The sequence below is a fragment of the Eublepharis macularius genome, chromosome 3 (genome assembly GCF_028583425.1).
Source record: "Eublepharis macularius isolate TG4126 chromosome 3, MPM_Emac_v1.0, whole genome shotgun sequence".
Classification (NCBI taxonomy): Eukaryota; Metazoa; Chordata; class Lepidosauria; order Squamata; family Eublepharidae; genus Eublepharis; species Eublepharis macularius.
Window position 1 is genome coordinate 188,314,594 of NC_072792.1, and position 70,333 is coordinate 188,384,926.

The window sequence follows — 70,333 nt, forward strand, 5'->3', positions numbered from 1 at the left end:
GGTTCCCAGGTGCCTGCCAGAGGTGGGCAAACTCCCAGGGACTTGTCCCCTTGCCTGCCGATCTGCCAGCAGTCGCCGCGAGACCGAAAGCCCCCCCAGAGGCCGCCTGCCACCGGCAGGCACCTTCAGCACACATGAGTGGCTCGTGTTCCTGGAGGGCCCAGCGACGTCGCTTCCGGAAGGGACATTGTCACAGTAGCCACAGGGTTTTCCTGCACTTCCTTTGGGGCTGGCTTGGGCCCCCAAAAGGCTGAGTCTGCCCCATGCAGCGCTCAGGACTGTGCTCCTGTGGCTGGCGTGATGATGACATCACTTCTGGAAGTGATGTCATTGTGCAAGCACTGGGGGGGGGGGGTGCGTGCGCAAAGACTGACCGCGCAAGAAACACGAGGTAAGGGCCAGTCCCCCCACCACCACCACCAGGAGGAGGGTAGAGGGACCTGGCAACCCGACACTGAATCCGCCCACACCTGGGAACTCCCAGAGCACATCTGGTTAATAGGACTGAGGGTATAGATCCAGAGGAGTCAGCCGTGTTAGCCTGCAGTCGCAAAAGAGTAAAGAGTCCAGTAGCACCTTTAAGACTAACCCACTTTATTGTAGCCTAAGCTTTCGAGAGCCACAGCTCTCTTCGTCAGATGCAACTTTAGTGTAGCCTAATCTTTCGAGAACAGAGATCTCTGAGCCTTTGTAGCTCCTTTGGCTCTCCTTCCGCATCCCCTGAGGGGCAGCGAGGCCAAAGCAGATGAGCCTCTTCCTTGACTAACTCGTTTGCTCACGGTAAGGGCTTCTGTGATGTCTGGGTCTACTGCAGACCAACATGGCCACCCACCTAAACCTGCCTGCTCCTGGGCTCAGCTAGGGACCAACTCCAACATGCCTGTCCCGAAAGAATGGCTGCCCCTCCTGCCACTTCTCCTCCCCCCTCCGTGGGACCTCTCCGTGGCCATGCTAAGTCTTTGGCATGAGACCCACCCAGAGACGGGTGGGGAGGCCCTGAAGGGCTGTTATCATGCTGGTGCAGACGAAGTGGAAAGTTAACCCCTCCCTCTGGCACAGCTTCTTCTCGGCACATCAGAGCCTCTGCTTGGCCCTCATTTGCTGCTTCTGCATGGGAGACTGAACAGACCTGGTGGGAAAGAGAAGCTGGCTGGTGGGGGGTGGGGGTGGGAAAGACGGCGCATGGTGTCACTTGCGTTCTGAAAGGCTGTGGAAAGGAGTCCGGTCAGAAGCAGCCTGGAGCACTCCCCGCATCTCAGCTGCTGCACCCACCAGGGCGGGCACACGAGAGTGGCGTGGGTGCTGCACAGACCCTGGTGGTCTTGCTGCCTCCAGCACCCCACCCTCTCAGCCAACCACATCAGTTCTTAGTGTGGTGCCCGGGCACTCATTGTGCGCACACATGGGGCAGCCAACGGCACCTTCTCTTCCAAACGCTCCAGGAAGGGAGGGCAAAACAGGGACGTTTTCAGGATCGGGGCCTCAGCGCTGGCCCTGTCCTGGTATTTCTGCTTCACACCAGAGTGTGCTTCGGAGGGGAGAGTTGTGAGAGCAAAGACACTTCCCGGGTGAGGAAAAGCCACCTGCAAAGGAGAGCTTGTGATTGTGCCTCGCTGGGGCCAGGAAGGGGTTGGCCCCTGCAGGCGTCCTACGGTCCCCCCTTGACCCGGCACGCTTTCTCTGGGTATCTGATACTGCCGGATGTCCCTCCCAATAAATAAAAAATAAAGAATGAGGGTATAATTGACAGGGCAGGTGGAGGGCGGAGTTTTGTCCAGGTTACCTACCCTGAATTGTGGGGGATCAGGGTAGGCGGGGAAGGCTCATTCTGTGGGCACTGGCTGCGTAGCTCACTTGGGAGCATGGATTTATGGGAGAGGCATAGCTTCCAAGGAGAGGGCAAAAAGGCCTTTGGGTCCTCTATGAGCCACCCAGCAGCAGCTCCACATCGGGCGAAAGGTTGGCATTGCCCCCAAAGCTCTTGGTGGAGACAGTCCCAGTTGTCCGAGGAATGGGGATCGGGCGGCCGGGGCTGGAGGTGGAGGCCTTGCTGTGATTCCAGGTGCACGGAAGGCCCTGCTTTGCCCCCAGAAGGTCGCCAGTTCAACCTCTGGCGTAGTTCAGAAGCTTTGGGCAGCAGGAGTGGGGCGGAAGAGCTGAGAGTCGTGGCCAGAGGCAACACTGAGCCAGAAGGGCCAGCAGGCTCACTCATGTGATCCTCCAAGAGGTCCGGACAGGGGAGCCCAAGCACCCCTCCCTCCTGACCTCTAGGGCTCGCTTGAGAGCCCTTCACTCCTGCTTTCTCAGGCACACGACTGATCTCTGTCAATTCTGCCTGTGGTGTTTGGCTGGACTTACCTGTCAGCCATATCCCTCCATGTGCCATGCTGCCTCTGATGTTCCTCCGGTGCCTTTGCCTTGGTGATGCCAACTGAACTCAGCGACTGGTGACGATCATGGCTATAAATGCCCTTGTGCCCGCCTCCAGGTTGGTATGTCCGGGACAGCCCTTCCCTGGAGCACTGGAGCAGCCTCGGACAGCTGCTGTTGGCTGGAACAGCTCAAAATAGATTTGTCTTGAGGGGGGGGGGCTAGTTTCTCCTGCTCTCTTCAGACAACAAAGAGACCCAACCTTCACAAGGAGAAACCACGGTGGGATATGAAATTATGGACCTATGGGGTTTGCGATTTCAGTGGCTGCAGAGCTGAGAAAATGGATGTTGAGAGGGGGTGTGTTTCTATCATGCAGCAGGGGGTAAAACTGGCTGTTCACTTTAGCTTCCTGTTGAAGGAGATGAGCAGAAGATTCCACCATTAATATCGTGCAGCTATCAGCTTGAGGCGTATTTCTATGACTCGCCCCCCCATGCAATCTTGTCTAGCTGTGGACGAAAGTGAGTGAATGATAGTGAATGAATGAGAGCATGAGTGTGAGCTGAAGACCCAAGGCAGAAAAAGGCCGGGATGAAAGGAACAAAGGAGACCCCGGTTGGAAGGTCCCAGATGACCTCCACCCTAGGGACTGGGAAAGTGCCACCATGAAAGGGGGAAATGACTAAGACACGAGCAAAGATGGAGGTCTGCAAAGCCCCAGAAGGTCTGTGAGTCCAGATCACCCTGCCAGGTCACCAGGCCAGGAGGCCAGGCCACCCCTCTGGGCCACAGGGCCCGAACCGATGGGTGCCAAAATGACCATATATGGCACAACCTATCCCGAAGGGGGAAAGCCGGGGAAGAAGAAAGGACTTTAAAAAGGGACTGGTCCAGGGTGGGGAAGAGACCCTTTATCCCTGGCAGACCCTTTGATTTCAAGGAGAAGCAATCAGTACTTTCACCAGGTGAGGTAGGACTCTCAGCCTGGCCCAGAAGCAGCTGCAGAGGGCGTTGGGGGAGCAGCTTCCACTTCCTCTCAGCAGCTGCAGAGGAAGTAAGTCTCTCTTCCTGGACAGGATCAATTTGTGGGGGGACAGGGGTTCACATGAAGATGTCTCCCCATTTACCCGTGACCCACGTCCCCCTACCCCGGGTGGCCTCACCCTGTGGTCCTCGCAAAGTGGCCACTGCTGTGAGCGATTCAGCCCTCTCTTCCAGCAACAGCATCAGAGTCCAGGCAAGTCTTCCCGCCACAGAGCACTCAGCGCCTGCACAGCTCCTGAGCCACTGGAGCATCAGCCCTCGCCCCCGGCATCTCCTCCACAACCTGCACGTGAGAACATCAGTCACAGCAGCTCAATGGCGCCTGCTGCGATGCTGGCAACACGTTGTCAGGGTCGTGGCCCCTGACATGTTCTGGGGAGATTGGGGGCTGTAGACCTGATCTTCTCGGATTCCCTGTAACACACTTTGGGGGTGTTTGAGAGCACCTGGAGAATCAGTGAGACACTAAGAAAGAATGTATCTATCAACGTTGCCAAGGAGATTGGCCTGAGAACTGGAAGGGATTAGCCACAACAACTTTCTCTCTTTTTCTCTCTCTTCTGCATAGATGGGAACCTAGGAAACTAGTAGAAAGGAGGGGCTAGGAGTAGAATAGGTGGGGCTTGAAGGGTTTATTATGCCTGGTAGAAGGGGAAGGGGCTATTCCTGACAATGAAATGTCTACTGTATTGAACTCTTAGATTATCAATAAATCTTTAACCCATGCACCCTTGGGCTCATGCAGTGAAGTTACTTGGGAATTCTTCAGTGGGAGAGGGGGGAGCTCTCTCTCTCTCTCTCTCTGGCCCTGAGGCTGTAGCTCTGTGGCTTAGGGTGATGCATTCAGAATCTGGCCCTTGGAATTTAGATCCTGCTGCAGGTCAATGCGGATGATTCTTCCATTCAGTACTAAGAAGTCTACAATGTTGGGAATTCAGCTCCAGATTTCACAAGGGGCAGCTCTGTGATTACATTTTTAATAGCACATAGGGACGGAGAGCTGTGGAGGGGGGGTCACGGAAGGGAAAGAAGACATGATTCTATTGTATTAGAATCCTAGAATCATAGGGTTTGAAGGGTCCTCCAGGGTCATCTAGTCCAACCCCCCACACAGTGCAGGAAATTCACAACTACCTCCCCCCCACACATACCAAGTGACCCCTGCTCCATGCCCAGAAGATGGCAAAAAACCTCCAGGATCTCTGACCAAACTGTCCTGGGATAAATTCCTTCCTGACCCCAAGTTGATGATCGGCCTCACCCTGGGCATGCAAGAAGGGGCCACGAGAACTAAGCCCTGATGCAACCCTTCCTGCCCTCCCTCTCATGATCTGCCCAGGTTCACAGAATCGGCATTGCTGTCAGGTGGCCATCTAGCCTCTGCTTAAAGATCTCCAAAGAATCAAGAGTCTTTGACCTTTCCTCATAGGACTTGGTCTCCAGACCCCTCCCCATCTTTGTTGCCCTCCTCTGGACATGTTCCAGCTTGTCTATATCTTTCTGAAATTGTAGTGCCCAAAACTTTACTCTAGGTGAGGTCTAACCAGAGCAGAGTGGAGCGATACCATCACTTCACGAGATCTATGCTTCTGTTGATACAGCCCAAAACCTCATTTGCCTTTTAAGCTACCACATTGCACTGCTGACTTATATTCAGTGTATGAACATGAACGCCAGCTCTAACATTAGAAACAAATCTGTACCCACAGTGGCCTGATTTGGAAAAAGTGGAAGAAGTGTGTGCCTCATAACTGGAGAGCCAGTTTGGTGTAGTGGTTAAGAACGGCAGGACTCTAATCTGGAGAGCCGGGGTTGATTCCCCACTCTCCACTTGAAGCCAGCTGGGTGACCGTGAGTCAGTCACAGCTCTCTCAGAACTCTCTCAGCCCCACCCACCTCCCAGGGTGTTTTGTTGTGGGGATAATAACAACATACTTTGTAAATCGCTCTGAGTGGGCATTAAGTTGTCCTGAAGGGTGGTATATAAATCGAATGTTGTTGTTGTTATAAACTGCATTCTGCATAAACAGGGTAGCCTGTTTTTTCACTGTAGGTAGCTCAGAGCATGGTACAAAGTGCGCTTGTTTTTAGAACAAGTCCACCACCACCAGGATCACAGTTTTTCCCTTACTAGGGGGAAGGTCTGTAATAAAATCCATAGAAATCATAGACCAAGGTCTAGAAGGGGTTTCTGTCGGCTGCACTAGTCCCAGAGGCTCCCCCCACCCCGTTTTTTTCCCATTAAGTAGGCTGGGCAAGACATCATGTACTGGGACACATCCCTTCACATTACCAGCCACCAAAACTGTCTTTGGGCCAAATTTAAGGATTTAAATGAATTCAAAATGACCAGCCAATTTGTCATCATGACATTTTTTTAGAACTTCTTCACGCAAGGTTTCTGGTAGGTATAGTTTGCTATTTCTGTAACAACACCCCTCCTTCTTCTCCATCAGAGGATCTTGGGAGCCCAGCCCACCTTCCTTTCCTTGCTCATATATGACTTTTTCTAACTAGGAGTCCGGCAGGTTTACCAAAAGTTGGCACATCACTACAGCCCCTCCCAGCTGTGTTGGTGTGAACATAGGGTCCATTATCTCCCTCTTTTGACTTTCATGGTGTTGGGAGGCGTGATAAGGCATCTGCCAGGAAATTCGTAGTCCTGGGGAGGTGTTTGAGCATAAATTGAAACTTTGAGGAAAAACTCCGCCCATCTAAGCTGCTTTGCTCCCAGCTGTCAGGGCAAGCGGAGGGCACACCTCAAATGGTACCTTAGCCCCTTCAAGCGAATGGTGCCATGTTGACAGAGCTAATTTAATGGCAGCTGCTTCTTTGTCCCACACCAACCAATGTCTCTCAGAGTCAGAAAATTTTCAGGAGACATATGCACAGGGGTGTAACCGCCCATCCTCCCCCTTCTGCAATATCACTCACACCCACCTGTGAGATGAATTTCCGGTTCTCATCCAGATGGCGCAGGATGGGTTCGGAGGTAAAGAGTAATTTCAGCTTCTCAAACACCTGCTGACACTGGTTAGACCAGGTCAGATTAGCACTTGGCTTTACTCCATCCGGCCCCTTCCGTCTTTAGCAGATCAGTTAACGGTAAAGCATTCTGGGTGAAATTTTTTATGAATGGCTTGTAAACGTTCGTGAAGCCCAGAAACGATTGGAGCTGCTGTCTGGTTTTAGGGGCTTCCCACCCCGACACATCTTGCACCTTCGTTGGATCCATCCCCAAGCCCTGTGGGGAGACCCAATATTCTAGAAAGTCCAACGCCTCCTTATGGAACACACTTGGACAGCTTAGCATGCAGTTTATTTGCATAAAGAGCACTCAGCACTTCTCTGACCAACTTCACATGCTCTTCATAGGTATCCGTGTAGATCAAAACATCATCAAGATAAACTACCACCCCTTTGTACAAGAACTTAAGCAGAACCTCGTTGTTCAGGGTCATAAAGACTCCCGGCGCCCCCTGGAGCCCAAAAGGCATCACCAAATGCCCAAATTGCCCGAGGGGGGTATTGAAGGTGGTTTTCCATTCATCCCCCTCCTTGATGCGGACTCTAAAATAAGCATCCCCTAAGTCCAACTTAGTGAAGATTTCCCCCTTGGCAACGACCCCCAATAAATCCCTGATAAGGGGGAGCAGGTAAGCATTAGACATGGAAACAGCATTGATCCCTTGGTAATTTGTACCAAGTCTTAAGTCCCCATCCTTTTTTTTCAGAATAACAGTGGGGCTGCCTGAGAGGACCTTGGTCTGATGAAGCCCCTCACCAGATTTTTGTCAATGAATTTGTGGAGCTCCTCACGCTCTGCTGGGCTCATGGAATACAGCTTCCCCTTGGAAGGGTCTATCTGGGAATCAACTTAATGGCACAGCCCAATGGGGAGGGAGTTCATCAGCCTCCCCCTCCTCAAACATCCTGATACTCGGGGGATGTCTCCTTAATTTTCTCCCAGGTAAGGCACACAGTCTCAGGCATTGTTGGGGGGGTGCCCCCACTTCACATCCCACACATGCTGCTTACAGTCTCCCGCCAGGAAACACATTTGCCCCACTTTCCACATTTGCTCATGGTCCTGGAGCCAGTGTGCTCCTAGCACCACTGGGAACTTGGCAGTGGGACTCGCTATGAAAGTCCTTTCCAACCCCTAGTGGGGTTAACTCAGTCTCGTAAGTGGGAGGGGCTCCCTTCATGAGAGTCCCATCCATCAATTCAAACCGGAGCAGCTGTCAAGTCATATCCTGAAAGTACTTCATTTCAAACACTCCAGTGCAAGAGTTAAAGTTGCTTTATTAGAGAGCCATCAGTTCAGTGCACACTGACTACAGCATTGGCAGAAGTGACGTGGGTAGGGATGGCTAGCTTAGTTATAGGGAAATTTCCCACCTTTAGGATAAGAATGGTTAGGATTCTGGCACGAAGGAGCCAGGGGAGGAAGGGTGAAGAGACATGAGAAAAGGGGAGAAAAGGAGAGAAAGTCATTTTGGTTCTCAGACTTCGGCTGGCATTCAAGGCCACTCTAATCTCTTCCAGTGGACACCTGCAAGATAAGCAAAGCAGCCACACGCCTAGCTGCAAAGAGGCATTACACATACTCTTAGGGAAGCAGTACAGAACACAGAATACACTTAGCATATTCTCAGAGGATCAGCATCCTGCAGAACACCTTCATGGCAGATATGTTGGCATGCATAACTGACATACTGCCCTCCCCAAGGCCTCTTTCACTCATGAAGGACCCTGTTTTTCAGGGTAGGTTTTATAGTACAAGTTTAGGGGCATTCACATTGGAAGCTTTTACCCACTCCACCTGACTTTTATCAAAATGCACCCATTGAATCAAGTAAAACAGTTGGTCTCATTTTGCTTTAGAGTCCAGGATTTAATCAGATATTTCCCAGGAAGGATTTTGAAATTTATCAGAGTTGATTGATGGCCCTTGTATTCGGGTTGCATACCTGTCCAAGCAATTAGATTCAGCAGCTAGGGGATGGCCGGCTTGCATAAGAGCAATTGCAGCAATAGCAATGGCAGTAGAGGAGGCAAGGAAATTGACATTAGAGCGGGGAATGCATGTTTTTTGCCTGCGTTCCATCACAGCACTGCTACAGCAGCGAGGAGCAAAGTGGTTAAGTAATTCCTGCCTTGTTAGATATGAGGCACTGCTTTTAGGTCTGGATGACCTCACGTTTGAAGCTTGTACAAGACTGAATCCAGCTACCTTGTTACCTGTTCCAGAAGGAGACTTAGAGCATAGTTGTCTTGAAGTCACAGACATTGCAACTATAAGCAGAATTGATCTGCGCAATGAGCTGCTCCAAAATGCTGAATGTGAACTTTTTATTGATGGGAGCAGCTTTATTAGAGATGGCAAGCGCTATACAGGGTATGCTGTCACGACAGAACATGCAGTCATTGAGGCTGCACCCCTACCGACTCATATTCCGCCCAGTCAGCCAAATTGTTTGCGCTGGCAAGGGCACTGCAGCAGGCAGAAGGCAAAAGAGCAAATGTTTACACAGACTCTAGATATGCTTTTAGAGTTCTACATGCCTTTGGCCAGATGTGGAAAGAGAGAGGGTTCCTGACAACAACCGGGAAGCCCATAGCACATGAAAATCTTGTACTAACTGTCTTGGAGAATTTAATGTTGCCCACAGAGATTGCTGTTGTTCATATCTGAGGACACCAGAGGCTAGACTCAGCAGAAGCAAGAGGAAATAACAGAGTGGATCGAGTGGCTAAGGAAGGGGCAATTCAGCCCCCAACCCAGTTGCCATTCATCCCAACCCTCACATTGCCTAAGAAGCCAGTCTACACAGAGGAGGAGCAGTAGCAAGCAGAGAAAGAGGGAGCAGCCATGAACGACAAGGGATGGCTCATCAGACAGGATGGTAGGATCTGGATTCCACTCACCATCCTGAGGAAAATCGTGAGAGACTGCCACCAGTCAACTCATCTCGGCGGAACCTGCATGGGAAAACCCCTCAACCGACTGATTGTGGCAACAGGACTCTTCCAGGAAGCAGAACGGGAGGCCCGAGCGTGTTCCATTTGTCAGCAAGTCAATGCCAAAAGGGGGCAACCCGAGAGACCTGGGCCGATTCCAGACGACTAACTGAAGGCGCTGCATGCCGCCATGTTCCGGATCGCGACGGGGAAAACGCGAAATATCGCGTTTTCTTGCGCAAGTTTGGCGCGACGTCGCGCCAAACTCGCGCAAGAAAACGCGATATTTCGCGTTTTCCCCATCGCGATCCAGAACATGGCAGCATGCAGCGCCTTCAGGTTAGTCGTCTGGAATCGGCCCTGGTGCCAGGCCATGGGTCAAAAGACCTTTTGAAGCACTCCAAGTAGACTTTACTGAACTACCTAGGGCAGACCATTGCAAGTACTTGCTGGTATTTACAGATCAGCTGACGGATTGGCCAGAAGCCTTTCCATGCAGAGCCCCAACAGCAAGGAATGTAGCCAAAGCTCTCTTAAATGAGATTCTGCCTCGTTTTGGTTTACCTATGACTTTGGACTTGGACAGGGGAGGACACTTCATAGGAGAGGTGGTTCAACAGGCACTTGGCATAGAATGGCATCTCGATGTAGCATGGAGACCCCAAGCAGCAGGAAGGATCGAACATTTAAATAGAACCCTAAAGACTATGCTTACTAAGCTTTCAACGGAGACTTCCATGAAATGGACTGAGTTGCTGCACTAACCAGAATTAGGGCATCCACGAGGGGGAAACTAGGGCTGTCACCTTTTGAGTTGCTGTATGGCAGACCTTACCCCCTTACAAGGAACTTTAGCGAGAAGCTAGATAGTGAAGTGGGAGAAAAGATGCTTGCAGACTATGTTTGTGCCTTACAATCTTGTTTGTCTTCTCTCCATAGGACTGCAGCTGCTGTTCAATTCTTGCCGTATGACAGTCTGGTACACCTGTTCCAACCAGGGGATTGGGTGCTCATGGAAGAAGGAGCTGCTGATGCCCCAACAAAGCGATCAGGATGCAGAAGAATTCCAGCGGGCTGAGCCAACATGTGACGAGGCTTTGTAGTTGTTGCAATGCACAGTTGACACTGTACATTCCAACAAAACGAAAAGGGGGTCTGTGGAATATGGATTTAATGAAAGAGATTTGATATACCATTTCTGTGTCTTTCAGTATTATATGCACTTTTACTATGCCCAGGAGCTATTGTAGTATTTGTAACGCAATTTGCAAGAAAATGACACTTGAAACAAAGGGCCAAAGAAGAACGTATGTTAAACATGTTAATCACTGTGAGAACTGAGAATTAACAGTACAATGCTTGCTATATGATAGAGATGCGCCTGTCACACACCAGTTGTATGACACTGTATGATTCTAATACAAAAAGCTCTTTGTAAGAACTGCTAATGCAAAATGTTGCAAACGAGGTCAGCCAGAATTAGCAACGTCTCTCTCAAGTCTGGGAAAGAGAGAAACTGCAGAACTGGGGGCACATTCCTTTCCACCCACAGAACCCAGCTCCCTGGAAGCCCCAAGGTTGCAAAGAAGCGACTTCAGCGACTTTAGGGCGCCACTGTTAAAAGTAACATTGGCAAAAAGGAGGGGGCAGGAAGGAGATGGGCCCATAAAGGAGATGGGTGAGAGAGAAAGGAGGAACATGTTCTTCCTAGAGATAATTCCAAGGACAGATAGAAAATTGCAATTTCTCCAATTATGCGGCTGACCTAAGTTGCTTCTTCCAATCAAAGTAACCTTAGACATTTGTGTCAAGATAGGTCCCCTTTCTATGCCAGTGGGGGACCCCTGTATTCTGCGAGCCAATAAGATAACAAATATTATAATTAGCCAAAAAGTATTAATTGCTTTGCACTGCTATTGTAGTGATGATGAGCTTTGGACATGAGGAGACCTTCTACTCCTATGTAATTGCTCCTCCATTGTTTAATTAAACAATCAATATTGCTTCAATCAACAGGACTCCTGGCGTGTCTTTCTCATTGTGATTGGCTAGAGGGACACTCAAGGCACCAGGTTGTGCTTAACAATATCATAATGGAAAAGAGGGGAGATTGGAATGTTAGGGTGGTGACTCAGTGAGTACCTTTATTGTCACGATTGCACATTCCGCAGCGTGGATGGGCAGTAAGTCAATCACGCCCGATCACTTGCCATTTGCACATTCATGCACATTCTGGGCATGACTCACTCTCCCAGGTGGGATTTGGCAATGCTTTGCTCAGCCAGCTGGAATTCCCTTAACGCGAAACAAGCTGCATTAGATTAAAAGGGCTTGTGATTTTTATATCACAAACTCTGTTAAAGATGGTGGAGGCTGGGGTTGACTGCTCACACCACACGCACCTGGCCTTCTCTTCTCTCCTATGCAGAGCTAATTGCGGAAAGGACATATTCCTGGGAGTCCAGGGGAAACCCCAGACATGGGGGGCAGGATGGGGAAAGCTAAGTGGAGAGTGCATGATAGTGGCACCCCAAATGGGCAACCAGAGCTGTATTCTCTCTGGTGGGACTCATCTTCTGAAAGGGTGCCCCCGAGTGGTTCCAGCGTTGCTTCCCATCACCCCTTGCAAAGTCGAAAAGCGCTGAGGACTTTTTGGCGAATGGGCTTCGTCCTCCAGGCATAGACGATGGGGTTCAGTGCTGGGGGAACAAAGAGGTAGAGGTTGCCCAGGAGGATGTGAACACAAGGGGCCACAGCATGGCCAAAGCGGTGGGTGAAGAAGGAGAAAACAGCTGGAGTGTAGAAGAGCAGGATGATGCAGAGGTGGGAGCTGCAGGTGCTGAGCGTCTTTCGCTGGGCTTTCCTTGAGGGCAGCCGGAAGACTGTCCCCAGGATGAGGCAATAAGACCAGGCAATAAAGAAGACATCAAGCCCAAACACCATGGCGACCAACGCCAGCCCGTAGGCGCTGTTGAGCTTGGTGTTCCCACAGGCCAATTTGACCACGGCCATGTGCTCGCAGAAGGAGTGGGCAATGACCCTGCTCCTGCAGAAGGGGAGGCGCATTGCCAGCAGGACCAGTGGAATCAGGAGAGCCAGCGCCCGGCTGACTATGGCCACAGCCATTTTGGCAATGGCAAAGTCGGTGAGGATCGCCGTGTACCGCAGCGGGTCGCACACGGCCACGTAGCGGTCGAAGGCCATGGCCACCAGGAGGCCAGACTCCAAGGCAGTGAAGGCATGGAGGAAAAACATCTGGGCCAGGCATGCGTGGAAGCCAATGTCGTGGGCCCCCATCCAGAACACAGCCAGTGTCTTGGGGAGGGTGGAGGTGGAGAGGCCCACGTCCACCATGGAGAGCATGGCCAGAAGCAGGTACATGGGCTGGTGGAGCGTGCGCTCCAGGCAGATGACGAGGAGAACCGTCCCATTGCCCAGGAGCGCCAGCATGTACATCACGCAGAACAGGAAGGAGATGGGCGCATGAGCAGACTCCAGTCCAGGAATCCCCACCAAGAAGAAGGGAGGAGGAGGCAGCGCAGTGCCTGTGTGGTTGGGCCCACTCATGGCAAGCGGGACAGGCAGCCCTGCGTGGTTGCCCTTCAGCCTGCAATAGGAGAGCGGTCAGTCTGGCTCCACCCACAGCTATGAATCCACCCCTGAAGGGCTACATCCAAGATGCTCCCAAGGTAACCAAGGAGGGCTTCAATCCACTCCTTGCACATTCCTCGATTTTAGCAGTCAGATTTGATTTTTGTTATTTATGCTTTTCTTGTGTCACCCAAGGCGGCTTACACATCCAAATTTAGAACACACAAAGCACAATAAGAGAGCAGGTTAAGAGACGGTTCAAATACCAGGAAACCCTGAAGCTGCTTTACATCTGATGGATTTCCTACCTGGACAAGAGCTTTGGGCAAGGGAATGCACCGTCACTTTGCCACGGCACACATATCACAAAAGCTGGCCGTCCGGCTGAGCAAGACTCAGGGGTGACATTTGCCAGCAACTGGCCACCGGTGTGAGCTGCCATGAGCTGCCCTGTGCTGAGGAAAGGGACGAGACACGTTGGCAACACACGGCTCTGGTGGACTGGCAGCTGGTGCTGAAGATAGCACTGACCAGAGCCACTGAGCAAGCAGAGTCTGCCCCACAGAAAGCAGATGGACCCTCCCCTATCATTGGGTGCGTGGTGGGGGACTGCCGAGGAGCTTTCTCATATCCCGTGAGCTCTCTCTTGTGTGCTCCTTGCGGGGAGGCCCACTTGGCAATGCCCCTTAGAGATTGAGGAAAACTTCCCAGCAAATTATGTTCAGGATTGCTAACTTTGGTGGTCTAAATTCTGCCATAGGACACTGGATGTGAGAATTAGGTAAGGACCAAAGAATGTGACTCCACCCAACCGGAGAAGGTGGGCTGCGTTCGCATGCTGTCCAGTTCAGGCTGGGGCTACGTGAGCACCGGAGAGAAGGGAACCATCTACTCTCTGCTTGGTTTTGGGCACTGGAAGGGGGCTGCCTGCCCTGGGAATGGCATTCTCGGGAGGGGGGGCAGAGCTGGGTTTTTCAGGGCTGCATTGAGAATGCTAAGCGCAGTGAGGGAGCCCAGTTTTGATTTAAAGGGTCCAATCAAGTCTCCACTTCCCACGTGGCCCCGCTCTGAATGGCTGCAGCGCATGCGTGGAGTTCAGCTTTTACGGACGTGATCTTTGACACGTTCGCTCTGACTCTAGTTTGCGTCCCAGTCCTCCAACTGCGGCAGACAAATCTTCAGGCTCCCCCCTGCAAAACGTGGCCTTGTGGCCTGCCTGGAAGTGCTGCGGCCAGGGTCTGCCTCCAGCTGGGGTCACTGTCACCAGCTTGATTCTTTACGTCTTTGTTAGGGAAAGTCTATGCCGTCCTTCCAGAGCCCTGCTGGAGGCAGCTTTCGAGTATAAACAATCCCATAAAATCATTAAGTATCAATATGAAAACAAAAGAGGCCTGGGGCAAAAAATAGCGCGGATTGTTTCTGCTACCTGCTGGCAGACTCCGTCCTCACACTGTTTGTGACTCAGGGCCAAGCTGCCCTGCTGCCTGAGGAGTGGACAGACTGGGCTTCCCGGCAAAGTGCCTCTAACAGTTGCAGCCTTCCCCAATAACATGCGGTGGACTTTGGAAGAACTTTCGGTCTGTTACTTCGGTGGCCCGCTTTCCGAGGGCTGAAGTATTGCCCGGAGGCGAGAGCTCAGCAGCGGGGCTTCCTGTGCACGCCAGCATACCTGAGAGGGAGAGGCAGCCCTTCAGACTGGCAGGCCCTGCCCCTCCCGGCCAGACGCAGAAGGGTACGTGACAAAGAGGGCTTGGGTGATTCCGCCTGACTTTGGTCTTCACAAAATGCAACCCAAGGAGGAAACCAGCATTCTTCTGCCTTTATGCCATTTTCCTGATGGAAATCACGCCCCCACTTCTCTCCCACTCACCCACTGGAAAAGGTACAGGAAAAGCAGCTCAAGTGGGAAAACAGGGGGAGGCAAGCTCAGCCACTCCCCGCCCCCCGCCGCCACCTCAGGCCAGGCCCTCTCTTCAGCAGCCGCCCCAGCTGCATGCGTTCACCGTCTCAGACTCTCCTGCTCCCCCCTCGAAATGTGACTTGAATGGTTCCATCCAGCCTCAGCCCTTTGCGTGGGTCGGTTGTGGGGACTGACCACCAAGCCCAGCAGTGGCTCCAGACCGGCTGTGGGAATTTCCTCCCAGGTTCTCAGCCTGGCCAGCCAGCACATGGCCAGAGCCGTCCTCAGATGGAGCTTCACGTTCTGCTTCCAAACTGTCCCCTCCGGATGGGAAGCGTTGCTTCACGCCAGGACCGGATCTCTGACAACCAGGGCTGGCCCAGGGGCATCGGCCAGGCCTGTCTGCTCTCAGAACGGCAGATGCGGCGGCAAGGAAGGGCCTGAGCACGGAGGGGAGGGCGCGTTGGCAGCAGCCTGCCTCGTCCGAGGCACGGAGGCAGCCCAGGAAGGTGGCAACCACCTTGACAGCATGCCGCTCCCCTCCTCTGAGCATACGTTGCACTGCAGTGGAAGGGAAATGGGGGTCCACCAACAGCTAAAACCCGAGGCTGGGGAGACAGAGCCCACCACAGCCTCGCAGAGCGATTTGCAGGCTCTCAGACTCACCCTCACCAACATTTCAGCAGCACCCGAGGGCGGCAGCAACCTATCTGAGCCCAGGCACAGCCTCCCAGTTTCACCAACCAGCTGCTCACCTGGCAGGTGGCTCCTCCTCTTGCAGCCCCTCTGCAGCAAAGCTGGTCTCCGAAGTACCGCCAGGCATTCTTAGCACAACAGCTCTTGTTCTTTCCCCTCCCTCCCCCCGGGACAGAGGAAGGCAGCATCCTGCATCTCAGAAGGAGCCCTTCTGGCTTCCCTGACAGCATCCTTGGGGGGGGGGGCATTGCAGGAAATGGGAGGCTTCTTTGGGGAAATACAAGCAACGTGCTTGAGAGACGGGGTGCAGCCTGGGGGCTGTGTGGCCGCACTGAACACCAGGTGCCAGCCGTAAACATTTTCCCTTTGTGATGTGCGATTAGGCCCCAAGTTGGCAATGCCGTGTCCTGAGCCACGGCTCCAGCTGAGCCACTGCTGAGCCAGGCGCTGCTTGTTCTTGCTTTGGTGTCTTTTTAGGAAGTTCCTTCCCAAGAATGGGGACAGCTAATGGAAAATACAGCAGTAACTGGGGCCAGAAGGCCTGCTGCCAGGTCCTTCCCTTGCTGCCCCTGGGAAAAAATATGCTGCAGCCGAGTGCTGGTGGGAACAGCTGTGCTTCCTTGCAGCTCCAGGAGCTAAGCAAGTACGGATCCACGTTTCCTAGGCAGCTACGCAGAGCCAAAGTGGGGGAAAGGACTGCATTGGTTTTTGAAACGCATCTTTACAATCGAGCTCAAAGCATTTTGTTCCCTTTGCAAGAACTTTGGGAAGGCCAGTTGGAAACACCAGCAAGAGACAGGACCGCATTCTGCATCCGTTTAGCCCCTGGAGGAACAGGTTGAGGCTGTGGGGGGAAAGGCCTGGAGGGACACTCGCTCTGCCGTTTAATCCGTCCGTAATACCCTGGTCAGCCCAGAACAGATTCCCCCCAATCCGTATCTTTCCATAGAACCCTTTGAAAGTCCAGTATGCAAAAACTCAGGTCCAAATTGGAGATCGGGAGGGGGGGGAGTTTGTGGGAAGAATCCCCTGTCCCTGCTGGAGAACGGCTTAGCAGGGAACGCACATGCCGTCTTTGCAGAAATCTGTTCTGTAAGAATGGCTCTGCCTGGAGCTTTCAGGATCAAGGCCCAAGTAAAGAATTTACTTGCGGCTTGGAGGCGACATTTTGGCTGAGGGACAAGCGGTTTTTCCAGCTCTGTTCCAAAAGGGCAGAGCCGCGTCCTTTGCGGCAAAATAAAATGGACGGACGGGGCTGCACCTTAGAGACCAACAGCGTTTATTTCTATATGAGCTTTCAAGAGTCACAGCTCCTTCAGACAGATACGTGGAAGGAAAATACGTTATCTTTAATCCACCTTCCACACTGATATTCAAAGCAGATTATACAGTGTGTCAATACGATCAATGGCTGGGATATCAATAAACAGTGCAACAGAGTAAGGATTGCAGAGATTGGAAAACAAGATGCAGAGCTGAAGAAATGCTCAAGCAATTCAACAGGACGTGTAAAATGACGCAGACACAACCCAGGAGAAGCAAACTGACAGCAACAGACAACGCACAGCCCTCGTTCCGTTCCCAAAGCACCTCTCTGGGCCGTTTCCTCCCACCTGTGTAAAAAAGCCTTTCTGAATCATTCTGTTTTCATAGTTTGAAGAAAGCCAGGAAAGCGGCGTCCCTCCTAACCTTATCAGGCAGGCCGTTGCACAACGTCGGGCCGCAGCAGAGAATGCCCAGGCAGCTGGTGCTTCTGCCCATTTGCAGGGTGGCACTCAAAGCAGGCCCTCTTCTGATGACCAAAGGGGCTCTGGTGGAGCACAGGGCGAGAGGAACTCCCACAGATATGTGGGGCCCAAGCCAAGGAGGGCTTTGCATGGGGTAGCCAGAACTTCAAACTGAGCCCGGTAACTGACGGGCAGCCAATGGCGTGGCTGCAAAACAGGAGCGACCGGCCGGCCCTGCTGAGCTCCTGGAAGTCATTGAGCGGCCATGTTCTGCACCAACCAGAGTCCCCAAGTTGACTTTGAGGGGAGACCTACGCAGAGTGCGTCACAGTAGTCCAGTCTTGGTGTTACTGTGGCCTGGGTCAGGGGCGGAAAGTTCCTTCCGGCGGCCTGGTTTCTGGAGGTGCAGCCCCTTCCTGTCCGCAACGTCCCCCACCAGCACTCCCTGCCCCCAGCCTGATCCCCACTCTCCCATCAGCTGCGCCCTCTCCAGCTCCAGCTGGGGCCTTTTAGCCCCCCTCCCCTTTTAGCCCCCCTCTAACAGTCTCTGTCCTGAGGGCGGGAATCCTTCCTATAACTAACACAATAATCCCCATTTAGGTCACTTCTGCCAACACTACTGTCTGAGCACCTTGAAACTGATCGATATCTAATAAAGTTACTTTAACTCAGGTGTATAACTTGGGGATCTGACTGCCAAGGACTGACATGGGGGCGCTCAAGTGACTTACTTTCTGGGTCTCCCTAGCAGTGCATGTGTATCCACAATGGGAGAACAGGTGCAAGATCTTTCACGTGAGTGACCCTGTGTAAGATATCTTGTGTAGAGAGACCGTAAGAGGGAAACTACACGAGATGCCTGGGCGCATGTCACGTTCCGCAAGGGTCCCTGGGTAGTGTAGTCTTACAAAGAACAGCCACTCTATGCGATTGTCCAATGGGGAATCTCTCTCTCTCTCTCTCTCTCTCTCTCTCTCTCTCTCTCTCTCTCTCTCTCCCCCCCTCCAAAAGCCTTAGCTCGAGTTTTCCTCTTGAAGCTCCAGGACGGGGGGGGGGGGGGAGAAATCCAGGGTGGCTTTTTCCAACAGAGAGAGAGAATCTGCAGTGCAATAATACTAATACTAATAATAACATTTGATTTATATACCACCCTTCAGGACAACTTAATGCCCACTCAGAGCGGTTTACAAAGTATGTCATTATTATCCCCACAACAAAACACCCTGTGAGGTGGGTGGGGCTGAGAGAGCTCTGAGAGAGCTGTGACTGACCCATGGTCACCCAGCTGCTTTCAAGAGGAGGAGGGGGAATCAAACCTGGCTCTCCAGATTAGAGTCCTGCCGCTCCTATCCACTACACCAAACTGGCTTCTCTGCTGGGAGGAGGATGGTGGTGGGGATTGTCTCTCACAAAAAGCTGCCCTGGATTTCCTGCCTCCTCTTACCTCCCCCTCCCTCCCCAACCTCCTGGAGGAAAACCTGAGCCGAGGCTTTTGTCAAGTGACAGAGACAGAACCCTTCCCATTGCGCTTCCCCCAGCAGAGAAACGCATTGAGCAGCTGTTCTTTGGAGACTACACTACCCAGGGAACCTTGTGGGACCCAACACATGAAGACTACATGTCTGGCATCTCATGTAGTTTGGCTCTAAGAAAGGACAGTAAAAGAAAATATCTGTGGACAGTGGACTGTGCATCCCATAATTGTCCATTTGTTTACCCTCTCCAAAAAAATTATTACACCCCAATATCCTTGGAAGCAGGAGGAAACCTTGCAAACCTGCTTTTGCCAGGAGGCACGTGAAACCCTCAGCCCCTGACAGCCCCCTATGTCTGCCTGGGAGGGCCGTCCCCTGTGCGCAGCTCAACACGGCCCTGATCAGGTCCCCCTGCCCTCCAAAGGGGAGCAGCAAGATAGAACCCCCTTCCCCAACACTGTGGCAGGGTTTCTCCAAGCCTCTCTTCTGCCGGAGCAGCTAAAAATTAGACCACAAAATCTCTGCTCTTGCTCAGCCCAGATGGCCCCCTCCCAGCCATGAAGAGAGGCCAGGCAGAAGCCTCAGTGTGGCTGCTCTCCATTTCTTCCTCTCTCTTCTGTCTGTAAAGTCAGTTGTGTATGTGGTGGCTTGCCTGTGCTCCATCGGTGGATGATGCGTTGGGTGAAGAAAGGTTTTTGTCCACTTGCTTTACTGTGTTACCTATCAAATTGTTATTGAGAATCAAGAAACTTGTATGTTCTTTTTGCTCCCCCAACTCAAGCAAGACTTTGTTAACCAGGCCTACAGCTGGCTGCCATCAGAGCCATGTCTCTTGCAAGCACTAAAGTGGTTCAACAGCCAGAGCCGTGCAAACAGAGCAAAGCCTGGCCGCACCTGGCTCTAGGCTGCTAGTCAGGCAGCCTTCCAGTGGAGACCCTGCAGCACCCGCCTCCGGATTTGTTTAGTCCTCACCCCATAGATAATGGGGTTCAGCGTTGGTGGCACCAGCAGGTAGATGTTGGCGATGAGGATGTGGACGTGATGTGGGATGCTGCCGTGGCTGAAGCGGTGGGTGAGGAAGGTGAAGACAGCTGTGGTGTAGAAAATAAGGATGACACAGATGTGGGACCCACAGGTCCCCAGGGCCTTCAGGCCAGCCTCTTTGGAGGGCAGGTGGCAGACAGTGCGCAAGATCAGCCCATAGGACATCCCAATGAAGAGAACATCAATGGCTCCAATGAGGGATGCCACGGTCAGGCTGTACGCCTTTGTGACGGCCGTGTCTGCACAGGCGAGTTTCACCACGGCCATAAACTCACAGTAGCTGTGGGCAATGACTTTGGAGTTGCAGAAGGGAAGCTGGCTCACCAGGAATGGGTGCGGGGAGAAGAACATCACGCCTCGTGCCAACACTGCACCGCCAATCACTGCAATGCGGGCTCCTGTGAGGGTAGTGGTGTGCTGCAAGGGGTTGCAAATGGCCACATAGCGGTCGTACGCCATGGCCAGGAAGAACCCGGACTCCATGGCAGTGAACGAGTGGATGAAGAACATCTGGGCCAGGCAGGCACTAAAGCCAATGCGCCTGGCGCCCAGCCAGAATATGGCCAGCATCTTGGGCATGGCGGAGGTGGACAGCACCAGGTCAGTGAGGGACAGCATGGAGAGGAAGAGGTACATGGGCTGGTGCAGACTTGGGTCTGTCTTGATGACCAGGAGAATCGTGCAGTTCCCCAGCAGGGCCATCAAGTACATGGAGTAGAAGGGCAGAGCCAGCCAGACGTGCAGCGATTCCAGGCCGGGGATGCCCAGGAGCAGGAAAGAGGCCGGCCGGAAGGAGGAGAGGTTGGAGGGGGCAGGCTGCATCCTGGATCCGGGGGCTCTCTCCACTCGCAGCTCCACTCGGGGTTATCCTCCACAACATCTGTGGGAAGGCTGCACAGAACACACGGATCATTAGCTTCCACCAGTTTCCGCAGGAGACACAGATGCCCCTAGGAGAACTGGATCTGCTGGGGGCCTTACTGGGGGCCTCCCAATAAGAACATAAGAACATAAGCAAAGCCATGTTGGATCAGGCCAGTGGCCCATCCAGTCCAACATTCTGTCACACACAGTGGCTAGAAATCCAGTGCCATCTAAAGGACTGTCAGTGAGGCCAGGACACCAGAAGCCCTCCCACTGCCTTCCTTCCAGCACCAAGACAACAGAGCACCACCTCCCCACAAAGAGAATACCATCTATCTCCTGTGGCTAATAGCCACTGATGGACCTCTGCTCCATATATTTGTCCAGTCCCCTCTTGAAGCTGGCAATGCTTGTAGCTGCCACCACCTCCTGTGGCAACGAATTCCATGTGTTTATCACCCTTTGTGTAAAGTAGTATTTTCTTCTATCTGTTCTAACCCGACTGCTCAATAATTTCATAGAGTGCCCACGAGTTCTTGTATTGTGAGAAAGGGAGAAAAACACATCTTTCTCTACCTTCTCTAACCCGTGCATTATCTTGTAAACCTCTATCATGTCTCCCCTCAGTCGTCTTTTCTCCAGGCTAAAGAGCCCCAAGCGCCTCAATCTTTCCTCATAGGGAAAGTGTTCCAACCCTTTAATCATTTTAGTTGCCCTTCTCTGTACTTTTTCCAGTGCTATGATATCTTTTTTAAGGTTTGGCGACCAGAACTGTACACAGTACTCCAAATGAGGCCTCACCATCGATTTATACAGAGGCATTATGATACCGGCTGATTTGTTTTCAATCCCTTTCCTAATAACCCCTATCATAGCATTAGCTTTTTTTATGGCAGTCGCACACTGTGCTGACGTTTTTAGTGAGTTATCTATCATGACTCCAAGATCTCTCTCTTGGTCAGTCTCCGCCAGTTCAGACCCCATCAACTTGTATTTATATTTTGGATTTTTGGTTCCAATGTGCATTACTTTGCACTTGGCTACATTGAACCTCATTTGCCACATGGATGCCCACTCTTCTAGCCTCGACAGATCCCTTTGGAGTGCCTCACAATGCTCTCTGGCTTTCACCACCCTGAACAATTTCGTGTCATCTGCAAATTTAGCCACTTCACTGCTTAATCCCAATTCCAAATCATTAATAAACAAGTTAAAAAGCATTGGACCCAATACCGACCCCTGTGGCACCCCACTGCTCACCACCCTCCACTGTGAGAAGTGCCCGTTTATACTCACTCTCTGTTTCCTATTAATTAGCCAGTTTTCGATCCACAAGAGGACTTGGCCCTTTATCCCATAGCTACTGAGCTTACTTAGGAGCCTTTGATGAGGAACTTTGTCAAAAGCTTTCTGGAAGTCAAGATAAACAATATCTATCGGGTCTCCCTTGTCCACTTGTTTGTTCACTCCCTCAAAGAACTCTAACAGATTGGTGAGACAAGATCTTCCCTTACAGAACCCATGCTGAGTTTTCCTCATCAGCTTTTGGTCATCAATGTGCCCACTAATTTTATTTTTGATAATAGTTTCCACCAACTTACCCGGTATTGACGTCAGGCTGACTGGCCTGTAATTTCCCGGATCTCCCCTGGAACCTTTTTTAAAGATGGGGACAACATTAGCTACCTTCCAGTCCTCAGGAATCTCACCCCCCCCCTCCTCTGAAGATAAAATCCCATTTGAATTGCAAGGCGGGTTTTGCTTTTTAAAACTGAAAAGTTCTATTAAAACGATTATTCATCACAACAACAGGAGGGCAATGTGAGTCAGTCAGAAACAAGGAGCAGCAACACATAAAAAATGTGGGCAAAAAAGGCCACCCAGGGCTGTGTTAGCAGAATGCAAGAGGTGTCCTCGGATCCTTTATGTTTCTGCCACCCAGTTTCGGATGGGCAGAAGTGGCAGTCAGTTTCTCTATGAGGCTGAGTGCCCTGTGGGTGTCCTCTCTTTGCATGCACGGCCCTCGGCTCCCAAGCAAAGGGAGCTCAGACAGGAGCCACCAACCAGCCCTTCTCACTTCCAGCATAAAGTGGCTGTGCAGAACGCTGATTGCCTCGCCTTTGCCGCAGCCACAAAGATCCCCCTCTCCCATCTCCAGCAATGTTCCACTTTTTAAGAAAACAAGTATTTTCTGGTATTAAAAAAGCATGATTATACCCTTTGTAGACTAAACACCAACAGTCTACCTGAGAAACAGTCCAGCCTCTGCCCAAGCACAAGGGGGCAGGGCGGAAATAGCAAGGGTTGTGGGTGCATCCCTAGAGAAGCAAGGCGGGGACGGGGAGGAGCGCTCACCCTCATGTTCCTAATTCCACAGCTGCTTCTAGGAAGGGGCTCTGCCTGCCTGCCTGCCTGCCTGCCTGCCTGCGGACCGTTCCATGATGAATGGGATGGGGGGGGGAATGTTCTACTCAGAATGCTAAAAGTCACAAGGCCACAAGGTTAGATCCTCAGCCACTCGCCTCAGACAACCTGGACTAAGAGAGGAGATTATTCAGAGAGAGATGCGGCATTTTGGAGATGGCCCACTCCAAAGGTTTGCATGATCTCGTTCAATGGTCTTACTTAGACATTAAAAATTCTGGGTGACCCTTGGGGCCAGAGCCCCAACAACACAGAGCCAAGCTACAAGTGGTGCCTGACACAGGTTGGACACTTGTCAGCTTCCCTCAAGTTTTGATGGGAAATGTAGGCGTCCTGGTTTTACAGCTTGGCTCTCCATTACAGCTGCAAGACCAGGACGCCTACATTTCCCATCAAAACTTGAGGGAAGCTGACAAGTGTCCAACCTGTGTAAGGTGTCACTTGTAGCTTGGCTCACAGTTAAGGATGGCTGAAACAACTCAGGGGGTAACCTCTGGTCCCAGCGATGGCTGCCCCCGTTTGCTTTGCAAATACTGGATGGCTAAGCTGGAAGGCTGAGCAAGAGCACAAGGGAAGGACTCTCAGGGTCAATTTGCATGCAGAGCAACCCAAACAGCCTCTGTTCTGTAGCCGGACCAGAGAAATACTGCCTGGCTTATCAGAACATTCTCAACGGCTTCCCGGTGTGAACTCTACTTACTGCCTTCCGCAGCCTCCGGAACGCCTTAGGCTCCAGCCCCCTCGCAAGAGAGGAACAAAGATCAAGCGCCAGAATGAGCAGGGAGCGGGATTCCCACGTGGCTCTGGTGTCCAGAAGGATTCAGCTCTCAGCCCAGATTAGGGGAACCTGAAAAGGCCCAGGACTGGACGGGGGTGCGAGGGGGAGAGGTGGGCAGCCCCAGTTGGGCTGCTTTAGCCCCTCCGGCTAGGCCAGGCTCTCTTGCCGCTCACTTCCCCTGCTCGGGCAGACATTCCTCAGGTCACCCCAGCAGCCTCTTTCTCAGCCTCTGAAAGCCCCTGATTTACAGCACACAGGAGAAGGCAGCCATGTGCGTCCCACACTCACCCTGTGGTGCAGCTGGCAGCAGAGGGCAGGAACGGGGCAGCCGAGATCCAAGCTTGTGCAGAGCAAAAGCTACAGCCCCTCTCCTGGCCTATATTTGACTCCACCAGGCTGGCCAGCCTCCCCAGCCAGGCCCTTGGGGCTCCTGCTGCTGCTGCAACCACTTAGCAATCACTAGAGCAGCACAAGACCCAGAGCGTCTGCCTGGGCAGCTCCTCCTAAGAACAGGCTAGATAAATGGAGCCCCCCTGGCCCCAGCGCAGGGACACAGGCGGCCCTTGGGATGCTGTTCAAGTCTTGAAGGGAAGAGAGGAGAGGGTAGTAAATCAGACGCCCGGAAAGAGTGTTCTCTGTGGAGGGCAGCCCCGTTCTCCACCAGGCGATGCTCTGAAGAGAGGCAGTGCAAGACCATAGCATCTTGGCATGCAGCAGGTCCCTGGCTCGGCCCGTGAATGGCTTCTCGTGGTGTAAAAGAGTTTTCTCACTGAAATCCAGGACAGATGACATGCTGCAAGGAAGGGCTTTTTTTCAGCTGGAACGTGGTGGAACAGAGTTCCGGAACCTCTTGAAAATGGTCACATGGCTGGTGGCCCCACCCCCTGATCCCCACCCCCTAGAGATCAGGGGGCGGGGCCACCAGCCATGTGACCATTTTCATCGAGGGCAATTTAAACTTTTAAAAACTCCCTCCTTGCTCCAGCTGACCCAAAGTGATGTCATTGGCCCTGGGAACATGCATGCACTTTGCACGTGCACATGTGGTACCAGGGGCACCACCTCCTGCCAAGAGTTGCCCCCTGTGCTGGCAACCCGCTGAGTTCCACCACCTCTTTTCCCAGAAAAAAAGCCCTGCTGCAAGAGAATACAGTATAAGCAACGGCTAGGACATGCACAGAGCAAAACTGCAATGTGATCAACAGTGGGGCATTCAGCGAAAAGAGAGACAAGAGGGTATGGGAACTAGCATGAAGCTGAACACGGAGATGAAGCCTTTCTGAATGAAAGGGTTAAGTGATTAACATGACATCTTTAGCAGATATTAAACTGATAAGAACAGATAACTTGGTAAAGGATGTTCAGCCTCAAAGCCGAAAGGCCAAGAAGTCGAACCCCTGTCTTTATAATCTGGCAAGTCAGGAGAACCTTCACGTTAATGCGGCGGGACATTTTGCCCTCTGCCATACTTGACGGTAGATACAAAAAAGTGCCACTAGAAGAACGTTTGTGTCCCGGTGGCGATGGGAAAATAGACTCACTAGAACATGTCATTTTTTACTCTAAGATACACACGCAGCTACGAGAAGATTACATAAGGCCGACACTTTCTGCCCACCTGGGAAGACATAGAGCTTTTCTCCTTTCAAAAATGCTTTCGGATGAGTCCCAGGACATAACGTATAAGGTTGCCAAAGTTGGATAGATGGCAATGAAGAACAGGAGATTTTTTTATTACTAATTAATGAGAGTCTTGTATCTGGTTTTATGATATACTACATTTTAAATCTTAATTTTTTAAATGTAATGTAAGGCAATGTAATTTATTACTATCTTGATTTATCTTTCAAACTGTATGCTCTATTTTTATCTTTGCCATATCTCTGCTGGCCTAGGACCGTAATAAATTTGAATCCAGACATCAATAGCAACGCCCAACTACCAAGTAGGAGCCTATCTCTATCAGCAGACAGTACCCAGTAACCTAGACTACACACCTGTTCTGGATGACCCTGCTTGGGCCTGAGATACAGACATGCACTTTAGAAGCTCGGAGCATCGAATTAGCTTTCCTATATTGAACCATTTAACTCCTGGCTACACTACAGATGATGTTTCAGGTTCATTACACAAATAATACTATCACAATCTCTGCTTCCATTCTATGCCTTTATTATTACAGGATTATTTAGCATTCTTAATATCAACTCAATCAACAGAAAATCGTACTATCCATTATAAAACTACAAAGACCAGTAAGGAGAGCAATTAAATGAGTCCCCAAAAGCATCTTACCCCAAGATGAGAAGATCCTGGGCCAGGAGCCCCTTCAGGGAAGGAGCTCGCTATCAATTTAGTTTGTCACAGTTAGAAAATTTCAAACCCTTCTCTTAACAATAGCTGCATCTGTCCCGTTTAAAAGGGGTCCCATTATTGGCTTACTGTCTTATAACTTCAAACACCAGACAACATTATACATATTTGAAACTGCTTCTTAAAATATATAAAAATAGTTCATTCTTGTTATCTTCACAATGGTTACATAAAATCAGTGATTACTAGTTTCTCATACAGGTGAATATCTTTTGGCTCTCAACAATACATCCATCCCTGGATTCAGTTTCTGACTTCTGTGAAGTTACACACTCCTGCCCTTCTCAGATGCTCTCTGCACTTGGGCCTTAATACATTGTATATATTGACATGTTAGATGGCTCTTCCAGCATGCACAAGGCCGTACAAGTCTGTTACTTTCCTGCCCCCCTCTGAGGTTGTTGTCTTCTAGGTCTCTGGACTCCTTTGTGGCCTATCCGGCTATGGGGCTGGGCTAGCCCTGTTTCTGTGTGCAAAGGCATCTGCTCTGACTGTCTTGGTCAAATCCCTATAGTCCTGTCCATATCCATGACACTCCGTGTCCCTTACCAATGCATCCCTCTGAGCTTCTTATATGACACAGCCCTACAATCTGCGTATCTGAAGAAGTGAGCTGTGGTTCGCAAAAGCTCATACCCTACCAGAAATTTTGTTAGTCTTATAGGTGCTACTGGACTCCTGGGCCGATTCCAGATGACTAACCTTAAGGCGTTTCATGCCGCCCTCTTCCGGATCGTGACGGGGAAAATGTGAAATATCGCGTTTCCTCGCGCGAGTTTTGTGCGACGACGCGCAAAACTCACGCGAGGAAACGCGATATTTCGCATTTTCCCCGTCGCGATCCAGAAGAGGGCGGCATGAAACGCCTTAAGGTTAGTCATCTGGAATCGGCCCTGTTCTTTTCTTCAATCTGTGTGGAAAGCCCTCCTGAATAATTCAGTTCCGCACAGTTTGTGGAAAGCCAAGAGAGTGGAAAGCCACAGGCAGGCCTTTCCACAAGGGGGTTGCTACCCCAGAGAAGTTTTGTAGGAGCAGTTGTTGATGTAGCCAAGCTGCAGGGCGGTATCTGCAGAAGCCCCTGTTCAGATGGGTGAAGCTTCCATGGCTGAGTAGAGGGAGAGAGGCGGTCCCACAGATATGAGGGGCCGAGGCCATGAAGGGTCATGAGCTTGAATTGAGCCCAGTCACTGAGGAGTAGCCAATGGAGTGCCTGCAGAATGGGAGTGAATTGCAGGCTCCGCCTAGTTGCTGCGAGCAAGCCAGCGGCAGCATTTTGCACCAGCTGGAGTCTCTGAGCTGACTTGGTGTTGTTTGTTTGTTTGTTTGTTTGTTTGTTTGTTTGTTAAATTTTTTTATTGGATTAGAAATCAAATTATTATTCATTACAATCAATTCCCTTTAAGTATTCCAATTCTAACCCCCTCCCTTTCCCCCCCTTTTGTTGACTTCCGACAGTTTTCCAACCCCTTATCTATCTTTTCCCTTACTCGTTTCAAACTTACTTTGTTCTATTAAGCATACACTTTCCTTCTCTTCTAAGCTTATCTATTATAACACAGTACTGTCTCTATTCCCTTCCCCACTTAACTTATCAAACTAAGTATTACATTCTTAACACATGTTCTTTAATAAGATAACATTTTGTAACATTTTGTCTGTTTCCCATTCTCTATTCTCTAGCTTATTCATTAATCTCGTCAACATGGGACAATCAATTTGTCCCCTGTTCTGCATGACTCTAGATACTTCTATTAACATTGTATACATTCTATATAAGTCAATCAATTTAACTTATACTCTATGTGTTACTATTTACTTCCTTTCCACCTTTCTTATATTCATTCTATTTTAATTATATAATTTACCTATTATACAATTATCTACCAGAAACATACTTAGTTAACTTGTATCCTTATAATTCTTAAAATAACACCTCTATTATTTGATACTGTATATAACAATCTAATAAAACAATTGCTTAGAACTTCTTGTTTAACTTCCCTCCCCCCGGTAAAGTCACTTCTCTCTTCTTTTATTATGTCTCAGTAATTTTCAAACTGCCACAATTCTCCTCCCACCTCCCATTTTTTCACCAAATATTGCTTCAGCTTCTCCCAATCCATATTAAACTGTCCTGGATCGAGATCTCTCAGTTTCCTTGTCATTTTGTCCATTTCCGCCATGTACAGCAATTTATAAATCCAGTCCTCCATAGTTGGCACTTCTTGTACTTTCCACTTTTGCGCATACAAAAGTCTAGCTGCTGCTGTCATGTAAAATAACAATGTCCTATGTTGTGCTGGAATATCTTCCATTCCCAAGTTCAGTAGCAGCAGTTCTGGGTTCTTATTGATTTGAAATTGTAAAATCTCACTTATTACTTCTATTATTTCCCCCCAGTACTGCCTAGCTACCTCACAAGTCCACCACATGTGATACAAAGATCCTTCGTGCTTTTTACATTTCCAGCATTTATTAGACATGTTAGAGTTCCCTAGCGCAATTTTCTTTGGTGTCAAATACCAACGGTAGATCATTTTGCAGACATTTTCCTTAATATTAGCACATGTCGTAATCTTCATCGTATTTTTCCACAAGTGCTCCCACGCCCCCATTGTTATCTCTTTGTTAAAATTTATTGCCCACTTTACCATTTGAACTTTGACTATCTCATCTTCTGTTAACCATTTTAACAACACTTTATAAGTCTTTGAGATTTCCTTTTTATCCTCTCGCAAAATTACCTCCTCTAGTTCCGAATTCTCCATTCTTACCCCTCCCTTCACACAGTCCGAGTTATATAGATCTCTAATCTGTCCATATTGAAACCAATTATAACTTGGAGACAACTCATCCTGCGTTTTAATTCTTAATTTAGAGAATTCTGTTCTTGTTATCTTCTTATACGTTAGGCATTGTTGTTCATTATCGACAGCTCTCGGATCTATTACCTCATATGGAACCACCCAGGAAGGGATTCCATCTTGTAGGTAATTTCTATATTTTTTCCAAATTGTAAAGAGGCTTCTCCAAATATAATGGTGTAGAAACATAGAGTCAGCTTTTACTTTATCATACCACAAGTATGCGTGCCATCCGAATATTTTTTTATATCCCTCTAGGGCCAGTAGTTTGCGGTTTTTCAGCGTCATCCAGTCTTTCAACCACACCAGGCAAATTGCATCATGGTAAAGTCTTAAATTGGGCAGCTGCATTCCCCCTTTCTCTTTTGAGTCCTGCAATACTTTCATTTTCACTCGAGGCTTCTTGCCTGCCCATACAAAGTCCGATATTTTCCTCTACCATTTTTCAAACTGCTTGGAATCTCGAATAATTGGTATTGTTTGTAACAGAAACATCACTCTCGGCAACACATTCATCTTGACTACTGCAATTCTTCCCAACCATGACAAATTCAATCTGTTCCATTTAATCAAATCTTGCTCTGTGTCCACAATTTCTCATAGTTGTTCTTAAATAAATCTATGTTCTTTGCAGTCAGTTTGATTCCCAAATATTTCACCTTATTTGTTACTTCACAGTCTGTTATTTCCGTTAATTGCTGTTGTTTTTGTTTGGTCATATTTTTACATAATATCTTTGACTTCTTTTTGTTTACATAGAATCCCGCCAGATCTCCAAATTCCTTGATTTTCTCTATTACCTTTGGCATATTCTCAATTGGATCCTCTACAATTAACATTATATCGTCCGCAAATGCTCTGACCTTATAGGAAAAGTCTTTTATTTTTATTCCACGGATTGCATCGTCTTCTCGAATCTGTATCATCAATATTTCCAGAACCAAAATAAACAACAGTGGGGACAACGGGCAACCTTGTCTTGTACCTTTACCTATACTCAGTTTCTTAGTCACCTCGTCATTCACCACAATTGCTGCACTCTGGTCCTTATAAATTTCTTTCACTGCTCTTATGAATCTTTCCCCCATTTGTAGCTGTTCCATGGTGGCAAACATAAAGTCCCAGTTCAGATTGTCAAATGCTTTTTCAGCGTCTACGAAGAAGAAACCAACCTCCTTATCACAGCGTTTGTCATAATATTCAATAGCATTTATCACTGTCCTTAAATTGTCTTTAATTTGTCTATTTGGTAAAAAACCAGCTTGCTCCTCCGCAATAACTTCGGACAACCATCCTTTTACTCTTTCCGCCAGTATCTTCGCAAAGATTTTATAATCATTATTCAGTAACGAAATAGGTCTATAGTTTTTGACATTGGTCAAGTCCTGTCCCTCTTTAGGGATCAATGATATGTTGGCTTTACTCCAAGTATCTGGAGTCCTTTGGTCCTTCAATACTCCATTGATCACTTCCCTTAGAAATGGCACCAGTTCGTTGGCCATTACCTTGTAAAATTTAGCTGTAAGTCCATCTGGGCCTGGCGCCTTCCCCAAATTTGTTGACTGTATTGCATTCCTTAACTCTTCTTCCGTTACTTCACTATTCAATTTATTCCTCCATCTTTCCGAAATTACTGGGAGCTTCATTTTACTCAAGTAACTCGCTATTGAGTCTTTGTTCACTTCTTTTTTATTATATAACTTTGCATAAAATTTATAGAAGGCTCTGCTGATGGCAGTCTGTTCCAGGCAAACTTTATTGTCATCACATATTTTATTTATTGTCCGCTTCTCCTTTCTCTTCTTTAATTGCAACGCCAAATATTTCCCAGGTTTATTTGCCCCTTCAAACGACTTTTGATTCATCCTCTTAAGATTCCATTCCAGTTCCTTATTGTTCATTGCCATCAATTGCTCTTGAAGGATTTTCATGTCCTGATATATCTTCTTTTTCCCTGGTCTTTTCTATAATTGTATCTCCTTGGCTTTTATTTTTTCCATAATCTCCTGTCTCTTCTCTTCTCTTTTCTTCCTGGCTCTTCCATTTAAGTCCATTAGAATGCCTCTAATTACTGCCTTGTAAGTGTCCCATACCTTGTTGGTTGGTACTTCTCTGTTCATATTGTACTGTATGAAGAATTTAGTCTCCCTTCTCAGCGTCTCCATGTTTTCTCCCTCTTGTAACAAGTCCTCATTTATTCTCCATCCTCTCCTTTTGGTTCTTTTCCCGAACTTCCACATAATTGGATTATGATCTGAGCCTACCATAGGCATTATTTCCACCTCCTTAGTCCAAAGCGCTAAGTCCTTTGAGGCCCAGATCATATCAATTTGTGACAGCGTTGAATGTCTCGCCGAGAAAAACGTATATTGTCTGCTTTTAGGATTCTGTCTTCTCCATACATCTTCTAAGGTTTCCTGCTGCATTAATGCAAAAAAAGTCTTTGGTAATAGTCCTCTTTTCTTTTGTGCAGTTACTGATTTCTTATCCTGCTCCAAATTAGTAACTCCATTGAAATCTCCAGCAAGAATTATCTGGTCATAAGAAAGTTCATCCAATTGCTTCCTCAAATCCTCGAAAAAGCTTTCTTTTGCTCCATTAGGTGCATAAATTCCAATCACCAAGACTCTCTTTAAATTCCATGTACATTCCACTGCTAAAAATCTAGCTTCCACATCTCTCGCCACTAATTTTGGCTGTAGCTCCTCTTTTATATACAATGCCACTCCCCTTTTTTTCTTTTTTGAGGCCGCTACAAAGTCATTACCCAATTTATTCCCTTTAAGATATTTTACATCCTGCTTTCTAATATGGGTCTCTTGTAAACGCACAATATCACATTTTTGTTTTAATAGCCAGTGGAAAATGCTTTTTCTCTTATTAGGTGAATTAAGTCCATTTACATTCCAAGATAAAACTTTACACTCCATATTCATAGCCTTGTTGTTGGTAAGTCCTTTTCATTGTCTCTAATGAACTTTTCCATTTCTAATTCAGATCTGATGCGCTTTTTCACTCCCCCAAATTCAAAGGACATTCCTTCAGGCAATTCCCATCTGTACCTTATTTTCATGTCCCTCAGAATCTGGGCTAGAGCTTTATATTTTTTCCGGTCTAGCAACACTGATCTAGGTAACTCCTTCATAATGATAACCGTCTTGCCATCGACCTCCAATGGATCTTGAAATTGCTTACTCACAATAATTTCTCTTATATTTCTGGTCGTGAACTGCACAATCACGTCTCTTGGTAGTTTCCTCTGGGTCGCGAATCTTGAATTTATTCTGTACACCACATCTAGGATAGCCACAGTTTCTTCCTCCTCCTTCCCCAGGTATTCAGCTAACATCTCAGTGATCTGTTCTTGGGCCGTTTTTCCTTCCACCTCCAGCAAGCCACGAAACCTCAGCTGCTTCTCCATATGTTTGCTCTCCGCAACTGCCATTCTTCCCTTCATCACCCTCATCTCCGTTTGTTGTGTGTCTGCTAGGGTCTCCACCGCATTTTCCACTACATTGACTCTTTGCTGTGTCGCTTGCAGGTCATTTTGTATCGTTTCCATCCCTTTCTTCACTTCTGCCAGTTCATTCTTAAGTGTCTCTTTAAACTCTTTCGCCAGCTCAGGTATCATATCCTTAAGCTCCTTAATCCCTTCTGAAAGTTTTTTATCTAAGTTCTCTATCGCCGCTTGCCACTCTTTTTTCAACATCGTGGGGCTTGCTTTACCTCGCTCCCACGAGTCCGCTCGCTTCCTTAGCTCCGTGGCGCTTGGCTTAGTGTCCTTTTAATTTAAATGTCCCGGTCTTTTCCCAAAAAAGTCATTTAAAGAGTCCAAAATGTCGGGTGTCTTTTCTCTATGGTTCCTCTATGGTTTTTGTAATCCAATATAGCTTACTTCCTCTTCCGCTGAAGCCGCAGCTCTTCCCCTTTCAAAAATGGCGATTCCCTTCTTCCTGTCATCCAGAAAGGGCCGCTTCTCTCCAACAACTCTATCACTATTACGTACTTCCTGTTTCCCGACTTCCCACAGCAGTTCTCATGATGGTAAAACTTTCTCACAGCCTGATATCTCCTTATAACCACAGGTATGTAAAACAATAGTCCAATTTCTTTAATAACTCTGTTTAACTTAGTCCTTTTTCTAATATAGTTCTTGCCGGATCCTCCCCTCCTTGTAATCAATCTGTTGCAGTTTAAAAGTCTACTTTAATACTTCGTTACTTTAAGTAATCTGTCCCGTTTCAAGAGATAGTGATCTTTACCTTCTCAAACACTTTTCGCGGGTTGTAATCGCTGTTTCAATCTCGAATTCCCCTCAGTTCTTTTTGTCCCTGTTGAAGCTTGGGCATGTAGGTCTTATGCCAACCGCATTGGCTCCAGGACTGCCGCAGAGATTATAGCCGACCTGTCTTCGGGTGGGACCTCAAGGGACGGGAGGGAGTCCGTTGCGCAGGACCCCCCTCGCCCGAGATCAACGCGCCCTGAGGTTCTTGAGCGTTCTATGCCTGTTCTCCGCCTGAGAACAGTTGGCCGCGGGCTCTTTTTGCCCCTCCGGCCGTCAAAACAGCAGCCCGGACAGCTCAGCACTTAGAGCTGCGTTAGACCTTCATGGATCCCAAACCGGAAGTCCCCGACTTGGTGTTGTTTGTTGACTGTCCCTGCCACTGCCAGCATTAATCCTATACTTTGAGTCTCAGTGAGAAAGTGGGGAGGGCGGAATAAAAGTCTAATAAAATTCAATAAATAAATAAAATATATTTTTAAAAAAGTTTTTGTTTTCCCTGTTTCATCACTTGCAAGTTCTCACTACATTTGACCCAGTGCTCCAGAAAGTGTTAAAGTTTGTGAGAAAGGGATGGCCATGACATGAGCATATGGGAAGGAAACTACGTGCACGCGTGCACACACACGCGTGCTCCCCAGCAGTCAACAAGAGAGACAGTCCCTAGTTCCTTAACCCAACAGCCCAGGGAAACATCTGGGTGTGGGGAGGCAGATAAGGCAACTGGGCCACCTTATCTGGTGGTGTCTCTGGGAAAGAGACTAGGGAGGGACCCGGTGTGTAAAAGGGTCTGGCTCGCGTGAATTTAAATAGAGACAAGGCGGGGGCAAAACTGTGACTGCCTCACCTATCTGAGTAAGGCAGTATCGGGGGGGCAGTGCTGGGGGGGTCACCAGGAATGAGCTATTTCTTAGGACACAGCCCTATATTCTGGGTAGAAAGCTCTCCTGAATAATTCAGTTTCGCATCATTTGTGGAAAGGCAGGAGAAAGGGAGTTTTCCTGACCTCCTCAGGCAGGCTGTTCCATAAGGCGGGGGCTTTTACAGAGACAGCCGTGTGCGGCAGCTGTGGATTTTGTCCAATTGCAGAGTTGTGTCTGTAGACAGCACTCTTCAAATGAGCGAAGTTGCCGTGGAAGAACATGTGGGGAGAGATGTTCACACAGATATGAGGTGCCAAAGCCATGGGCGTTGAATGTGCCCTTGAACTGTGCCCAGTAACTGATGGGAAGCCAATGGAGTGAGTGCAGAAGGGGAGTGTTAACCATGCTCCATCTGGCTCCTGAAAGTAAGTGAGCTGCAGCGTTCTGCACCAGCCGGAGTCTCCAAGTTGGCTTTGAGGGGAGACCTCTATAGAGTGCATTACGGTAGTCATAGAATCATAGAGCTGGAAGGGGCCATACAGACCTTCTGGTCCAACCCCCTGCCCAATGCAGGATCAGCCTAAAGCAGCCCTGACAAAGATTCATCCAGCCTTTTCTTGAAAACTGCCAGTGAGGGGGGGCTCACCACCAGCTGATTCCACCTTTGAACTACTCTGACAGTGAAAAAGTTCTTCCTAATATCCAGCCAGTACCTTTCTGCATGCAATTTAAGCCCATTGCTTCAGGTCCTACCCTCTGCTGCCGACTGGAACAGCTCCTTGTCCTCCTCCAAATGACAGCCTTTCAAATACTTAAAGAGAGCAATCATGTACCCCCACAGAGCCAAGCTACAAGTAACGCTTTACACAGGTTGGACACTTGTCAGCTTACCTCAAGTTTTGATGGGAAAAGTCGGTGTCCTGGTTTTACAGCTTGGCTCTCCATTACAGCTGCAAGACCAGGATGCCTACATTTCCCATCAAAACTTGAGGGAAGCCGACTAGTGTCCAACCTGTGTCAGGCGTCACTTGTAGCTTAGCTACAAGTGCCGAGGTAATGTGGATTCATCCCATGATGCATTATATTGGTGGTATACTGTACGGTTTTAATAAATTTTAATAACTTCTTAAAATTGTGATACTGGGAGATAACTGTTTATTAGATGACGTGGTTTGGAAAATTTTTGATGGCCTAAGGCTATAGACAATAAACTGAACTGAACTGAACTGAACATTATATTGGAAATGCAGCCCCAGATACCAGAAGTGACCAACCTGTTCTATTTCTTTCCCACCAATTACCCATTTGGATAATTTCCTAGATTTAGAGAAAATGATTATTTTTGATTTCTTATGATTCAAAATCAGTTTGTTAGTTGAGAAAAATGTCAAGCATCTATCCAGCAATTGTTTAAAGCCTACTCTAGAGCAGGAAAGTAATGCAGTATCAATGGCATAAAGTAACAGGGCACATGTATGGCTCCCGATTTAGGATAATGGCAATTAACTGCTGCTAGATAGGGGGCGAGGCCACTGAGAAACAAGTCGAAGAGGAGCTAATATGCAGCCCTGCTTGACACCTTTATTGGATGGAATTTGGGGAGTTAGTTCCCCTGCCAGTGAGCATTTAGTTTGGCAAGTGGTGTCTGTATACGGCTTTGTAATAAGGTTAAGTAGTCTCCCATCTATGTTTAACTGGTGTGATTTGACCCATAGGAGTTCCCTGTCGATTGAATTGAACGCTCCCTTGAGATCTAGAAAAGTAGCATATAATTTTGAGTTACTCCTTTTAGCATACTTGTTAATCAGATGAAATAGAGTAATACAGTGATCCGACACTGATTTCAAAGCAGATAATATTAATTTTTTTTCACAGATATTTTTCATCCCGGGAACATTGCCAAAGCAGGCTCCACCCAAGAAAAGTCTCTTCCTGTTAAATGCTCCAGTCCTGCTTTGACTTACTCAACACTGGACGTGACCTTGCCGTGGACACCTTCCATCTGGATGCAGAGCAGGTATAACACCATTGGCAGTTTAAGTGTTTATTATTTCCTCAGGCAGGGTCTTATTTGACTTTCATGCCGCATTATTGTGTATATACTGTAGTGTTATGAATGAATTCATGGATAATGGTTACTTCTGTCAGACTGTGGCTAAATAAGGCACTCACTACAGGGTTCCCTTTAGAAGCAAACACAAGTCCATTGTTTGGAAAAGGAAACTTTACTGCAGAAAAGGTCCATTATAGTCCACTGTCCTGAATAGGAGAATCAGGATGGTACATGATCATTGTTACCAATGAAGAGCAAGCATAAGATACAGAGTAACAATACCCATCTGGATCAGCCTCCCCCCACAGTTCTCAAAACAACATCTCTCAGTCCTGGGAAGCTGCTCTCCTTCAAGGCCAATGCTTGGTGGAACGGTGTTAGACAAAACAGTCTCCTCCGGTGGGAATGCTGCCTGGGAACTGGTGCACCTGGGAAGAAAACACTCAAACACTAGAAGCATTAGAAAATGGAGTCAGTACAGTTTAGATATACACTGGACCTGACATTCTGCCCCCCTTAAAACAGATCCCCCCCTGGCTTATATGGGTAGCGAGTATGAAAAGCTTTGGTTAATCTAGGAGCATGAACATGTGCAGAGTTCACCCATTCATCGTAACCAGAATCAAAGTCCTTCCATCTAATGAGGTAAAAAAGCTGATTTCGTTTGAGTTTAGAGTCCAAGATTTGTTGTACCTCATAGTGTATTTGGTCGTCAATCAAAGTTGGAATGGGTGGAGCTTTGACGTGCCATTTGTCGTCGGTGGGAGCTCTCTTTAGAAGACTGACATGGAACGTATCATGCACATGGCGCAGGTTCTTGGGCAAAGTTACAGCAACAGTCACTTTATTTATTATCTTGCGCACAGGAAAAGGTCCTAGGAATTTCAGAGCGAGTTTGCGGCTGGTTTGAGCAAGTTTTAGATTTTTTGTGGAAATATACACATGATCTCCGGGTTGTAATTCTCATTCGGCCGCACGATGGCGGTCTGCGTATTTTTCGTAATCCAGTTTGGCTTTGTCAAGGTGCTTCTTAATAAGAGTCCATTGCTGCGCCGCCTCCCCCCACCACGAAGATACATCTGGCAATTTAGAGGAATGGGGGGGGGGCATCCAACGGGAAGGGATTGAAGTGAGTCCCGTAGACAATTTTGAAGGGGGCCTCCCCCGTTGAAGCGTGTACACTGTTGTTATATGAGAACTCGGCCAGAGGGAGAAGGTCCACCCAATTATCTTGTTGAAAATTAATGTAGCAACGAAGAAACTGTTCTAATATTTGGTTTGTTTTTTCGGATTGCCCGTCGGTTTGTGGGTGGTGGCTTGAACTGATGCCTTGTTCAATATTCAACATTTTCAAAAGCTCCCGCCAGAAGTTGGCAACGAACTGTCCGCCGCGATCCGAAATCACCTTGGACGGAAAAGAATGTAATTTTACGATGTGTTTTAGAAACAAATCTGCTAGTTTTCGAGCGGAGGGTATGGCAGTACAGGGGATGAAATGAGCTTGTTTGGAGAACAGATCTACCACCACTAAAATGCAATTATGTCCTTTTGAGATAGGTAGATCAGTGATAAAGTCCATAGATATTATTTCCCAGGGTCTGTTTGGCGTTTCCAATGGTTGCAGGAGACCCGGAGGTTTCCCTTTTCTGGTTTTGGCGCTGAGGCAAATAGGACAGGAACTAACATATTGGGAAATGTCTTTGCGCATGCCCGGCCACCAGAATTGTCTTTGGATTAGGTGCAAAGTTTTCAGATACCCATAATGTCCAGCAGTGGGAGCATCATGACAGCGCTGCAAAACTTCCAGTCTGAGGCTGTCTGGCACATAAAACTTGCTCCCGGCTAACCAATCCCCTTGTGGGGTTTGGGTCAGTTTGCTTCGCGGAGCCCTATCCCCCTCCTTCTCCACCTCGGTTTTGAGTTTCGATTTCCACTCTTGGTTGGCCGGGAGGGGCTGCTTGGCATGGCTGCGAGTAGTCACCACGCCCCCAAGTTGCGTAGGCGAGAAGACAGTGTCGACAGTCTCCTCCCGTTTGCTCTTATGTTGGGGCATGCGCGATAGGGCGTCTGCCAAAAAGTTAGTTTTGCCCGGGAGATAGTTTAGAGTGAAGTTGAATTTGGAAAAGAATTCCGCCCATCGCAATTGCTTGGCATTCAGTCTGCGTGGGCTTCGGAGGGCCTCCAGATTTTTATGATCCGTCCAGACCTCGAAAGGGTATCGCGCCCCCTCCAGCCAATGTCTCCAGTTAGTAAGGGCCGCTTTTACTGCAAAGGCCTCCTTCTCCCACACATTCCAATTCCTTTCCGCCTCCGAAAATTTTCTAGACAAGAAAGCACACGGCCGCAGCCTACCATCCTCCCCCTTCTGCAGTAAAACCCCCCCTATCGCCGTATCGCTGGCGTCAACCTGTACTATGAAAGGGGATTGTTCGTTGGGGTGGGAGAGGATGGGTTCTGTTACAAATTGCTTTTTTAGACAATCGAAGGCCGTTTGACAATCGGGGGTCCATTGCAGTTTGGCAGAGGGTTTTTTAGCTTGGTCCCCTTTATCTTTGGTTTTCAGCAAGTCCGTTAAAGGGAGCGTGATTTGGGCGAAATTTGCTATGAAGTCTCTATAGAAGTTGGCAAAACCCAGGAAGGATTGTAGTTCTTTACGGGTGGTGGGTTTCTGCCAGTCCTGGATCGCCTGTATTTTGGCTGGATCCATTTTCAGACCTTCTTGGGAGATACAATACCCGAGGTAAGTGAGTTCGGTTTTATGGAATTCACATTTGGACAGTTTGATGGGCAGCTTATTCTTCATCAGGGTGGCTAAAACTTTTCGTACCGTTTGAATATGTTCTTCCTCGGTGTCCGAGTAAATTAACACATCATCAAGGTACACTACCACCCCTTTGTACAGAAAGTCGTGTAGAACTTCGTTTATCATGGACATGAATACGGACGGGGCTCCCGTCAAACCAAAGGGCATAACTAAGTATTCATATTGTCCGAGGGGCGTATTGAAAGCGGTTTTCCATTCATCCCCTGCCTTGATACGAACGTGGAAGTAAGCATCTTTTAGATCTAATTTCGTAAAGATCTTACCTTGGGCCACGACGTTGAGAAGGTCTCGGATGAGCGGTATAGGATAGGCGTTGTTGGTGGACACTGCATTCAAGCCTCGGAAATCTGTGCACAGTCGAAGTCCCCCATCCTTCTTTTTCACGAAGAGGACTGGAGCGGCGTGGGGGCTAGCGGCTGGGCGGATGAACCCTCGTTGGAGGTTGGTGTCGATGAATTTCCGGAGCTCTTCGCGTTCATGGAGACTCATGGGATAAAGTCGTCCTTTGGGCAGTGAGGCTCCGGGTAAAATTTCTACCGCACAGTCCGTTCGTCGGTGCGGGGGTAGAGTATCTGCTTCCTCTTCAGAGAAAGCATTTAGAAAAGGCCAGTACGGTTCGGGTATTTGGTTGACTTCTTCTTGGGTGAGAAGGGCCTTTTCTTTATGAGTTGGATCTTCGCCCCAGTTTTGATTCCAACGGTGATTTTTGCAGTTGGTATGACTGAAGGTAATACATCCTTGTGCCCAGTCTATGTAGGGATTGTGATCACATAGCCATTTGCTGCCTAGAATTAACGGGTACTTGGCAGTAGAGCTGATGACAAAGGACCTCTTTTCCCAATGTTGTCCCATGCCTGTGATCACTGGGATGGTTTCAGTTGTTACAGGATTCATGTTGGTACCATCCATTTGCTCAAAGATCACTGGATTTTGTAGATCCCGAGTTGGTAGGACTAGTCCATTGACTAGAGCAGGGGCAATGATGTCTCTTGAGCAGCCCGAGTCAATAAGAGCTTGCACCCGAATATGCATCTTTCTCTCTGGGTTGATTAGAGTCACTGGCATGAATAAGATGGACCCAGGCGGCCGGTTCCGTGCAGGGACGGGCTTAGGGCGGATCTGTCGTTTGGGTCCTTTCACGACAGATCCATTTCGTTTCCCGACTGGGGACTTTCTGGATTAGCTTCTGCGGATGGGGAAGCGGGATCGTATTCCATGACTTCTTCCGCTTCCAGCCCTCTCTCCGAGGCTGGCCTTTGGGAAGCGCCGCGGCCTCTATTTGTTCGTGGTGCTGGAGTCGGGCGTTGGAGCGTAGGAAACGGAGCAAGGGTTGGACGCCGTAATTGGAGCGGAGGTCTTTGCACAGGCCAGTAAGGGCATTGTGCTGCAAAGTGACCAGCCTGTCCGCATTGCAAACACAGCCCTTGTTGCCATCTAGCATCTCTCGCTCCACGGGTGGCGTAGCTAGCTCCCCGTGTTCCCCTCTGTAAGGTCAATGATCTTCTTTGTCCCGTTTGTTGTTGTTGTTCAACCAAACGGACTTCCAAAATGCGATTTTCTACTTCGCAAACAAGTTGGATCCACCCTAACAACGTGGGGGGATTGTCTTGCATGAGGGCTCTGTCCAAAAGTCTCGGGTTAAGGCCTTGTTTGAACAGGATAATCTTGGTGGACTCCTCACACCTAGGGCACTTGGCTGCTAATTGCCGGAATTTTGTGACATAGTCTCTTGCTGACATGCTGCCTTGTTTGATGGCTTGCAATTCTGTTCGGGCCCGGGTTTCTTCTAAGGGGTCTTCATATTGCGCTCGGATAGCATCCACTAACCCCTGAAGAGTATCGAGTTCTGGGGCCCCGACATTGTATAGTCCTACATACCAGTCTGCTGCTTTGCCCTGTAAACGAGATCCAAGATGTTCGATTTGACTGGCCTCACTGCCGAAGAGGTGCCCCCACCGGTTGAAAAACTGTACCACTTGGACTAAGAAAAATCCCAATTTGGATGGATCCCCATCGAAGGTGGCTTCCAGCTTCACCCAGCCCATCGGGAGTTCCTGTCTCGGAGCAGGCGCTGGGTAAAAGTCCATCGGCAGTCTTAGTTGCGCCTGAGGCACAGGAGGAGGTAACTGGAGTCTCGGTCGGGGCAACGGTGCCGGCTGTACGGGTGGCGGTTGAACCGGCAGTGCCGGCTGGGGTTGGGCTGGTTGTGCGGGCGGAGGTTGCCGTGGTTGCTGTGTCGGGGTTGGTCTTGGTTGGGCCGGAGGCTGTAGTGGCAGGCGAGCAGGAGGCGGCAGTCTCGGTCTGGCCGGTAACACGGGAGGCGTTAGTGGCAGCTGTCGAGGTGGAGGAGGTTGGTGTGGTTGAGTGGAGATCGGTCGCTGAGGAGGGGGTTGAAGGTGTCGTAATGGTGCAGGCCGTCCCGGTTGGTTCGGGGGTGGTAAAACGGGCTGGTCCTGGGGCTGCTGCAACAGTATGAGCTGCGGTCGAGGTGAGAGGGGCCGCAGCGGCGAGGGTTGAACAGGTGGAAGGCCGCGCGGGCTTGCCCCTCCGGGTGTTGTTAATCTGGGAAGCAGCGGCTGGCCTCTTGGCGCTGTTAGACCGTCCCCCGTAGGTTGCCCGACGGGGACAATGTCTCGCGGTTGACGAGGGGCTCCCTCCTCGGATGGAGCCGCGTGTGCTCCCGCTTGGTCCGGCCGGACCGTTATAGGAGAAGTAAGAGGGGGTCTCCCCGGTGTATCACTGGGCTTTCCCTCCCCTTCCGTAGGCCTCTCAACGGGAGTCTCGTCTGGCGGCGCATCCCCTGCCTGGTTAGGAAGTTCGGTGGGGGTCTCTCCGGGTGGCTCAACCGGGTCTTCCTTGCTCGGTGGAATTTCCTGCTGTGCTGGAAGTTCCTTGGGTTGCTCTCCCGCTTCGCCCGGATGGGTGTCCCCTTCGCCGGTAGGTGACGGCCGCTGCTGGACATCCTCCATCGGATAGGAGATAACACTTTGAAGGGTAGCTATCTGTATCGCCATCTCTTCAGGGGACAGTCTTTCCCCTGCTCCCATTGCCGAAATTAAATGGATGGCATGAGCCAAACTTTCTTCCATATCCATCAGTTTAGCTTCTAACTGTTGCATTCGACTTGCCCCCGGTTGCTCGCTTATGGCAGCTTCATTCGTTGCACTCACCGGGGACAAGGGGCCCCAAGGAGGAGGGTCCCCTTGGACGACTCTCGACCTCGCAGCTAGGATTCCCTTGGCCATACCCGTCACGGCCGAGATGCTGGTATCCACCGCATAGGTGCGACCTTGTATCTGCTCCCAACTTTGTTCAGGGACCTCCGTTGCCTCTTTCCACGGAACAAGTTCGGAGTAATCCCAACTCAGGGCGCCGCGGCAAGACGTGTCCCCCTCCGCCTGCTCGGACGTCCTGTTCCAATATCGCCATGGTTGGCTGCTGTCTAGCTCCGGGACGGTTCCTAGGCTTCGGCGCCCTTCCATCGAAACTAGTGGATGGAGTCCACCTGCCCGACGCTCTCTGGTTTCTCGGGGTCTGGCTCCCCACTCCGACGGGGTGGGTACCGAAATCAAAGGGAGAGCGGTCGCTTTCGGCCTTGCCCCGAGGTCGGCTTCGGTCTCGTCCCGAGTACTGAGTTCGATGAGAGGCGGGGTGGAAGTGGAGGCTCCGGTTCCGTTCCCAGCTGCTCCCAGCTCCTGGGAGTCTTGGGCTTGCACGGGTTGCACAGGTTGATTGTCGGGAGACGCATACAGATCAAACAAAGGATCCCTGTCCGGGACAACCTTGGATTCCGCTGGGCCCGACTCAGACATGATTGGTAACAAAATGTCAGACTGTGGCTAAATAAGGCACTCACTACAGGGTTCCCTTTAGAAGCAAACACAAGTCCATTGTTTGGAAAAGGAAACTTTACTGCAGAAAAGGTCCATTATAGTCCACTGTCCTGAATAGGAGAATCAGGATGGTACATGATCATTGTTACCAATGAAGAGCAAGCATAAGATACAGAGTAACAATACCCATCTGGATCAGCCTCCCCCCACAGTTCTCAAAACAACATCTCTCAGTCCTGGGAAGCTGCTCTCCTTCAAGGCCAATGCTTGGTGGAACGGTGTTAGACAAAACAGTCTCCTCCGGTGGGAATGCTGCCTGGGAACTGGTGCACCTGGGAAGAAAACACTCAAACACTAGAAGCATTAGAAAATGGAGTCAGTACAGTTTAGATATACACTGGACCTGACAACTTCTGATTGTCCAGGTTTATAGCTGTACCGTATTTATTATTATGCACTTTATGCACTTTTCATGTTTTGTATCGATTATAATGAATGTATTAATTACACATTTAGGGGCAGTATCTGTGCTTGATATCCCTTGGGAGGGTTTTCCCCTGTTCCGTTGCTAGTTTTTCCCAAGGAGCCTCCCCATTTGTGTTTGCTGCTGCAAAGGCGAGGCAATCAGCGTTCTGCACAGCCACTTTATGCTGGAAATGAGAAGGGCTGGTTGGTGGCTCCTGTCTGAGCTCCCTTTGCTTGGGAGCCGAGGGCCGTGCATGCAAAGAGAGGACACCCACAGGGCACATCACTACTCAGCCTCATAGAGAAACTGACTGCCACTTCTGCACATCCGAAACTGGGTGGCAGAAACATAAAGGATCCAAGGACACCTCTTGCATTCTGCTAACACAGCCCTGGGTGGCATTTTCCCACATTTCTGACTGACACACCTTTCACTACTGTTGTTGTGATGAATAATCGTTTTAATAGAACTTTTCACTTTAAAAAAGCAAAACCCGCCTTGCAATTCGAATGGGATTTTATCTTCAGAGGAGGGGGGTGAGATTGGGAGGTCCCCAGTAAGGCCCCCAGCAGATCCCGTTCTCCTAGGGGCATCTTTCACAGCACAGCTGTGTCTTCTGTGGAAACTGGTGGAAGCTAATGATCCGTGTGTTCTGTGCAGCCTTCCCACAGATGTTGTGGAGGATAACCCCGAGTGGAGCTGCGAGTGGAGAGAGCCGGATCCAGGATGCAGCCTGCCCCCTCCAACCTCTCCTCCTTCCGGCCGGCCTCTTTCCTGCTCCTGGGCATCCCCAGCCTGGAATCGCTGCACGTCTGGCTGGCTCTGCCCTTCTGCTCCATGTACTTGATGGCCCTGCTGGGGAACTGCACGATTTTCCTGGTCATCAAGACAGACCCAAGTCTGCACCAGCCCATGTACCTCTTCCTCTCCATGCTGCCCCTCACTGACCTGGTGCTGTCCACCTCCGCCATGCCCAAGATGCTGGCCATATTCTGGCTGGGCGCCAGGCGCATTGGCTTTAGTGCCTGCCTGGCCCAGATGTTCCTCATCCACTCGTTCACTGCCATGGAGTCCGGGTTCTTCCTGGCCATTGTCAGGTTCAGAATGCTTCTCTATATGTTGTAACCAAAGAGACTCCATTTTAATTCTTTTAGTGTTCTGAGTGCTTTCTTCACAGGTGCCAAGATGTTCCCTAGCAGCTATCTCCCAGAAGAGGAATGTTTTGACTACAGCTTTTCCAGCCCTGGGAAACTTTCACTTTCTCAGCTTCAAAGGGATTTTTGAGAACTATGTGGGGAGGCTGGGCCTGCTGAGTCTTGATACTTTGTACTGTATTCTTTGCCTCTCATTCGTAACAATACACGTGTACCAGTTCAGATATTGCATCTGGACCAGTGGACTATAATGGTTGCTTTTTTCAGTAAATCTTTTGAAAACAACGGACTCTTGTCTGATTGCAGAAGGTAGTCTGGATACAACTATTATTTAGCCACAGATCTGACAGCCATGGCGTACGACCGCTATGTGGCCATTTGCAACCCCCTGCAGCACATCACTACCCTCACAGGAGCCCGCATTGCAGTGATTGGCGGTGCAGTGTTGGCACGGGGCGTGATGTTCTTCTCCCCGCACCCATTCCTGGTGAGCCAGCTTCCCTTCTGCAACTCCAAAGTCATTGCCCACAGCTACTGTGAGTTTATGGCCGTGGTGAAACTCGCCTGTGCAGACACAGTCGTCACAAAGGCATACAGCCTGACCGTGGCATCCCTCATTGGAGCCATTGATGTTCTCTTCATTGGGATGTCCTATGGGCTGATCTTGCGCACTGTCTGCCACCTGCCCTCCAAAGAGGCTGGCCTGAAGGCCCTGGGGACCTGTGGGTCCCACATCTGTGTCATCCTTATTTTCTACACCACAGCTGTCTTCTCTTTCCTCTCCCACCGCTTCAGCCACGGCAGCATCCCACATCACGTCCACATCCTCATCGCCAACATCTACCTGCTGGTGCCACCAACGCTGAACCCCATTATCTATGGGGTGAGGACTAAGCAAATCCGGAGGCGGGTGCTGCAGGGTCTCCACTTGAAGGCTGCCTGACTAGCAGCCTCGAGAGAGGAAGAAATGGAGATCAGCCACACTGAGGCATTTGTCTGGCCTCTCTTCATGGCTGGGAGGGGGCCATCTGGGCTGAGCCAGAGCAGAGAATTTTTAGTCCAATTTCTTAGCAGCACGTTGCCTTCCACGGGCAGAAAAGCTGCTCCGGCAGAAGAGAGGCTTGGAGAAACCCTGCCACAGTGTTGCGGAAGGGGGTCTAGTGAACATCTTGCTGTTCGTATTTGGAGGGCAGGGGGACTTGATCAGGGCTGTGTTGAGCTGCGCACAGGAGACACCCCTCCCCGGCTGACACACGGAGCCATCAGGGGCTGCGGGATTCACGTGCCTCCTGGCAAAAGCAGGTTTGCAAGGTTTCCTCCTGCTTCCAGTTTGGTGTAGTGGTTAAGAGGGCGGGACTCTAATCTGGAGAACCAGGTTTGATTCCCCACCTCCACTTGAAGCCAGCTGGGTGACCTTGGGCCAGTCACAGTTCTCTGGAGCTCTCTCAGCCCCACCCACCTCACAGGGTGATTGTCGTGAGGATAATAATAACATACTTTGTAAGCTGCTCTGAGTGGGCATTAAGTTGTCCTGAAGGGCGGTATATGCATTGAATGTTATTCTGTTATTATTAACGCTAATTCCCCCACTAATTAAGGAGACCTCTCATTTGGGTAACACAAGCAGAAGGATAAAAGAGATCTGTTGCATTTATTAGTCAGAAGCTGCAACCCACTGAGAGCCTTTTACTATGACGGAGAAAGTTATCCTCGGCATAAAGTGGGGTATTATCAGCTTCCTCCATTACTACCTTGCCAGCCTGCCCTTCAAGGTAGTTTCCACTCATGCGCCCTAGAATGACTGATGTTCATGAAAAAGCTAATCTTGAGCTATTCAGCTGCTGTTTGTCATTACAACCTTACAGAATTGTGATAGAATATCATTTCAGAAAGTCACATTGGCACGCCGATGCCTGTCTCCCAACCTTATGAGAAAACGTGTATCTCTAACGGGGGCTGGAAGAGGCGTGTGCCAGGGCCCCGTGCCTTATTGCTGCTTCCGGCACCCTGCAATCTCTCCCCAAGTGGGCCTTCCTGAATACTGGGACGAGGCCAAGATAACGTCAAAGGCACCAACATCTCTTAGAACGGGCATCTCTTGGCCAGCAGGTATGCTGCATCTTCCAGACTAGACAAAGCAGTTTAGGCGGTGGAGCTAGCCATGGCGATCTAAAAGTCAGCAGGGTCTAAGAACAGGCTGTCCTCTCCCTGGGGGAGGAGAAGGACTGCTGGAGAGCCCACCCAGCTGGGACCCCGGAAGCCTGCCTAATCCGTGGAAATGCAGCCATACCCATTTATTCTCCCATTGATATATATATATATATATGCCTACTGAATAAAGTTACCGATTCTTGTGTCTGACTAAGGGGACTCTGTCCCACGAGAGCTAAGTCCATAATTACTGTGTTACTCTTACCTCAGTCCGGTGTGGCAATCTTTTGCCTTGTTTCTGTGGAGCTTCATAAGCAGTGTGACGTGTGACAGCCGTGATTTGAGAGGTACAGAGCAGCAGCCCTGGAACCTGAAGGGGTAGATCCCTATCCCACCACACACAAAGAAAATTCAAGCTCCAATGCACTCTCCCTGTCTCTCTATCAAAATGCCAACAGCAGCTGTCTCTCCCTCGCCACTGTCTGCAAAGACTGAAAGCCAGAGCTGGGAGTCCCCCCCCCCCCGGTCTTTGCTCTCTTGTAATAAATTTGGAACTCCACACTTGGAAGGAAGACCTACCTATCAAGCTAAACTGGGCTTAGATTGGGATTTCCAGGGCAACAGCAGGAGTTCAGACAGAGTTCAGACAATCCCTGCCTATGTTGCCAAGGAAATTGGTTGCAGGTGCCAGACTGTCTGTCTTGATGAGCAGCAACGAATGAGGCTTGCAATGACCACCTGTTCGTTTAGAATGGGGCCTCACGAACAGCTTGTTCTCGAACAACAGATTGGGTTGTTCGTGGCTTTTTTTGGTTCGTATTGCTGTTCGTGCCCACCTCTACTCTCAATGACATTGGAAGCAGTGGGCCCACTAGGAATAGCGGAGATATCCTAGTTCTTATTGTTGTACTAATTTGGGTTACATTTGTTAGATACCATGTGTGGTCCTGCTCCATAGAATTTACTCCAATATTTCAACCATTGGAGCTGCACTCTCTTTGAGGGCTGGAGCTCAACTGCAAACTAGCAGCTGGCAGGAAAGAGGGGAGCAGGGTCGAGCCACCCAGCTCCAACCACACTGCAGGGCTTATGTATGCTGATGGCCCTGTCTGAGTCAGGACAGGATAAGTACGGAGGGCAGGGAAGGGGCATCAAGTCTTTTCACCTTTTCTTTGTACACTTGCTCAGCCTGCACCCTTGAACAGAGCACACATATCCTTTTTATTCATTTCTTCACCTTTCTTACATGCTGATTTATTTAAGCCTGATCTCAGTAAACAAACCTTGCCTATTTGGCCTTGCTGCCTGAAGCTTGGAGATGGGGAGGGGCAGTGGCTAAGCTTGCCATTCCTGGAGTGCCATAGTGCAAAAAAGCAAAGTGGCCGTTGGTCCTCCCTGCACTAGCTTGTAGGAAGAAAAAGGGAGGTGCGGCAACTTGGGGTAGCCTCTAAATGGCAATGCAGGCGCACTGAGCTAAAGGTGGCAGCTGGTGACAGTTTGGTTGTGGTAACCTTGGGGATGAAGGGAAAGGGTTGGAGTGGTGACTCCAGCCGGCCCCTGGGGTTTCACGGCCTGCCAGGGACTGGCCCAGAGGAGCAGGGAGGGGCTTGCCAGTCTGTTCCTTTACAGTATGTACGAAGGATCCAATTATGTTGTTGCCTCCAAAAGGGGCACCAGGAGGACGGTCCTGAAACCTGCAGTGCTGACCTAGTCTGGCCACATGTGCTGAGAAGCAGCCTAAGAGGCGCCCCATACGTGGAAACAAGTTTCACTGGTAGAAGATGAAGGACGCTCTGAGAAACGCCCCGTCCCTCCACCCCGCTCTGCAAACAGAGCTCCAGGGGGCCGAATACAACCAAGGGAGCTCAAAGCCAATGATTGTGGGCCAAAGATGGACACATTTGAATTCATTCACATTGCTGTGCGCTGGGGTGTGGGCAGCAGAAGAATTCTTTCATTTTTAGGTTACAGATGCATGCTGGTTGCCTTCTGCAGCTGAAAGCATTGACAGGAGTTTGATGCCATATGGTGTAGGGAGGAGATTCCTCGGCTTGGAAACTCAGCCGTTCTCAGCAAAGCCGCTCCTCCTGCCCTGGGATTCTCCAGTTTCAGCAACTGAACTGTGAAGAAGAAAGGAAGTGATGAGGAAACCATCCAGTGACTTTTACGCCATCCCCCATTTCCAGAACGGAAGGTGAAGGCAGCCGAGCCCTTTCCTGCTTCTCCTTTCCTCTCTGAGTATTCCCTTGGCAGAGCCCCTAGAACGCAGACAGGCCTCACGGCCTTCTGGCTGTCACTGCAACGCAGGGCTGCACATGAACAGTTTTAAGTTTCCTGGATGCAGCCGAGAAAAAACAAGAAGGGTGACGGGTTCCTCAGCAGCTGAAACCACTGCTTCGGTTCTAGAGGAAGAAATGCTGGGCGGGACGCACATGTAGTGCTAGGAGGGTTTTTATACCCAGGTCTTAGTGCAGTTACTCAGAAGCACAGGCTAGGAGCTCCGTGCCTGCTCGAGTATGTCTACCTTTCATTTCATCTGTAACTGCATTGATATGGAGCAACAGATGTGTCTGGAGCCCTGGGTGTTCTGTTGCAGGCAGCCTCTAGTTTGCTTCTAAGGAGCTGGGTCCAAGAGTCTGCCAAGGGAAAGACGGGTGGTGGTATCCAGCAGTGCAGGGAACAGTCTTGCCCAGGAACAGGCGGATGCCTCCTAAATAGAGCAAGGGGGGTGCTGCAGGTTGGCAAACATTTTGGTCGGAAGGGAGAGCCAGTGAGGTCAGCCAGTTGGAAGAGACTCCCACAAAAGATGCTGCAGCCTGAAATGGTAGCCCCTCTCAGCATCTCCTTGGAATCCATCTGGAGTACCAGGATGGAAGAAGAAAGGTGCAACGGTAAACACCATTATGCCATAGGAACCAGACTACATACAGGGGCCAAACTCACAGCGAGGAAAGCTTATTTTTCCTGAACACAGATTCAGGTGTTCACCAGCTCTGTGAAGAAAGAGGCAGAAAGTCAACACATCCAGTTTTTGCCACCATGAACTCTCCTTGATTTCCGCTGGAATGTTCCTCAGTCTCCCTGTGCGAGGCCCTACCATCTAGCGGCTGCATTTGAAAAGTTATTTATAGGCAGCAGAAATGCTTGAGCTCTTTCTGACGCACAGTTGTGTGTTGTGGTAAATATCAGAAAAAGAGAAGTCACTGCGACCCAAAACAGGCCCTCTGTGAAGGCACACACCACTGAGAGGCCTGACACGGACAGGACTGGAACTAAGTCCTAGAGGATCTTTTGTTGTGTGAACGCCTCTGGGCTACAGTGTTAGTGGGGGAAAGAAAGATGACGTATTCCAAAAACAACTTTATGGTCCTGACCAAGATACAGAATAGTAAAAAAAAGTAAAACAAGTGCAATTTAAGATAGTGACACTAAACTGTTTAATGATAAAAGACAGTAACAATTTACTTTTGACAAACCAATAAAACAATCGCTTTGCAAAATCCTACGGTTCAATTGTACTTCTGCCCAATGAGTTTCTCTAACACAAAAATGTATTGCTCCCCAGTGGCTATTTCAAAGGGAGACAAAAAAGATGCAGAGCATGCAGACATGTGAATGGCATTCCTTTGCCTTGAATGGCAGCGTCCAAGGTGGACTACAGCAGCCCAGCTCTAAGGCCTGACCCAGCACCTGCACCCACGTGTTGATGCAAAAGCCACGCCGCTCCGCCACTCCCTATGGGCTTCCACGGGAGAGCCATGCCGGTGCCCGAGCTCAGCAAGGCAAGGCACGACTGCCACCCAGAGCACCCGCCCAGTTTGGTGTAGTGGTTAAGAGCACGGGACTCTAATCTGGAGAGCCGGGTTTGATTCCCCACTCCTCCACCTGAAGCCAGCTGGGTGACCTTGGGTCAGTCACAGCTCTCTCAGAGCTCTCTCAGCCCCACCCACCTCACAGGGTGATTGTTGTGGGGTAATAATAACACTTTGTAAACCACTCTGAGTGGGCATTAAGTTGTCCTGAAGGGCAGTATATAAATCGAATGTTGTTGTTGTTGTTGTTATTATTCAAGTTACACACAGCACAATAATAAATAAAGATCACATATTATCATTGATTGGCCTTGCTGAGGTGATACAAGTTTCCACCAGAGACCTAAGTATCAACCCGTTATTGGCGTAATAGGTACGCTGTTCCAAGTAACGCCATCTTTTGCAGTTCTGTAGGTATTATGTCAGAAAGCTGCACTTTTTTGCAATATGAATTGCAATGTTTTTCGAGATGGTTCCAAGTGCCCCAATGACAATGGGGACTACTGTTGCATTCTTCTTCCATAGATGAGTGGTTTCTATTGCCAGATCTCTATATTTAATAATTTTCTCTTGCTCTTTTTCTTCGACGCTGGCATCCCCCAGAATTGCAATGTCTATTATGCAAACTTTTTGATTTTCCACAACTGTTATATCTGGTGTATTATGTTCAAGGTGCTGATCAGTTTGAATTCTGAAATCCCACAAGATCTTGTTCATTTTCTAGCACCTTTTCCACCTGATGTTCCCATGAATTCTTTGATACTGGCAGATTATACTTTTTACTCAATGACCAATGAATCAGCTTTGCGACCCTGTCATGTCTAGCTTTGTAGTCCATCTGTGCAATTTTGCTGCATTCAGAGATAAGGTGGGACACAGATTCATCTTTTTCCTGGCAAAGTCAACATTTTGGATTTTCACTGATTTTCTGAATTTTGGTTTTCATAACATTCGTTTGCAATGCTTGTTCTTGTGCTGCGAATATCAGACCTTCAGCTTCTTTCTTGATTGCACCCATCTTCAACCATGTCCAAGTTAGGCTGTTGTCACTTTTTCCTTCAATATTTTTTAGATGTTGCCCATGTAAGGGTTTGTTCTCCCAGCCATTTAATCTATTCTCAAACTGTTTCTTCTTGTATTCAGCCTTTGTTTCGGTTATTTTTAATATGTTCTCTGTTTTCACAGCCTGAAGTAATTTTTCTGTGCTTCTACTGAAGTAATCATTCAGGTCTCTCTTTTCTTCTTCCACTATCTGATGTACTTGAAACAGTCCCCTTCCACCAATTTTTTTGTGGTAAATATAGCCTGTCAACATCACTTTTTGGGTGTAAAGAGTGATGCATGTTCATTCATTTTTGCATTTTTCAATCCAATTTTTCTAAATCGCTTTGTGTCCAATCTACTACTACTACTACTACTACTACTACTACTACTACTACTACTACTATTATTATTGGAATATTAGGGTATAGTAAATTGTTTGGAAAGGGTAAACTAATGGACAATTATGGGATGCACAGTTCACCGTCCACAGTTATTTTCTTTTACTGTCCTTTCTTAGAGCCAAACTACACGAGACACTAGACATGTAGTCTTCAAGTGTTAGGTCCCGCAATGTTACCTGGGTAGTGTAGTCTCGCAAAGAAAAGCCTCTTGATGTGATTCTCTGCTGGGGAAGAGCAATGGGAGGGATTTTCTCTCTCTCTTGACAAAAGTCTCGGCTCACGTTTTTCTCCAGGAGTTCAGGGGTGGTGGTGGGCATAACAGGAGGCAGGAGGAGATTTAGATGTTAGAGGAGATACTTGTAATAGTGCTCTGCTTCTAATTTGTAAGTCCCCTACTACCAGTAACCCGTATATTTCAAGACACCAAACACAGTGAATACAGAGGAAAATGGGTCTATTTCTTACATGGCATAACCCCAGACACATTTCTCCATTTGTAGGAGACGTGTAAAACCAGTAGCACTGGAGGGCTTTAAATACCCTTAACAGTGATTGTTTACAGAATAATGGTTATTTGTCTTACAGAGTAAAAGATCAAAGGTTAGAACAAATAATACATTGTATTGTCGAAGGCTTTCACGGCTGGAGAACGATGGTTGTTGTGGGTTTTCCGGGCTGTATTGCCGTGGTCTTGGCATTGTAGTTCCTGACGTTTCGCCAGCAGCTGTGGCTGGCATCTTCAGAGGTGTAGCACCAAAAGACAGAGATCTCTCAGTGTCACAGTGTGGAAAAGATGTTGGCAGGTCATTTGTATCTACTCAGGAGGGGTGGGGTTGAGCTGAGTCATCCTGTAAGAGTTTCCCAGGGTGTGGAATGCTAATGGCGGGAGGCTTCACTGTATCCTGAGGAGGTTCTTTTGCATATGGATTGGGGCTTGATGTGCTAATCTTCTCTGCAGGGCTATTGTCGGGTGTAGAGTGTTTTGTTAGCCTGGTGTTTTTCAGAACTGGAAACCATGCTCTGTTCATTCTTAAGGTTTCTTCTTTCCTGTTGAAGTTTTGCTTATGCTTGTGAATTTCAATGGCTTCCCTGTGCAGTCTGACAAAGTAGTTGGAAGTGTTGTCCAGTATTTTGGTGTCCTGGAATAAGATACTGTGCCCTGTTTGAGTTAGGCTATGTTCAGCCACTGCTGATTTTTCAGGTTGTCCAAGTCTGCAGTGTCTTTCATGTTCTTTTATTCTTGTCTGGATGCTACGCTTTGTGGTCCCGATGTAAACTTGTCCACAGCTGCAGGGTATACGGTATACTCCTGCAGAGGTGAGGGGGTCTCTACTGTCTTTTGCTGATCGTAGCATCTGTTGTATTTTTCGGGAGATCTCCAGCCACCACCTGGAGGTTGGGAAGTATGGTTGTCAGCTTCAGGTGGGGTTCGAGGAGGGAAAGGAAGGGACCTCAGCTGGATATAATGCCGTAGAGTCCCCTCTCCTAAGCAGCCACTTCCTTCAGGGGGACTGATCTCGGTGGCCTGGAGATCCGCTGTCATTCCAGTCCTCCATAACCACCTGGAGGTTGGCAACCTGCCTTTGAGGACAGAGGAGAGAATTTGAGGCTGGCAGCCTCTCCTGCTTGCTCAGGGGCAGAAGGGGTCACTGCCTCATGCAGGGAAGTCCACTCAGGCCAGCAAGCTGAGAGACTGTTTACATTTGCAAATCAGGCGCCCTTCTTGCCCGCACACACCCTTCTTTTTCTGAGATAAAGGTATTCACAAAGTGCCTGGATAGAAGTGGTGCAGTCACTGCTATTGGTCTTTAGGGCTCAGCTAGATTCCCAAGTTCACCGGGGTCTCAAGTGTGCGCGTGGGGATGCGCTTAGACATAAGCCCCATTTATTTCTGCGTGAAGGCTCAGTGCTCTGAAGGGTCTTGCAGTTGCAGGGTGAGTGAAACTCACCCAGATGAGTGAAACTGTTGCAGCAAAGCATATTGGGAGAAGTACGAGTCCTAGACTATGAAGGACTTCTTCTTGCCTCTAAAGAACTTGAATTGAACCTGAATACGCGTGGAGCAGCTGATCAGTTGGTGCGATGGGCCTACTCAGCCTAGCAAAACTATAGTCCCATCCTAAAGAGAGTCACCCCTTTCTATGCCCATAGACTTCAGTGGACTTAGAAGGGCGTGTTTAATCTCCTTAGCCTTGACTCTTGGGAAAAGCGCTCCAATCTCTCGATAATATGGGAACATTTTTTGGCACCCTTTCCAGCACTACAACCACTTTTTTGAGATAGAGCAACTAGAACTGCACACAGTATTCCAAAAGAAGCTGCACCCTAATGCCATAGAAAAGCATGACGATATTGCCACGGAGGCGGCAGGGAGGCCCGGCACAGCGCATCCCTCCCAACCGTTTGCTAGAGCCCGTTGCATTTTTTCATGCAACGGGCTTTGTTGCTACTATAGAAATAAAAGCTGTTGGTCTCTAAGGTGCAGCCCCGTCCGTCCATTTTATTTTGCTGCAAAAGACTAACACGGCTGCCCCTTTGTCATCATGGAACAGAGCTGAAAAAACCGCTTTTCCATCAGCCAAAATGTAGCCTCCAGGCCGCAAGTAAATTCTTTACTTGGGCCTTGATCCTGAAAGCTCCAGGCAGAGCCATTCTTCTAGAACAGATTTCTGCAAAGACGGCATGTGCGTTCCCTGCTAAGCCATTCTCCAGCAGGGACAGGGGATTCTTCCCACAAACTCCCCACCCCCCACCCCCGATCTCCAATTTGGACCTGAGTTTTTGCATACTGGACTTTCAAAGGGTTCTATGGAAAGATACGGATTGGGGGGAATCTGTTCTGGGCTGACCAGGGTATTACGGACGGATTAAACGGCAGAGCGAGTGTCCCTCCAGGCCTTTCCCCCCACAGCCTCAACCAGTTCCTCCAGGGGCTAAACGGATGCAGAATGCGGTCCTGTCTCTTGCTGGTGTTTCCAACTGGCCTTCCCAAAGTTCTTGCAAAGGGAACAAAATGCTTTGAGCTCGATTGTAAAGATGCGTTTCAAAAACCGGTGCAGTCCTTTCCCCCCACTTTGGCTCTGCGTAGCTGCCTAGGAAACGTGGATCCGTACTTGCTTAGCTCCTGGAGCTGCAAGGAAGCACAGCTGTTCCCACCAGCACTTGGCAGCAGCATATTTCTTTCCCAGGGGCAGCAAGGGAAGGACCTGGCAGCAGGTCTTCTAGCCACAGTTACTGCTGTATTTTCCATTTGCTGTCCCCATTCTTGGGAAGGAACTTCCTAAAAAGACACCAAAGCAAGAACAAGCAGCGCCTGGCTCAGCAGTGGCTCAGCAGGAGCCGTGGCTCAGGACACGGCATTGCCAAGTTGGGGCCTAATCGCACATCACAAAGGGAAAATGTTTACGGCTGGCACCTGGTGTTCAGTGCGGCCACACAGCCCCCAGGCTGCACCCCGTCTCTCAAGCACGTTGCTTGTATTTCCCCAAAGAAGCCTCCCATTTCCTGCAATGTGCCCCCCCCCAAGGATGCTGACAGGGAAGCCAGAAGGGCTCCTTCTGAGATGCAGGATGCTGCCTTCCTCTGTCCCGGGGGGGAGGGAGGGGAAAGAACAAGAGCTGTTGTGCTAAGAACGCCTGGCGGTACTTCGGAGACCAGCTTTGCTGCAGAGGGGCTGCAAGAGGAGGAGCCACCTGCCAGGTGAGCAGCTGGTTGGTGAAACTGGGAGGTTGTGCCTGGGCTCAGATAGGTTGCTGCCGCCCTCGGGTGCTGCTGAAATGTTGTTGAGGGTGAGTCCGAGAGCCTGCCAATCGCTCTGCGAGGCCGTGGTGGGCTCTGTCTCCCCAGCCTCGGGTTTTAGCTGTTGGTGGACCCCCATTTCCCTTCCACTGCAGTGCAACGTATGCTCAGAGGAGGGGAGCGGCATGCTGTCAAGGTGGTTGCCACCTTCCTGGGCTGCCTCCGTGCCTCGGACGAGGCAGGCTGCTGCCAACGCGCCCTCCCCTCCGTGCTCAGGCCCTTCCTTGCCGCCGCATCTGCCGTTCTGAGAGCAGACAGGCCTGGCCGATGCCCCTGGGCCAGCCCTGGTTGTCAGAGATCCGGTCCTGGCGTGAAGCAACGCTTCCCATGCGGAGGGGACGGTTTGGAAGCAGAACGTGAAGCTCCATCTGAGGACGGCTCTGGCCGTGTGCTGGCTGGCCAGGCTGAGAACCTGGGAGGAAATTCCCACAGCCGGTCTGGAGCCACTGCTGGGCTTGGTGGTCAGTCCCCACAACCGACCCACGCAAAGGGCTGAGGCTGGATGGAACCATTCAAGTCACACTTCGAGGGGGGAGCAGGAGAGTCTGAGATGGTGAACACATGCAGCTGGGGCGGCTGCTGAAGAGAGGGCCTGGCCTGAGGTGGCTGAGGGGGGGGGGGAGTGGCTGAGCTTGCCTCCCACTGTTTTCCCACTTGAGCTGCTTTTCCTGTACCTTTTCCAGTGGGTGAGTGGGAGAGAAGTAGGGGGGGGCGTGATTTCCATCAGGAAAATGGCATAAAGGCAGAAGAATGCTGGTTTCCTCCTTGGGTTGCATTTTGTGAAGACCAAAGTCAGGCGGAATCACCCAAGCCCTCTTTGTCATGTACCCTTCTGCGTCTGGCCGGGAGGGGCAGGGCCTGCCAGTCTGAAGGGCTGCCTCTCCCTCTCAGGTATGCTGGCGTGCGCAGGAAGCCCCGCTGCTGAGCTCTCGCCTCCGGGCAATACTTCAGCCCTCGGAAAGCGGGCCACCGAAGTAACAGACCGAAAGTTCTTCCAAAGTCCACCGCATGTTATTGGGGAAGGCTGCAACTGTTAGAGGCACTTTGCCGGGAAGCCCACTCTGTCCACTCCTCAGGCAGAAGGGCAGCTTGGCCCTGAGTCACAAACAGTGTGAGGACGGAGTCGGCCAGCAGGTAGCAGAAACAATCCACGCTATTTTTTGCCCCAGGCCTCTTTTGTTTTCATATTGATAATTAATGATTTTATGGGATTGTTTATACTCGAAAGCTGCCTCCAGCAGGGCTCTGGAAGGACGGCATAGACTTTCCCTAACAAAGACGTAAAGAATCAAGCTGGTGACAGTGACCCCAGCTGGAGGCAGACCCTGGCCGCAGCACTTCCAGGCAGGCCCTGAGGCCACGTTTTGCAGGGGGGAGCCTGAAGATTTGTCTGCCGCAGTTGGAGGACTGGGACGCAAACTAGAGTCAGAGCGAACGTGTCAAAGATCACGTCTGTAAAAGCTGAACTCCACGCATGCGCTGCAGCCATTCAGAGCGGGGCCACGTGGGAAGTGGATAGTTGATTGAACCCTTTAAATCAAAACTGGGCTCCCTCACTGCACTTAGCATTCTCAATGCAGCCCTGAAAAACCCAGCTCTGCCCCCCCCCTCCCGAGAATGCCATTCCCAGGGCAGGCAGCCCCCTTCCAGTGCCCAAAACCAAGCAGAGAGTAGATGGTTCCCTTCTCTCCGGTGCTCACGTAGCCCCAGCCTGAACTGGACGGCATGCGAGCGCAGCCCACCTTGTCTGGTTGGGTGGAGTCACATTCTTTGGTCCTTACCTAATTCTCACATCTAGTGTCCTATGGCAGAATTTAGACCACCAAAGTTAGCCAGGTTTGGGGTGGGGGGATTCAAAGATAGTTTGTAACCTTCCTGAGAACCAGACTTTAGCAATCCTGAACATAATTTGCTGGGAAGTTTTCCTCAATCTCTAAGGGGCATTGCCAAGTGGGCCTCCCCGCAAGGAGCACACAAGAGAGGGCTCACGGGATATGAGAAAGCTCCTCAGCAGTCCCCCACCATGCACCCAATGATAGGGGAGGGTCCATCTGCTTTCTGTGGGGCAGACTCTGCTTGCTCAGTGGCTCTGCCCAGTGCTATCTTCAGCACCAGCTGCCAGGCCACCAGAGCCGTGTGTTACCAACGTGTCTCGTCCCTTTCCTCAGCACAGGGCAGCTCATGGCAGCCCACACTGGTGGCCAGTTGCTGGCAAATGTCACCCCTGAGTCGTGCTCAGCCGGACGGCCAGCCTTTGTGATACGTGTGCCTTGGCAAAGTGACGGTGCATTCCCTTGCCCAAAGCTCTTATCCAGGTAGGAAATCCATCAGATGTAAAGCAGCTTCAGGGTTTCCTGGTATTTGAACCGTCTCTTAACCTGCTCTCTTATTGTGCTTTGTGTGTTCTAAATTTGGATGTGTAAGCCGCCTTGGGTGACACAAAAAAAGCATAAATAACTAAAATCAAATCTGACTTCTGAAATCGAGGAATGTGCAAGGAGTGGATTGAAGCCCTCCTTGGTTATCTTGGGAGCATCTTGGATGTAGCCCTTCAGGGGTGGATTTTTTTTTTAAATAAAACTTTATTGGTGAGTGGAAAAAAGAACAGAATTTTCAAATTTAACACATATAATCCCATTTCCCCCCCTCTGTCCCCCACCCTTTTCCTCCCCCCTCCCTATTGACTTCCAACAGCTTTCCAACCCTTAACCCTTCTTATTGCTTAAATCTATTTCATTTACCTTTTCCTACCCTCTATAAATCATAATATCTCTTACTCTAAGCACATTCTGATTCTTTTACATAGACTCTATCAAGCATACTATCCATATGATATATATCGTGTCAATAAAGCATAACCATATAGCCTAGTATATAGCAAGGATCACAGTGTCTCTTACTTTAAACATGTTCTATTTCTTTTAAACATATATTCCGTCAAATATACTATCAATATAGTATATATTATAAAACATATATTGTATGCTATGCCACCAATGTAACACAGCACACAACATAGTATAACACAACAACCTGATATTGTATTAAATCTGATCCATTAACCCATCGTTTTATATTGTATATAACATACCTATAATATATAGTAGTAATAATATACATATATAGTAATAATGTATCTATTTAACCGTTCTCATTATCCCATATATTCTATGTAAAGTTCCCCTAAATATTATGCTGGCTTAGACTGTAATTACATTCCCCCTAAATGGTAAGATCCCTTCTCTCTCCCCTTTCCAACATTATTCTTTAAAAATTCTCAAACTGCCACAGTTCTCCTTTTACATCCCATTTTTTTTCCAAAAATTGTTTCAATTTCCCCCAATCAACAATATATTGCCCTAGGTCCAGATCTTTAAGTTTCCTTGTCATTTTGTCCATTTCCGCCATGTACAGCAATTTATAAATCCAGTCTTCTACAGTTGGTATTTCTTGTGTCTTCCATTTCTGCGCATACAAAAGTCTTGCCGCTGCAGTCATGTAAAATAACAATGTTCTATGCTGCATTGGAACAGTATCCATTCCCAAGTTCAGTAGCAACAATTCTGGGTTCTTATTTATTTGTATTTGTAAAATCTCATTAATTACTTCGATTATTTCTCCCCAGTACTGCTTAGCTACTTCACATGTCCACCACATATGATATAGTGATCCTTCATGTTTTTGCATTTCCAGCATTTGTCTGACGTATTAGTATTTCCTAGCGCAATTTTCTTTGGTGTTAAATATCACCTGTAAATCATTTTGTACACATTCTCTTTAATGTTCATACAAGTTGAAATCTTCACTGTGTTTTTCCATAGGTACTCCCATGCCTCCATTGTTATTTCCTTATGAAAGTTTATTGCCCACTTCACCATCTGGACTTTTACTGTTTCATCCGCCGTAAACCATTTTAGAAGTAATTTATAGATCTTAGATATTTCCTTCTTGCCTTCTTGTACTATCACTTCCTCTAGTTCCAAATTTTCCAATCTTATACCTCCTCTCAGGCAGTCCGCATTATAAAGATCTCTAATCTGTCTATACTGAAACCATCCATAACAAGGAGACAATTCTTCTTCTGTCTTTATTCTCAGCTTTGAATATTGTATTTGTGTGATCTCCTTGTATGTTAAGCATTGCTGTTCATTATCCACAGTTCTCGGATCTATTACTTCATACGGAACCACCCATGAAGGAATTCCATCTTCCATATACACCTTGTATTTCTTCCAGACCGTGAAGAGGCTTCTCCGAATATAGTGATGCAGAAACATAGAGTCCGCTTTTACTTTATCATACCACATGTATGCATGCCATCCAAATATTTTTTTGTGTCCCTCCAGGGCCAGCAACTTGCGGTTTTTTAACATTATCCAATCTTTCAGCCATACAAGACATACTGCCTCATGATACAGTCTTATGTTGGGCAGTTGCAGGCCACCTCTTTCCTTGGCATCTTGCAAAACCTTCATTTTCACTCGTGGTGCCCTTCAGGGGTGGATTCATAGGTGTGGGTGGAGCCAGACTGACCGCTCTCCTATTGCAGGCTGAAGGGCAACCACGCAGGGCTGCCTGTCCCGCTTGCCATGAGTGGGCCCAACCACACAGACACTGCGCTGCCTCCTCCTCCCTTCTTCTTGGTGGGGATCCCTGGACTGGAGTCTGCTCATGTGCCCATCTCCTTCCTGTTCTGTGTGATGTACATGCTGGCGCTCCTGGGCAATGGGACGGTTCTCCTCGTCATCTGCCTGGAGCGCACGCTCCACCAGCCCATGTACCTGCTTCTGGCCATGCTCTCCATGGTGGACGTGGGCCTCTCCACCTCCACCCTCCCCAAGACATTGGCTGTGTTCTGGATGGGGGCCCACGACATTGGCTTCCACGCATGCCTGGCCCAGATGTTTTTCCTCCATGCCTTCACTGCCTTGGAGTCCGGCCTCCTGGTGGCCATGGCCTTCGACCGCTACGTGGCCGTGTGTGACCCGCTGCGGTACACGGCGATCCTCACCGACTTTGCCATTGCCAAAATGGCTGTGGCCATAGTCAGCCGGGCGCTGGCTCTCCTGATTCCACTGGTCCTGCTGGCAATGCGCCTCCCCTTCTGCAGGAGCAGGGTCATTGCCCACTCCTTCTGCGAGCACATGGCCGTGGTCAAACTGGCCTGTGGGAACACCAAGCTCAACAGCGCCTATGGGCTGGTGGTGGTCACCATGGTGATTGGCCTTGATGTCTTCTTTATTGCCTGGTCTTATTGCCTCATCCTGGGGACAGTCTTCCGGCTGCCCTCAAGGAAAGCCCGGCGAAAGACACTTGGCACCTGTAGCTCCCACCTCTGTGTCATCCTGTTCTTCTACACTCCTGCAGTTTTCTCCTTCTTCACCCACCGTTTTGGCCATGCCGTGGCCCCCTACGTCCACATCCTCCTGGGCAACCTCTACCTCTTTGTTCCCCCAGCACTGAACCCCATCGTCTATGCCTGGAGGACGAAGCCCATTCGCCAAAAAGTCCTCAGCGCTTTTCGACTTTGCAAGGGGTGACGCGAAGCAATTCTGGAGCCACTTGGGGGGCACCCTTTGAGAAGATGAGTCCTACCAGAGAGAGCCCAGTTGTGGTTGCCCAGCTGGGGTGCCATTGGCATGCACTGTCCAGTCAGCTCCCCCCATCTTGCCCTCCCATGTCTTGGCTCTCCCCCAGACTCCCAGGAATATGTCCTTTGTGCGACTAGCTCTGCATGGGAGAAAAGAGAGGGCCAGGTGCTTGTGGTGTGAGCAATTGACCGCAACCTCCACCATCTTTAACAGAGTTTGTGATATAAAAATCACGAGCCCTTTGAATCTAATACAGCTTGATTTGCATTAGTGGAATTCCAGCTGGCAGAGCAAAGCATTGCCGAGTCCCACCCGGGAGAGTGAGTCATGCCTGGAATGTGCATGAATGTGCAAATGCTGAGCAATCAGGCATGATTGACTTACTGCCCTTCCACGCTGCAGAATGTGCAATCATGACAATAAAGGTACTTGCTGAGTCACGACCCTAACATTCCAATCTCCCCTCTTTTCCATGATGATATCCCAACCTGAATACAAGAGCCATCAGTCAGCTCTGATAAATTTCAAAATCCTTCCTGGGAAATATCTGATCAAACTCTAAATTCATCAACACAGCTCCGGGGACATTAATTAGCAAATGTTTCTTTGTGAAACACCAGGAGAGCACAACTTTGTCCCTTTGTCACACCCCAGTAGCACCAATCAAAGGTAATCAAACCTTTGTCATTCCCAGGAATTGACCTTTACGGTCTTTGTCCCAATGGCTGAGGGGGCTCCCCAGCCTCAGGACATGTTTTGACCTAAAAGAACCAGGGCTTTGCTGCATTCAAAGAGTGTATTCTTCTTTGGATCTGAGCACTGTATCCTTAAGGTCTCATTGATTGATTGATTGATTGATTGATTGATTGATTGATTGATTGATTGATTGATTGATTGATTGATTGATTGATTGATTGATTGATTGATTGATTGATACCCCGCCCTCCCCACAGATGGGCTCAGGGAGGCTAACAACATTTAAAAAATTCATTAAAAGTGACAAAACCATAAAATCAATAATAATTTTTAAAAGTCATTAAAATAGTTCAGGATCAGGCAATTTAAACAAATATTGGGAGTCCATATATGGCCATAGCAGATGGCTATGGCAGCCCCAGAAAAAGTGGTGGTCTTAGAGGGAAGGAGGAGGACATCCACTGGCTTTCCTGGTCAAGAATGCAGGCTGTTTGAAGCCCTTTTCCTTCGTGGACTGCTGTACTGTCTCAATAGGTTATTATTGCCTGAAATCTCTCGAATCTAATCCACTTTCACCTCTGATGGCTGCTGTGGTTTTTCCGGGCTGTATTGCAGTGGTCTTGGCATTGTAGTTCCTGACGTTTCGCCAGCAGCTGTGGCTGGCATCTTCAGAGGTGTAGCACCAAAAGACAGAGATCTCTCAGTGTCACAGTGTGGAAAAGATGTAGGTCATTTGTATCTACTCAGGAGGGGTGGGGTTGAGCTGAGTCATCCTGTAAGAGTTTCCCAGGGTGTGGAATGCTAATGGCGGGAGGCTTCACTGTATCCTGAGGAGGTTCTTTTGCATATGGATTGGGGCTTGATGTGCTAATCTTCTCTGCAGGGCTATTGTCGGGGATAGAATGTTTTGTTAGCCTGGTGTTTTTCAGAACTGGAAACCATGCTCTGTTCATTCTTAAGGTTTCTTCTTTCCTGTTGAAGTTTTGCTTATGCTTGTGAATTTCAATGGCTCAACCCCACCCCTCCTGAGTAGATACAAATGACCTACATCTTTTCCACACTGTGACACTGAGAGATCTCTGTCTTTTGGTGCTACACCTCTGAAGATGCCAGCCACAGCTGCTGGCGAAACGTCAGGAACTACAATGCCAAGACCACGGCAATACAGCCCGGAAAACCCACAACAGCCATCGTTCTCCGGCCGTGAAAGCCTTTGACAATACACTTTCACGTCTGCTTTTCCTAGAAAGCTTGTGTGCTTGCAAATTGCCTCTTGTATGTATTTTTCTCCTGTTAATAAAAATCACTATGTATTTGAAGATCGCCTCTCCGTCAGTTTCCTTGGGGAGGGGACCCCATAAAAGTTGGAGGAGTATCCTGCTTTATTACCCCTCTCACGTTGCCTTCTTCTTGCTGCTAATTTCCCCCTCTTATCCGCAAGGACTCCCATTCTGGTAACAGTGGCTCACTTTGTTCCCCACATGGGGCAGCTTTGTTTGAAATCATGCAAAGAGGCATGTAAGACCGGTGGTAGGCAGGTCCCCTCTCTTCCGGAGGCTCTTCCCCCATCGGCAAAGTGGCATGGAAGAGGTCCTGTTTCACATCTCATTCTGCTGCATTAGAAGCCTCTAGCATTCTGCAGCCAGTGGAGACAAACTCATTTGCCCAGGGCTGAGGGAGCCTCTGCTGGGTTCCCTACAGTTTAGCGACCTCATCAGATAAGATCGAGTGGCCATCTTCCAGATACGGCCTGGAGTTCTCCTGGAATTCAGCCTGATTTCCAGCCTGCAGAGCTCAGTTCCTCTGGAGGAAAGGGTGACTTTGGACGCTGTACTCTATGGCATCACATTCTTGCTGAGCTCCATCCCCTCTCCAAACTCTGCCCTCCCCGGTCCCCTGTCAGTCTCTAGCAATTTCCCAAGCCAGAGTTGACAACTTTAGCCCACAAGCCGTGCTGTGGCTGTGAATTTCTGGTTGCAGAAAAGGACCCCCAATCTCAAAGAACAAAAATGGCTTACAACAATGTCCTCTCCTCTTCTGTTTAATCCTCACAACAACCACCCTGTGTGGTGAGCTAGGCCAAGAGAGAGCAACTGGCCCAGTGTCTCCAAGCCAGCTTCCATGGGTTAGCAGCACCTGGATCCAGCCTGATGCCCTAACCACTGCAGTGTGCAGCCCAGACTCCCTCTGCTTTCTCGGCACATTTTCCTCCTCTTGGTCCGGACTCCTCCCTTCTGCTTTTCCCCCCAGGGAGGAATGAAGGCCTCAGCCGCTTCCCAAATCTTCACCCTCTCAGTGTCAGAACTGTGGCTAGATAATGTCCTTACTCCAGACTACCTTCTGCAATCAGACAACAGTCCATTGTTTCCAAAAGGCTTTTACTGGAAAAATAGTTCATTATAGTCCACTAGTCTGAATGCAATATTCAGGATGGTACATATGCATTGTTACCAATGACTAGCAAAGCATGAGGTACAAAGTAACAGATCACAGAAGGCCCAACCTCCCCCCATAGTTCTCAAAACATCCCCTTTGAAGTCAGGATAGCGAAAGTTCCCAAGGCCGGTTCTTGGTGGAACGTCGGTAGCCAAAACAATCCTCTTCTGTGAGATAGCTGCCTGGGAACCTTGGCACCTGTGGAGAAAGCACTTAAACACTGAAAGGATTAAAGATGGAGTCGGTTAAGCGAAGCAGCACAATACAGCATTCTGAACCTGACATTCTGCCCCCTCTAAGATGCTCCCCCCCCAGGTTTATGTGGATAACGAGAGTGAAATGCTTTAACTAGTCTAGGAGCGTGTACATGTACAGAATTCACCCACTCATCGAACCCAGAGTCAAAGTCCTTCCATCTGATGAGATAAAACAACTGATTACGTTTTACTTTAGAGTCCAATATTTGTTGAACTTCATAGTGGGTTTGATCATCAATTAATGTAGGGATGGGAGAAGCACGGGTGTGCCACTGGTCTGCAGGAGGGGCTTTTTTCAATAAACTGACATGGAAGGTATCATGTACGTGGCGTAGATTCTTTGGTAAATTCAAGGCAACAGTCACTTTGCTGATTACTTTGCGAACAGGAAAAGGTCCCAGGTACTTTAATGCGAGCTTGCGGCTGGTTTGGGTTACTTTCAGATTCTTTGTAGAAAGGTAAACGAGATCACCAGGTTGCAATTCCCATTCCGCCGCACGGTGGCGGTCAGCGTATTTTTTGTAATCCTGTTTGGCTTTGATGAGGTGTTTTCTAATTTGAGTCCATTGTTGAGCTGCCTCCTCCCACCACTCGGAGACGTCTTTGGAAACTGCAATAGGAGGGGGGAGCGCTTCAAACGGGAATGGCTTGAAGTGGAAGCCATAGACGACTTTGAAGGGAGTTTCCCCCGTGGAAGCGTGTACGCTGTTATTATATGAAAACTCTGCCAAGGGGAGCAAGTCAAACCAATTATCTTGTTGGAAGTTAATGTAACATCGTAGAAATTGCTCTAATATCTGATTAGTTTTTTCCGACTGTCCGTCTGTTTCCGGGTGATGGCTTGAACTCAAACCTTGTTCAATGCCCAGCAGTTGCAAAAGCTCCCGCCAGAAGTTGGCAACGAATTGTCCGCCGCGATCCGAGATCACCTTGGATGGAAAAGAATGTATTTTTACAATGTTTTTTAGGAAGATGTCAGCTAGTTTTCTAGCACAGGGAATTGTGGTGCAAGGTATAAAATGAGCTTGCTTGGAGAACAAATCAACCACGACCAAAATACAGTTATGCCCCTTTGAGGGGGGTAAGTCAGTGATAAAGTCCATAGAGATTATTTCCCACGGTCTACTTGGCGTTTCTAACGGCTGTAAGGTTTGCCTTTTCGGGATTTGGCACTGAGACAAATGGGGCAGGACGCTACATATTGGGAGATGTCTTTGCGCATGCCCGGCCACCAAAATTGGCGTTGGACTAGGTGAAGCGTCTTTAAGTACCCATAGTGCCCCGCAGTGGGAGCATCATGACAGCGTAGCAAAACTTCTTTTCTCAAACTCTTGGGTACATAGAAGCGATCTCCCCAAAGCCATTCCCCTTGGTCGGAACGTTGCAATTTGTCTTTGGGCACATCCCCCCCTTCCTTCTCCACTTCAGCTTTTAATTTTTGTCTCCGCCCTTGATCGGGTGGATGGGAGAGGGTTGTGCGGCTGCGTGTGGTCACTACGCCCCCTAATTGCGTAGGCGAAAAGACTGTGTCTTTTTTTTTTTATAATTTTTTTTATTTTCATAACTACAAAACACTACACCAGACTATCACAAGGAAAGGGGAGAGGGAAGGGACAAAGGGGGGTGGAAAAAGAAAAGGGGGGGGGAATGAACTACAAACACTAAACACTACACTTCAATGTTTCCCTTCATACTGTCATAATACAAAAATAGCTCCATAGAATAATGATGGAGTGGTTAATCATACAGAGAATAAACATTTCAAATTCTGTTTAAACTTTCCTCCCCCTTCTAGGTCCCGGACGCAATTCTCTCTGTGCAACTGCTGTTGCGATGCTCTCCTCCTCCTCCCCCCCCCTCCGGCTCCTCCTTTTCTTCGTTCTTGGTGCAGCAGAGTTCTGGGTTTTTATTCTCAAAATCCTTTAGTTGATCTTCTGATAATATCTTATAGGCCTGATCTTTATATCTGAACCATATTCCTTCCGGGAATAACCATTTGTACTTTATTCCATGGTCCCTCAGAAGAGCTGCAAACTTTTTATATTTAAAACGCCGTTTCCGGACTAGAAATGGAACGTCCTTCAAAATCTTGACTTTCAAACCCATAAAGTCCAAATCCGCATTGTATGAGTTATATAGGATGGTGTCCCGAATCTTTTTAGATGAAAAGTCAATAATGATCTCACGAGGCAACTGTCGCTTTGTTGCATATTTTGAAGAAGCCCGACGGACCTCCAAAATGGCGCTTTTAACCTCTTCTTTAGTCGTCCTCGCGGGTGTCGCCAGTAGTTCCGAGACCAAATCCCACAGATCCTCATTTTCCTCCTCTTTCACGTTTTGGAGACGCAAAATTGTCTGCGTTCGTTCCACCTGTAGCCCGATCAGCTGGTTCTCCACCAACTTCAGCTCCTTTTTTGTAGCCTTCACAAGTGACGCACTTTCCAGAGCAGACTTTTCTGCCCCCCCCCGCTGCTGCCTTAATGGTTTTCACCTCGCTTTCAATTAAGCCCACCCTTTGATCAGTTTCGTTCAGCTTGTCAACAAAGGGTTTTATAGCTTCCACCACCACCCTGCGCACCAACTCTTCGAGCGACTCCCCCTTCAAAGTAGCCGAGATTGACTTACCGAGAGCGGGACTTTGCTTCTTTGCTGCCATTTGGGGGGGGGGGGGCGCCAACAAAATTCTGGAACTCAACGAAGGGGAAGAGCGAGTCTTCTTCAGATCAACCTCTCCTTCACAAACGCTTGTAAAACAGAAGGGATTCGCTTGTTTACAGGCTCCCGCCTGTTTCTTTTACTTGCCGTTTCTCGTTGCCCGGCGGCACTCGAGGCGCCGCGCACATCTGCCGGCCTCCATAGGGACAAACGGGCAATTCCCCCCCCCGCATTGATTTCGGGGAGTTCTTCCCGCCGCGTCCCGGACCCTGGCTCCCTCCCTGGGAGTCCTGGGGGCTAATCCTTGCGGATCAGCCGCCCGGTCAGGGTGCCCGGTCGTTTCCTCCCGGACCAGCCGAGAGGAGCGTCCGGCATGGCTGAGAAAACGAAACCGAATCCGCGAAAAGACTGTGTCGATTGTCTCCTCCCTTTTGCTTTTGTGTTGGGGCATGCGTGATAGAGCGTCGGCCAAGAAGTTGGTTTTGCCTGGGAGAAAATTTTTTGGCTTGGTCCCCCTTGTCTTTGGTTTTTAACAGTTCGGTTAGGGGGAGTGTGATTTGAGCTCTCTATAGAAGTTGGCAAAGCCCAAGAAGGATTGTAATTCTTTGCGGGTCGCGGGGGTTTGCCAATTTAATACTGCTTGTATTTTGCCTGGATCCATTTTCAAGCCCTCCGGAGAAATACAGTAGCCTAAATAAGTGAGTTCTGTTTTGTGGAACTCACACTTGGAGAGCTTTATAGGCAGTTTGTTATTCATGAGAGTGGTTAAGACCCTTTTTACAAGGTCCACGTGTTCCTCTTCAGTCTCCGAATAGATCAACACATCATCTAGGTACACTACAACGCCTTTGTATAGAAATTCATGCAGCACTTCATTGATCATGGACATGAAAACCGAGGGTGCCCCGGCCAGGCCAAATGGCATAACCAAATATTCATATTGGCCGAGGGGCGTGTTAAAAGTGGTTTTCCATTCATCCCCCTCTCGGATACGGACATGGAAGTAAGCGTCTTTTAAATCTAATTTCGTAAAGACCTTACCTTGCGCCACGACGTTGAGTAGATCCCTGATGAGCGGGATGGGGTAGGCGTTGCTGGAGGAGACCACATTGAGTCCTCGAAAGTCCGTGCACAGTCTTAGGCCCCCATCCTTCTTTTTAACGAAAAGCACTGGCGTTGCGTGGGGGCTATTAGCCGGGCGAATGAATCCTCTTTGAAGATTCAGGTCTATGAACTTGCGGAGCTCTTCTCTTTCGTTAGGACTCATGGGATATAGACGGCCCTTGGGCAGCGAGGCACCCAGTAAGATTTCCACAGCACAGTCTGTCCTCCTGTGAGGAGGTAAAGTATTAGCTTCTTCCTCTGTGAAGGCTTGGGTGTACGCTCTGTATTGCTTGGGTATTTGGTTAATTTCTTCTTGGGTGAGGAGAGCGGGCTCAGTTACAGTAGGGTTATTACCCCAATTTTGATTCCAACGATGGTCTTTGCATGATTCATGGGTGAACGTGATACTTCCCTCTGCCTAGTTGATATAAGGGTTATGATCGCATAACCACCGGCTTCCCAGGATCAAGGGGTATTTCGCTGTGGCACTAATGACAAATGATCTTACTTCCCAATGTTGCCCCATGCCTGTTATGATCGGAGTGGTTTCGGTAGTGACTGGATTCATGTTAGTGCCATCCATTTGCTCGAAAATTACTGGTATTTCCAAATCTTTTACAGGAAGCACTAGTCCATTTACTAAAGCTGGTGTGATAATGTCTCTGGAGCAGCCTGAGTCAATTAGAGCTTGTATACGAATATGCATTTTCTTGTCAGGATTCACCAACGTTACTGGTATGAAGAGTATGGACCCACGGGGTCGGTTCGGAACCAGAACCGCCGAAGGTTTGATCTGCCGTTTGGGTCCTTTTACGACAGATCCGTTTCGTTTCCCGAGGCGGGGCTCTCTGGATTCTCTCCCCCCGTTAGGGCTGTTGGATCGTATTCCATAACTTCTTCCAATTCTAGTCCTCTTTCGGGGAGGTTCCTCCTCGACGCCCCCCTACCTCTTGGAGCGGTTCTTGGAGCTGGAGTAGGGCGCGGTGGCGCCGGGTAGGCTGCGGGGGCTGGGCATCTTAGTTGGAGCAGAGGTCTTTGCACAGGCCGATATGGGCATTGCGCCGCAAAATGACCACTTTGGCCACATTGCAAACATAGCCCTTGTTGCCATCTAGCATCTCTTGCTCCACGAGTGGCATATCCAGCCCCCCGGCTCCCCCTGAGGGGAGTGGAGGAACGTCTTTGGCCCGGAGGTTGTTGGTGTTGTTCCACTAAACGAACTTCTAGTAGGCGGTTTTCAACTTCACAGGTCAATTGTATCCACCCTAACAGCGTAGGAGGGTTATCCTGCATGAGAGCTCGGTCCAACAATTTAGGATTTAGACCTTGTTTGTACAAAATAATCTTGGTAGACTCTGCACCTTGGGCATTTGGCAGCGAGTTGTCGGAATTTTGTGGCATAGTCTCTAGCCGACATGCTGCCTTGCCTAATAGCCTGTAATTCCGTTCGGGCCCTAGTTTCTTCTAGGGGGTCCTCGTATTGGGCTCGGATCGCATCTACTAGCCCTTGGAGCGTATCTAACTCAGGGGCCCCCACGTTATAAAGTCCCACATACCAGTCGGCAGCTTTACCTTGGAGACGTGATCCCAGATGCTCTATTTGACTGGCCTCACTCCCGAAAAGATGTCCCCATCGATTGAAAAATTGCACTACTTGTACCAGGAAGAATCCCAATTTGGAAGGGTCTCCATCAAACGTAGCGTCCAGTTTGACCCATCCCATGGGAAGATCTTGTCCAGGAGCTGGTGCTGGCATTGGGTAGGCAGCAAGCGGAGCGAGTTGTAAAGGAGGCTGT

General features: G+C 49.1%; 4 protein-coding genes across 4 annotated transcripts; 2 read left to right on the top strand and 2 right to left on the bottom strand.

The window, feature by feature from the left end:
* Positions 1-11,997: 11,997 nt before the first annotated feature.
* Positions 11,998-12,948, bottom strand: LOC129326425 (olfactory receptor 52J3-like). Its single transcript, XM_054974584.1, has one exon. The coding sequence runs from the start codon at positions 12,946-12,948 to the stop codon at positions 11,998-12,000; it is 951 nt and encodes a 316-aa protein (XP_054830559.1).
* Positions 12,949-15,032: 2,084 nt separating this feature from the next.
* On the bottom strand, positions 15,033-20,636 carry LOC129326426 (olfactory receptor 52K2-like). The gene is made up of 3 exons (XM_054974585.1): positions 19,716-20,636; positions 19,073-19,268; positions 15,033-15,433 (listed from the first exon to the last, which is right to left on the bottom strand). The coding sequence occupies exons 1-3, from the start codon at positions 20,634-20,636 to the stop codon at positions 15,033-15,035; spliced, it is 1,518 nt and encodes a 505-aa protein (XP_054830560.1).
* A 23,528-nt stretch (positions 20,637-44,164) lies between these two features.
* Positions 44,165-45,535, top strand: LOC129326427 (olfactory receptor 52D1-like). The gene is made up of 2 exons (XM_054974586.1): positions 44,165-44,523; positions 44,941-45,535. The coding sequence occupies exons 1-2, from the start codon at positions 44,165-44,167 to the stop codon at positions 45,533-45,535; spliced, it is 954 nt and encodes a 317-aa protein (XP_054830561.1).
* A 14,852-nt stretch (positions 45,536-60,387) lies between these two features.
* LOC129325904 (olfactory receptor 52E4-like) lies at positions 60,388-61,338 on the top strand. Its single transcript, XM_054973887.1, has one exon. The coding sequence runs from the start codon at positions 60,388-60,390 to the stop codon at positions 61,336-61,338; it is 951 nt and encodes a 316-aa protein (XP_054829862.1).
* The last annotated feature ends 8,995 nt before the right edge of the window (positions 61,339-70,333 follow it).

Excerpts from the sequence above, each read along its gene's own strand:
- LOC129326425 (XM_054974584.1), bottom strand. The coding sequence starts at position 12,948 with ATGAGTGGGCCCAACCACACAGGCACTGCGCTGCCTCCTCCTCCCTTC.
- LOC129326426 (XM_054974585.1), bottom strand. The coding sequence starts at position 20,636 with ATGCAGCCTGCCCCCTCCAACCTCTCCTCCTTCCGGCCGGCCTCTTTC. Across the intron at positions 19,269-19,715 it reads CTAAACAAATCCGGAGGCGG|CTGCTCCGGCAGAAGAGAGG; the intron begins GTGCTGCAGGGT and ends TCTAATTTTTAG. Across the intron at positions 15,434-19,072 it reads GTGCCTCCTGGCAAAAGCAG|TGCAACGTATGCTCAGAGGA; the intron begins GTTTGCAAGGTT and ends CTTCCACTGCAG.
- LOC129326427 (XM_054974586.1), top strand. The coding sequence starts at position 44,165 with ATGCAGCCTGCCCCCTCCAACCTCTCCTCCTTCCGGCCGGCCTCTTTC. Across the intron at positions 44,524-44,940 it reads ATGGAGTCCGGGTTCTTCCT|AGCCATGGCGTACGACCGCT; the intron begins GGCCATTGTCAG and ends CACAGATCTGAC.
- LOC129325904 (XM_054973887.1), top strand. The coding sequence starts at position 60,388 with ATGAGTGGGCCCAACCACACAGACACTGCGCTGCCTCCTCCTCCCTTC.